The sequence below is a fragment of the Panthera tigris genome, chromosome B1 (genome assembly GCF_018350195.1).
Source record: "Panthera tigris isolate Pti1 chromosome B1, P.tigris_Pti1_mat1.1, whole genome shotgun sequence".
In the NCBI taxonomy this organism is placed as follows: Eukaryota; Metazoa; Chordata; class Mammalia; order Carnivora; family Felidae; genus Panthera; species Panthera tigris.
The window spans coordinates 54337340-54409428 of record NC_056663.1 but is presented as its reverse complement, the minus strand read 5'-3'; the positions used below and the strand labels follow the sequence as shown (position 1 = coordinate 54409428).

The 72089-nt window shown below is 37.6% G+C and overlaps 1 pseudogene; it reads left to right on the top strand.

Moving 5' to 3' along the window:
- Nucleotides 1-31878: 31878 nt before the first annotated feature.
- On the top strand, nt 31879-47286 carry LOC102970507 (annotated as a pseudogene).
- Nucleotides 47287-72089: the final 24803 nt, after the last annotated feature.

Genomic DNA, 72089 nt, shown 5'->3' with positions numbered 1-72089 from the left:
AAAATACAGTTCTGTATGACGTTAAGAATATGATGAGATTTCTGGCAAGTGGGACCTACAAAGATAGCATGGCCAAAAATGGGATTAAAAGATAATAATTAAAAAAGAAAATAAAAATAAATTACCCCTCCCCCCACCGTGTCAAGAATGTAGATGTTTGGGGGTGCCTGGGTGGCTCAGTCGGTTGAGCGTCCTACTTCAGCTCAGGTCATGATCTCACGCTCTGTGAGTTCAAGCCCCTCATCGGCCTCTGTGCTGACAGCTCAGAACCTGGAACCTGCTTCAGATTCTGTCTCCCCCTCTCTCTGCCCCTCACCTGCTCATGCTCTGTCTCTCTGTGTCTCAAAAGTAAATGAATAAAAATTTGAAAAAAAAAAAAAAAGAATGTAGATGTTTCAACAAGCCAACACACACACACAACTAAAGAAGGAGGGCATAGAGGTGGGAAAATGGATGAAGGAGAAGGAAAAGAAAGAGAAAAAGGTTGAGAAGGAGGAGGGAGGGAATTAGATCCCAAGAAGGGAGGAGGGAGAGGTGGAACCAGTAGCTATACATCAAAGAATTAGTTACCTGTGTCCCAAGGACTTGAGAGTTGACCTGCCATCAGTTATCAAGCAGTGAGGATCTGAAAATGAAGAGGAAGATGAGCATCGGCTGTATCAAAAATCAAAATGGAGACCGCCCGAAGGGAGTCAAACCACAGACACACGTATTCTCCGCAAAGAGTTCTTGGACCGAATCACTCAAAGGTAAACAGACCTCAAAAGCAGACGTTGCAAGGTACACATTAGCCTCCAACATTCCCTCAAAATAGCAGGATTATGATGGTTCCTAGAGTAAATAAATACATACAACAGGGATTGTAAAACAAATGGTCCAAGGGGAATAGCCCTATACATTGGAGCTTTGTAAAAGCGCACTGTGGTTGAACGTAGAGAGACTCATTTTATCAAGTAGAAAGGTGAATTAATTACCCCGAATGCAACGTTTAAACAGCTATGACACGAATAATATAGAAATATGTAAATCTTAATAAAACATGCCTTTAAAAATTCCCATGGTTTATTACTCGGTAGAAGAGCATAAAGAAACAGCCTTCACTATCCTTAGCTTACTCTTGTCTCATTACAAAAAAAAAAAAAAAAACCAAAAACAAACCTCTGGAAAAATAAGTATGAAAGTGTGATTTTAAATTAAAAACTTAAATAATGAAATGGGCCTTCACTTCCATTCCAAAAGTGAGAGTGTAAGACTTAGCAGACTAGTTGAACCAAAAAATGAAGGGGTATAAATATAAGTTGTTGTTTTTTGCTCGTTCCCTGTTGACTTCTTATGTGTGACCCCTGGATTCTTCTTGTTTGGCCCAGGAGGATGATTACAACAGTGCTAGATCTCAGTGAGATATCTTTGAACAGGTTAATCATTCTTAAGAATTGTCAACGCTACCTACCATATTTTCACTACTATAGATAATGCTTGATGATTATAAATAAGGTTGCAATAAACATAAGGTGCATATATCTCTTCAAATTGGTATTTTCATTTTCTTTGAGTAAATACTGAGCAGTGAAATACCTGGATCATATGGCAATTCTATTTTTAATGTTTTAAGCAACCTACATACTACGTCAATAGGAAAGTTTCTTGTTTTTAAACGCTAACAACGGGAGAAAAAAGAACTGCTAATGAAAAATAAACATTTACACACATTCAGCAGAATTCTAAGCATCTCACATGTATTAATGTATTTAATTCCCCAATGACTCTTAGGAGACTGATACTATTATTAGCCATATTTGACATATGAAACTGGAGAAAACTGAGCTACCAAGAGATGAAAATAACTTGTCCAACGATATGCAACTAGAGGTAGGAGGGAGAGCCAACTTTTAAGCCCATGAGACTCTAGATTCCCAAGGAAAACAACTAACTGGTGATGTGCTTGTGTGACTAGTCAAACGGACATACGTTTAGAAAATGTCTCTTTAATAAATAAGAATGAGCTTACAGGACTGTCTTGGGAAAATCATTAGGGAATGAAAACCCTCAGAGATGAAGAGCATTGGCTTGGAGAAGAAGATGCAATGTAAAGAATTCATGGAAGGCCCCACGTTGTGTGGGAGGTTGTGGTGACGTCACTCCTCGTCCCATATGTCAGGTCTGACACTCCCTTGCTTCTGGCCAGGAGGTACAACGGAGAGAGAAATAACATTGAAAATGGCAAGTACATTTTGGGAAGATAGATGGCCATTTGGGGGCGCAATATTATATAGATTCATTAAGACAAATAGATCTAGGTCTGCTAAAAAAAGTAAAAGTTACAAGATATCCTAACATGTATTTGAAATAAAATTTTTGAGAAGAAGCCCATCCTAAAACAACACCTCTGTGCTATGCTTTTATGCAGTTGTGGCACATGCAAGCCTTTTGATGGCCTTCAAGTTTCTTTTTTTTTAATTTCTGACAACTTTGGAAGTTACTAAAGAGTGTAGCAATCATTTCTTTTTCGTTTTGCAATTCTGTAAATTGTTCCTTAATTCATCTTTTGAAATAGCATTGATCTAAAACAAAACCGATTCTATCTGCAACCTTATTAAATGAAAACCTTTGAATTATTTTTCTGTTGACTCCTCGGTTTTCAAAGTTACCACAAATGTAGCATTTGTTCATACAATATGCCTTACATGTGGATATTGGTTTGCCTATTAATATTTTTATTTTTTTTTAATTTTTACATTTATTTATTTTTGAGAGACAGAGCACAAGAGACAGAGAGGGAGACACAGAATCAGAAGCAGGCTCCAGGCTCTGAGCTATCAGCACAGAGCCCGATACAGGGTTCGAACCCACGAGAACTGCAAGATCATGACCTGAGCCGAACTCAGACGCTTAACCGACTGAGCCACCCAGGCGTCCCGCCTATTAATATTTTAAAGATGAAATATTTTTAATAAGATGAAATATTTTAAATAAAGAGGAGATATTTGTAAGAAGAAATTATAAAACCCATAATTGTTCACCACCAGAAGAAAATAAATAGGGAAAACACCAGATTGATCAACCCATATTTTGTTGTCCGTCGGCTAAATGGACAATTTAATAAATTGTGATCAAACGTCTTATATAGGCTAGATATAGAGTGGAATACAAGATTATAGAAGGCATGGTGACCCATGCTCCCCAGGAAAGGTCCACAATAAGCACACAGTCATCATAGGAGGAGGTATATGATAACTACTGAAGAAATGCTATAAATCAAGTGAGAGAAGAACAAGGGAGAAAGTCATTTGTGCTGGTAGACAAAAATAAATGAAGACAATCTGAGGCAAATGAAATAAAACTAAGGAATGGATGAGGCAGAAGAGTAAATTTTCCAGTTTTACTGAACTACAGATTATTATTTGGAGAAAATGGAAGCATAAAGAAAAATGTAAGCTGGATTAAGGTGATGAAGGGCCTTGAAGGCCAGTCCAGAGCTATTTGTTATTACCTTAGATACAACATCTGTTTGACTGATCTTCCTATCCAGATACTTGGCATTATCCCAGCATTCGGCTGGAGTTTTAAGAAAAAAAAAAAAAAAAGAAGAAACATAACCCTTGGGCAAAGGTCAAGGAATATCTGAATTTGACGTTGGAATTTTTTTTTTCCCAAGGGGAGAAGTCTTACCACTATTCCTTGAGGCTTAAAAAAGGGCCACAGTTAAGAAAATAAATTATTAAACAATGTCACAAAATAGATGGCTTTTAATATAAAAGGAGTCCACTCCAATTCTGATTTGTATAATTTTATGAACATTAATATTTTAATGGCCTATAAAGTGCTATAGTACCCTCACCCACACCCAATGACAATGCATTGTCATTGCAGTGGCTGTTCCTAAGTCAGGATTTTAAGTGGTAACTGCACGTTGATGTCCACTGAACTTCCTTTGAGGTTCAAGAATCTTTATTTATTAGTGCATGCACTTAAGTCTGTAAGCTGGAAAGTTACATAAATTTGGGAGTCATGAATTTGCAGGCAGTCTAAGAGTTCAAGCATAAATTTGGGAGTCATGGATTTGGCATTGGTTTCAGTCTTGCCAAAATGTATCTTCCTAACTCTGATCCAGTGACATCACTATGGCCTTCAAACCTTAATCTCTAAGCAGGCGCTACTCCAACTATAAACACTGGGAGTTTTTCACATTTCAGACCGTAAACCCAGCATACCCAGGAGTTTGTTGTGACTCAAGTGTATATAAAACTCAGATTTTCATCCCTACAAAATAAAATAAAGATTCTTCAAGCCTATTTTAGTAAAAATGAAAAATTTTTAAGTTTTTTTCTCTTTCTTGAGTAGGTCATGAGTTAAGGATAATCTGTCACCATAACTTTGAACTACTTGATCTTGGTATGCTTTTTTGGTCTCGTTTTAATGTTTCTCCAACCCAATTTCTCTTGTCTTCTTTAAAATGGACTAATCTCCAATCATCATGGAAATAAGTCAAGTAAATGAAAAATCATAAATTACACGGGGACTCACTAATTCAGTCAGTTTATTTGAAAACAAATGCCCTGGGGCTTCAAAGAGAGGTAACTGCCTCAGCTCCAATTCATCGTATACATTGGCCAATTTAACTTGCCAAGGAAATGATAGATGATTTAACAAAGTGAGTGGCCAATGTGACATTCTGTTCCATCCACCGACGTGTTGGGGGTGGGAACAAGGTGGGGGTCAGGGGAGGATAGAAAAAGTCTGGAGCATTAATTCTAAATCATGGTTTTTATGAAACACTCAGGTTAGTTACATTTCACCCCCTAAGGAAGTATCATAAAACAACCCCAACATTTTCAAAGTTAAAAGCTTTCAATTCAATTCTCTTTTAATTATACATACTACAAAGCACTTTAAGGAAGTTACAAATCCCCAAGGGCTATGAAATATAAAATTAGATATGTGCCAATCAGAAAATACTCCCTTATAGTTTGTTGCATTACTGAAAACAAAACCCATCGGTTATCCACAAGATAACAAAAAATGAATTCAAGATGTAAGCGACATTATCTTATAGGCATATTGCGGTTCCAGGTATAAGTTACATTCATCATATCTGTATTATGATCTAGTCATGTGAGATATGAGAGGTAGATATTATTCCATTTATCACTAAAGGAAAATTGAAGAGTGGAAAGATGTCATGATATATTCAAGACCACACAGCTGGTAAATAGAAGAAAACAGATACCTGTAATTAATCCAACTTTCCACTATAATACACTAATCATTAAGATGGAAATGAGGAAAAGTATACATATAAAATACAACATAGATTTCAAGATAATATTCATTCATTTACTCATTTTAAAATAATTTTAGGGGCACCTGGGTGGCTCAGTCGGTTAAGCGTCCGACTTCAGCCCAGGTCACGATCTCACGGTCCGTGAGTTGGAGCCCCGCGTCGGGCTCTGTGCCGACGGCTCAGAGCCTGGAGCCTGCTTCCGATTCTGTGTCTCCCTCTCTCTTGCCCCTCCCCCGTTCATGCTCTGTCTCTCTCTGTCTCAAAAATAAATAAACGTTAAAACAAAAATTAAAAAAAAAATAAAATAAAATAGTTTTATATATTAATCTGCCCCACACTTTCTTATGAACTAGTGAATAAGATAAAAAATAAAATACAGTTTTGAAAGAATCAGGTTGTGAAATGTAAAATTTTTAGAGTGGCCACTAGTTAGATGAAAGTGACATTTTCTCATGACTGCCTCCATGTCCTTTATAGAGTTGCTGAGTTCTTCCTTGCTTATCACCTTTTAAAAGTGTTTCTGAAGATATCTGGAATGAGAACTCCAAAGCAAAATTCCATCTTGAATTTCAGAGCTTCATTTTGAGGGAATTTTCTAACAATTCTTAGCTCAACTCAAGTGGTTTATTAGAAATATGCTAATGCATTATTGGGCCAAATTCCTTTTTAAAAAATTAAGTGCATTAGGTGAAATGATAATAGTGGAATCAAGTTGAAATTTTAACTCTTGTTTTCTTTTTTAACTGTGAAATTTTGGGTGGATAGAGAGCGTATAGATTGGCAAATGTAGACTTAGCCTAAGAGGTAACTTGGAAAAAAAAGATTCCTAAATTCTTGTATGATGTACAGGAAGTAGAAAGCAAATGTCAAATATAAATGTAAAACAGGACAGAATAAACTATTACAGCAGATCACGAAAGTGGCTCGGTTCAAACGGGCTTGTCTGGGAATTTTGTGCTATCCAGATGGGTCAATTTGATACATGCACATATATACATCCTACAAGAGTCGACTAAAGTCTCTTATAACTGGAATGTCTCACAAGCTGACAGCTTATGAAATAGCAAAGTATTGAAATACAAGCACAGTGTGATGAAAATTAGAATAACATACAAAAATCAACTTTAATTAGTTGTGCATTAATGGGATCCAAATTAGTTGTATACTCACAAGTGGAAGCATTTGGATGGATGATGCAGACATCTGCTCGAGTGTGGGCAAAGGCAGAAAGATAATTTTATTTTCAGCTGCTTTAGGAAGGAAACAGAGAAACTATGGCAAATATGATCGGCTAGTTAAATAAATTAGATATTGGCAATTACTGTACAAAGAAATACCATGTTATTTTGGGCAAAGTCATTAGAAAACAAAACAAAAATTTAAATAAGTATGAAGACAATGTATTTTCTAAATGAGTATACAAATCACAGCTTTGGAAATTAAAATTTTAAAAAAAACATACAGTGGAACAAATATAAAATAATGGAGGATTCAGGTCTATAAAATTTTATGTTTAAATGGGGGTGGGGGGACCCTTCTATCTGCTGGTTAGCAGCAGTCATGTTAATTCACATAAAACCAGAAAGATTGCTGAAGGGGATGGCCCCCTTGAACTAAATTGTAAACAATCAGGTAAATTAGAAAAATCTACTGCGTCTTTGCCTCCTTGCTCCCTTGCCTCCTGCTATCTTCAGGGGGAAAAAAAAAAGTACCATTGTCACAGCATGTGGACCAGGACTTTGTTCTATTGGTACAACTTTTGTGTTCTTCTGTTTCTGGTCATTGTATGTTGAATTTACACCCTGACCCACAGAGCTGGATAAAATCCATTTTGTTAAGTCCCTTCATGTTTAGGGATCCTAAATAAACTACCTTCAACAGACTATTCCTGCGCCTGTGTCCAGATTTAAAGCCATGTAACACCTGGACTTTGTGAGCTTAACCTGCTGTGACAAATAAAAATAAATAAGAAAGTTTCCCGTAGTTGACAACCCAGGTGGAAGTTTTACTACAATTTCCATCAGTCATGGGGGAAGGCTTCAAGTGAAATAAACTGTATTTACACACAAGTTTGGTCAGAGAGGTGGCTGTATTATAGCTGTATTCAGCCTCTGAAAACTGCACAGAGATCTACAGATCTAAATAAACTGAAAACAAATCCCCTTGTCCACTTGAAGTTCTTCTTTATCCGTTTACATGCATCTTTGAAGTTCTTCTTTATCCGTTTACGTGCATCTTTTCTGTATCTAAATAATTTGGACCAAGTGAATTTTGCCCTAATTCAGGGGAAAGAAAAATCTGGGGGACTCTGGGCTGAATGACATAAACGCTCTGGGAGGGGCGGGGAGCCAAGTATTACACATACTCTCTCAGATCTGTATCTCACACTGATTCTGTGATTTAAGTTTTCCTTTTATTCTGATTTACTGAACTGATAGAGTAGGGGAAGTGTGACCAAATTTTTGAAAATACCATATAAAGACAAAAATAAACCCTCTTGCAACAACAATCTAAGATAGAAGAACACTGGTTAAAGAAGTCAAGTCCAGGATTTTAATCAACATCCCCGAAGTATTTTTTTTTAACAACATAAATTTTCCCTAAGTGGAGGCGTGAAAATCCAAGCTACATAGAAAACAAGACTAATGAGAGACAGACTTGCAGTAAGATACAAAAATGTGTTATAAAGCTACCATGCTTACTCAAGTGTGGTGATGTGGGCACAAAAATAAGACCGGATGAGAGTCCTGAGAAACAGAAAACACTGCGGAAAATAAAATCTTGTGCATAATGAAGACGGCACTTAAAAACAATTGGAAAAGAATGATTTAGCCATTAAAGTAACGAATGTAGGTTTTCGGGGTGGGGTGGGGGGAGCGGAAATGAAGTTATACCATTACTCCTACCAATCATCAATATGGTTTAACCGCCTAAACCATGTCAGCAGTTTAGCAATCTTAATATCTAAGATGGGGGAAAAAAAACATGTAAAAGATCAAGAAGAAAATATATGAGTATTTTTCTGATCTTGACGTGTAGAGGAGTTTAAGCCCTGAAGCTAAGAAAAATATCATAAAGGCAAAAGCAGAATGTTCTAACAACATTAAAAGTAGAAACATCTGAATCAGAAAAACACAAACAAAAAGAGTATTAAAAGAAAATGACAAATCGGAAAAGCATTACAACACACATGCTAGATTAGTGGACACAGTCCTAATAAAGAACTACAAATAAACACAAAGACAAACACCCTAATGATATTATACACAAAAGTCAGGAACGGACAACTTAAAAAAAAGAAACGTGAACAGTCATTTGACATACAAAACAAAGTTCAATTCTGCCTTTAATTGAAATATCAATTTCTCGTTTTCTCTTTGGAAAAATCAAAAAGTAAATGATACTACCTAGTGTTGTTTGGGTAGATCAGACACTCTCGTATACTGCAGGCAGGAGTATGAATTAAATTAAAGCATTTGGAAAAAAATAAGTTGCCAATATGATTTCAGACCCTGAAAAATGTCAATGCATCTTGGTTCAGCAATTCCGTATCTGGGGATTAATCATATGGAATTAATTTAGAGATGCACACTAAGATTTATGTATAAGGATAGTCATAACTGCTTTATTTATAGTAGGAAAGATAACTTTAAAACTCAATAAAAAAGATGAGCTGAATAAATTACAATACATGCATTAAATGCAATAGTCTACAACCATTATAAATCATATCTCTTCACAGAATATTTAGTGACATGCAAAATTCTCACAAGAAAATCAGGATACAAAATGTTATATGCACTTTGATTTGCATCATGTTGTACCCAGACTCAAGCAGCAACAAACACAGAAAAATACTACACTGAACTCTAAGAACATATTAACATGGGTGAAGTATCAACTTTGGATTTTGGTTGATTTAAATTTTCTTCTCCACACGTTTCTGCATTTTCCAAATATCCGCAAATAAATGCGAATTGCCTTTTAAAAAAAATTTTTTTAAGTTTATTTATTCTTGAGAGATAGAGACAGAGCGCAAGCACGGGAGGGGGAGAGAGAGGGGGAGACACAGAATCAGAAGCAGGCTCCAGGCTCTGAGCTGTCAGCACAGAGTCCAACATGGGGCTCGAACTCATGAACCGTGAGATCATGACCTGAGCTGATGTTGGACGTTTAACCAACTGAGCCACCCAGGCGCCCCATCTGACTGGCTTTCTAATTGAAAGACAAAAACAGGTTCAACCACAGCTTCATCTGCTATGTGGGCTCAGCCAGGTCGCTTTACCTTCTTGTTTGGTCTTCATTTGCAAGTGCCCACCATCCCAGCTATACTTCTCAGAGGTAGATAGGTGTTCAACAGTTTAAAAACAGTTTTTAAAAAATAATAAAAGGATTACGCATATTTCACGTAGTTTGTTGTTTTATAAAGTCAAAAGACATTTATGACTCATCTCTGACACCTTCCTGAAAATTAGGAACACAGGCTCACAAAATGGTTTGCATTTTATAGTCAATAGAATTATTCTGGAAGGTGTATCTAATTGTAGTTGCACGCTCTGGTTGCTGATGGCAAAATGCTTACATCGTCCATTTAGTTTGAATAAACTAAAACCAAGCTGAAAGACTATCACGGTGTTGACATGAAAAAGAAACCTTTCTACGGTGTTCTAGATATTTTTGTTAATGTGAAATCTGAGAACTTTAGTAAGGAAAAGTTCCAATCCATTTTTACATTACTTACATTGATACATTGTTTCTGAAATGTTGGATCACGATTGGTTGTGTTTTTCGGTCAGAAATCAGGGTATATTAATGTCTAGCAGAAGACGTTGAGGTGGGTTTTGATATGTGGTAGTCCCTCATTTCTCTTTGCCAATTTCTAGCCAACATGAAGGTTAAAATTATTATGTTAATGCTAAGGAAAGGGTAATGGAGGGGATGCATGAAATATATGAGGTATATGGAAATAGAAAGAGCAAGGTAGGACTTCCGTACTTCAGAAGATCCACACTTGCATTTAACTGGAAAAATAATAACATCGCCAGCAATAACAGCGTGTAACGTTATTTTACACTACTGAATTTCAGTCACCTTGACAAGGAGTCATACGCTGAAAATTATAAATGTACCCCTTCATTATGCTATTCCAATGTGGTTTCTTTTTTAACATTGAAAACATATTAATCTCAGTGGTGATGTTCTTAATCGACCGACAATCCTCTCTTATTTGAGATCAGAGGGTCTACTATTGGGTAGAAAAAAAATCAAAGGCATAGCAATATCTGATATTTACATTTTTTTTCAGTATTGAATTATAGAAATTAAGTGTTTGAGGTTTTGAAGATTCACCAAGCTTAGATTTCACAGGGGCTTTAGAAATGTTACACGTTCACTTTTGTTGAATATCTAGGCATATCCTATCTTTAATAAAAATCGGTGAGATGTTTTGCACGGTAGAGGAAAGAACAAGCATTTATTTCTTCATTAACCTTTGCAATAGCCTGTTATTCAGTCCCTAACTAACAATGGCAGGAATTTCTAATAGTAGTAACTTATGGTAGTAGTTACAACCTTAATCCTACTTTGGTGCTCTGGTCCAAGTGTTCATCTTTGTTTTTAGAAAGATTAAGCAAGCCATGCTTTATTATTATGACGTCAACCTCCAGACATATTCTTTAAAGAGAAATTGGAGATAGCAAAAATAAATGTCACATTCTATGGTTCCATATAATACCCTTCTCTCCTTTAAATCACCATATTTTGTCATGTTTCTTCTGGAAGATGAGGCAAATCTTCCCTAGGGAACAACCAGGGTGATGAGTACCAATATATTCAATAAAAGCAACAGAAAGTTCTTGAACTCCTTTTCAGAAGTTCTCTCCATAGCCTGCTTCCTCCATTTTAGTGAAGAAATACAAATTCTCCTCTGGGGGTTACTCAAAGCCTGCCTTCTCACACCCCCAGCTTGAAGACTTAAGAACGGTAGCTATTTGCACAGGATTACACACAATATGTATGAAATTTTATGTTACTATGTACTCGGCTGTAATCGTATTTATTTCGCAGACATCGGTGCCTTTTCTCACACGTAGGTAAAGGCGGCAGAAGCTTGTACGAGTGCCCACCATTTGTATTTGGACACACCTGAAGAGTCTTGGTATCATGTAGAGGCAAGTTCAGAGCTCATTTGCTAAGCAATTCAATCAGTACATTCAATTAATAGTAAAAAGATTTTTTACCATTGGCCATTATTGAGTTTGTTAGGAAATAATCAGTTACGTTAGAAAGAGCATAGACCTTAGAGCCAAGTAGTACCTTAATTTAATCTCAGCTGTAATTTATAGGCTCTAGGACAGGGTACATGTTACTTAACCATTCTGATCCTCAGGTGTCTTCGTCGGTAAATAGCTACAGTTTGGGGGCAGGGATTAAATGTGATAAAGTATGATAGAGTGATGCATGCACAATACACACTTAATAAGTGGGAGTGGGGTTTTAAATACTTGGTTAAAATACACCAGAAAATATATAATTGGCTATTCCTCCTATTCATTGAAAATCTGTACCTTTCTTATCCAAAACACTCGGAGTATGCAGTGGTTTTTAAGAAAAGTTGTTCAAATGTTCAAATTTTAAGTAATATAATAAGATATATAACTGGTACCTCTTTTCCTCATTATTCTTATTTGCAGGCTGACATTCAACTAGTTGGTTTTTATTCCTTGAACACGTCTCTTTGCCTCTAGACTGTAGGTTTGAGGAGGCTAGGGACCAGGTCTGTGTTTTCTTCATTGCTTTCCCTTTGCCCAACACACAGGAACAATTCAACAAGTGTGACACGATTGAATGAATGAAAACTAATGAACCTCCTTAAGAGAGTGAGGGTTGAATGTGACAAACATACAGCCAGCCTCACGGGTCTTCCTGAGTCACTAAGAGCTCAGTGGAAGGCAATGGAGCTGCAGACAGAAGACAGTCCTCTGTACCATTTGATCTCTGCTTACTCTACCACATCCTTATTACCACTGATACCGAATAATATATCAAATGAATTTTATTTTGCATTCATAGTGACCTTGTACTTTATTGCAGAGCTGGGAAATGAGTAAGAAAATGTTCTTGCCTATAGACGTCATGGGACATGCCCAGTATCTATCTACCCCATTATTGTCTGGCTGCACAGGAGACCTCTATAATGAGCCCACGCACAGTATCAGCGACATCTCGTGAACGAGCAGGTCAGATCTCCCTGCTCTATCGAAATGTGAGGGGGCCGGTGAATGGGAAACCGGGGCAGGGGTAGTTTAGCTTTATATTTTACTATCTGCCACTTCTTTTGAACAACATGGGTGGTGCTGGGGCCTCTGGCGGTGTTCCCAGAAGCACTGTCCCTGCCAAGCAGAATTTGCACCTTCACAAGTGCTGACTGACTGTGATAGAAAGGTATGGTCCTCTTTTGGAGGCAGCTTTCTGGGAAAGATATTATACTTTCAGTCCAGGGAGGACCCAAGGAAAGAGGAATATTTGTCTGGTACTGGTAGGCAGCAGATAATTTGATTCTTTTCTCATTACTTGTGTTCATTCTACCATGCATATTTTTGAAAACTTAAGTTCCCTAGACACAGATCATAGAACAAAATAATAAAATATGAAAGAAATAAGGTTTCTCCTTTTCTTTCTCTCTTTTCTTCCTTTTTTTTTTCTTTTTTTTTTTTTACAGAGTATTATAAAAAGTTTGTTTTCCTGGCTAACAGCAGCAAATGTACAAAGCTTTCTTCGTTAGGGTTTGCTATTTAAACCATCAGCTCATTCTGCAAGAACATCAAACATGTGTCTACCAGATGCTGGGGAACAGTGCAGTCCTAAGGATCTGACTCAAGTGAACAATAATCTGTGGACAGCGGGTGTGAACCTGAGCTGGGCCAACACCTCATCAGACCGAATGGCTAATTGATTTCAAAATTAGACTTGGTATTTCTGAACAATAATCTTAAAAGGCAGCAATAAAATACATCAGGATCCTTTGAGCTAGCCAAGCTTTCATCCAAATGGCTTATTACAAAGAGCTGGCACACCTGAACTTTGGCACAGTCAAATAAATCCAAAAACAGCAAATGGAAACCACATTTGGCACTGGAGGTTTGTCAGGAGAAGTTCGTATTCATGAGGAAACATGATTTTTTATTTTGAAAATAATTTTTGTGTTAGTGGCAGGAAGCAATTCATTGAATGTGTTTTACTTTGACACCTGTGATTTATGCAATAAAATATGCATAATATCTGAAGGCTTTGGGGTCTCACCTAATCTTTGGAACACCAGGAGCAGCCAGGGCACAGCAAGGGTTAGAGTAGTTCCATTAGTGATAACTTAATCGCATGTGTAGACCTACCCCTTTGAACTCTGAATAGCTGTTTTGTGGCATCGGGGTCCAAAAGGGTTTAAATCTGACTGCATTGCAGTGACAATAAATTATACCAACTATTTGAGAAATGCTTGGAATCTTATCTTGCCTTCAGAGTGAACAAACTAAGATTACAATCCCTGGATGAAAAGATGGCATAAATTCTGAGAACAAACACGTAAGATTTACACAATGGCAATGGTGTATTTCAGTACTCTTCTCTTGAAACATTTTATTACAAATCCTACGGATATGTATCAAAAGGCTCTGTTTAAAAAAAAATGAAAAGAAAAAGAGATAAACAATAGGGTGCATGCCAGGGGAAAATGAATTAAAGAATTGACTGATTACATAATCCATGTAAGAATGGAATTCTTATTTTAACTTCCTGGCTATTTTAGGAGAAAAACTTTTGGCATTCTCTTTACATGTATTAGCCAAATAATGGACTCAATTTTTAACATTAAATTTTATGTAAAATCTCTGCTTAACTGGATGTATTTGTTAAGTCTTTTCACTTCCTTGCTAGACTCTACCCAAAGATAACAAAATATTTCGTAGAAGGAGGAGGGAGAAGAAAAAAAATTAAGGAAAGGAAATGGACTCACCAGCATGGGTCTAACCCTGAACTCATGCAGCAAAGAATTTTCCAGAGAAAAAGGAGGGCAGAGAGTGAGCCTGGAGAACTTCTCTGCAACTGAAAGCATTTTTTTGTCTTGGGTTCTCCCTTTTTTAGGGCAATATCTCTCTGGTTGTTCAAAAAACTGACAACCTAAGAGCAACTGTGATGATGATTTTTTTTCACTAAGACGCTACTCCCAGCCTACAGCCTGTGCTGAGCTCATTAGGAGGTGACTGCCCCTTGGGAATTCATGGTTAGAGACCTGAAGAAAGTCAGGAGTCCTATCGTCTCCTCTTCCATTCATTCACTTAGTGAGCTTTGACATATCTTCCTTTCTGGACTTCCGCTCACTCAGTTTTAAATGATGAGAATTGAAATAGATGATGTTCTAAGGACTATTTCAGTTCTAAAATATTATAAAGCAGGGCGCCTGGGTGGCTCAGTCGGTTGAGCCTCCGACTTCGGCTCAGATGTGATCTCAAGGTCTGTGAGTTCGAGCCCCGCGTCAGGCTCTGTGCTGCCAGCTCAGAGCCTGGAGCCTGCTTCGGATTCTGGGTCTCCCTCTGTCTCTGCCCCTCCCCCGCTCATGCTCTGTCTCTCTCTCTGTCTCTCTCTCTCTCTCTCTGTGTCAAAAATAAATAAACATTTAAAAAGATATTTTTTTTGCAAAATAAGATATTATAAAGCTGTAAAACAGTTCCTTCAAAGCTGATATAAACAAACTTGGTGCCTGCACTGCTTGAATGAAAACATTAGAAAGAGATATTTAGGCTGTGATATTTAGTGAACTGGATTAGGACACACGCAGAGGTTTCAGAAATGTGGTTTGTAACCACATTTTCCAGCATAATGAGATAGAGAACTAATTGACAAAAACTTTAATGAGAAATGCTATTTGAAATGGAAATGATTTTTTAGCTAGTACTAAGTAGATGGAAAAATCACTCATTAACTCTGCTTGCACAGGGCAATAGTAAATTTTCCAAAATAAAATTAGTTCCTGAGAACACATCTCTCAAATCATATTCTTCATTTATCTCGTTAGCCAGTGTATTCTGAGTGTTTCTTTTATAAAGACAAATGAACACCCAAGATATACAAATACTCAAGAGAGTTGTTAAATGCAGAGTGTTGAATTCTGGAGAGTTTTAGGTATTATGAAAATCAACTCCTTGGTATTCTGTTCATGCATTTTGTCAGTATACATTAAAAGAGTAAAGCATATATTTCGTTTCAAATGTTATTGACTCGGAAGTTGGAATCCAAAGCAGTCTACATTCCAATCCAAAATTCTAAAGGTTTTCCATTTTAATACATAAGTAATTAAAATGTATATTAATATGACATTGTGTTATCTATACCTTTAGACAGTTTTATCTGGAATCTTAACTAATACATTTTAGAGGGCACCTGATCTTATTCTGCTGAATTCGCCTTCGGTCTCATTTAAGTAATTTTCTAATTTTTGTAAAATGACAATAATAATGACAATAATATTTAACAAATGTATTCCAGTCTGTCAAGTGTTTTTAATGCAGTGACTCATTCAACTTCACAATAAACTTGCAAGGTGGATACTATTATATCTATTTTACTTGTTAAAAAAACAATTTTTAAAAAGGTTAAGTAACTTGGTGACGCACCTGGGTGGCTCAGTCACTTGAGCCCCAGACTTCAGCTCAGGTCCTGGTCTTGCAGTTCATGAGTTGGAGCCCCGCGACGGGCTCTGTGCTGACAGCTCAGAGCCTGGAGCCTGCTCCCGATTCTGTGTCTCCCCCCGTCTCTCTCTGCCCCTCCCTCACTCACACTCTCTCTCCCTCTCTGTGTCTCTCAAAAATAAATAAAAAACATTAAAAAAATTTTTTAAATAAATTAAAAAATAAAAAGGTTAAGTAACTTGACCCGGTTAGCACAGTAACTTTTTTTTTAAGTTTATTTATTTATTTTGAGAGAGAACAAATGGAGGATGGACAGAGAGAGAGAGTGAGAGGATCCGAAGCGGGCTCCTCTGACGAGGGGCTCAAACTCACAAACGGTGAGATCATGACCTGAACCTAAGTCAGATGCCCAAATGACTGAGCCACCCAGGCGCCCCTAGCACAGTAACTTTTAACTGACTATTGCTTACCTGTTCTTATTTTCTACAATAAGCACCTTAATAAGTACATTATCACTACTGCAAGGAGTGTAATCATTCATTCATTCTACAAACACCCATCGGCGGCCTGTTAAATGACAACCACTATTCTAGGCATACAGGACAGCAGTAAATTTACATTGTAGGGTGGGGGCGTCGGAAAGTGAATAAGTAAATATATAAATAAAGATTATTTCGGATAGGGAATAAGCGCCGAGGGCCACTGTGTCTAGCCACGCAAGTTGTGACTCTAAGAATTGTGAAGAAAATTAAGCAGAATGGTGCATGGGGAATGACTGGGAGGGATTTTAAAGTAAGCAGTCAGAGAAGGCTTCTTGGAGGAGGCAGCATTTGAGCTGAGATTCAAAGGACAAAAAGCAACCAGCCTCGGGAAGATCTTGGGCGGGGCACCACACGGAACGACCGGAGCAAAAACTTTGAGGCAGGAACAGGTTTTCTGAGGACAAGAAACATAAAGAAAGCCACGAGGCCAGAGCACGCTCAGCAGGGGGAGGAGAGGGAAGATGAGTGAGACTGGAAGGGACTGGACCACATGTGGCCCTTCCTGGCCATCAGAAGGAGCATGAAAAGCATTACTAAAATACTAATGTAAACCCTGCCTTTATACTATTGTCATTAACATTCATAGAGGTAAAGCAGAGCTTGTGAATTTGTCTCACTCTCGGAATGCTTGCAGATTTTAGGGACCAAAAAAAAAAAAAGGAAGAAAAAGAAAAGCTATGGATTATGTCTCTGGAAAAACAGGCACATACACGGAAATGTGCACACTATTTCAGGAGGTATTCAGCTTTATGTTCACCCAGCAGCTTATACATGGGCCCATGGACTTCAGATTAAGAAAAATCACAAAAACTATGTAACGGTGAGCTAAATGAATTGTGGCCGCTAAGTAATAAGTATAATCCTCACTTAAGTAGTTTTCCTCCCAAAATTATATAATCCAGTGCAGACTATATAAGTCACACTACACTACACAAGGCTGAGTTTCCAGTTTCAGCCTCAGAGGTATGTATATTTCTTTAACAGATCCACAGTCTCCTTTCTGCAATTCTTACGTGCAAAAGCCAAATTCTAAAAGCTGAAAGCAATCATTTCATAAATCAGTTGCCAGAAAAATTTGACCTGAGTCAACCTGAGGTTGTTTTCGATTTGTCTTTATTTGTGCAACTTGTATGTCTTATCTATGGCAGAGATAATAATGTGTTGGATTATACACAATGATGCCTTAGTCCTCCCTGGTTGTGTTGATAGATGATACATAGGTGATATAGATAGGTAGGTAGGTAGGTAGGTAGATAGATACGTAGGTACATCCCCTCCAACCACCCCCCCCCCAAAAAAAATTATCAAAATTCTGAAACACATGAGGCCTGGAGATTTGGGGGTAAGGAAACATGGGCCTGCATAAGTCTTCTAAAATGTTTCTTGAATATTTTACACGCCTTTTCTATGTGTTTGAGATACCAAACATAAGTCAGCATGCAAGGCTCTAACCGCTTACGTCCAGCTGCTGTTCTGACGGGTTTTAGATGACAGCCTAGTATTTCCTCAGCTCAGACCACCTCGGGAGTAGGAAGGCTACAGGACCCTGTGAACATTCTCCCTCAGCGTATAAAAAACACCTGTACCAAATTAATTTGTGCTTCTCCAGTGTGAAGTTCACAGGGTCCCTCCGCCTTTCTTACCTATGAAGGGTGGTCTATTGACTTAGCTGCTGTGCCCAACAAGCCCATGCAGGGAGCCCTGGCCTCTTGAGGGGCTTTTCCAGGAATTATTCCTAACATATTCCCAAACTCATTTCTTCTTTTGTTTTCTCCATTCTCATTTAACATTTATTTATATAGTGTAGCTTTGTATTTTCAAGGGATTTTTACCACCATTTAATTGCTAATACATCCCACATTGTTGTAAAGTAGGCATTATTCTCCTTGTGCTGTGGAGAGACCCAGAGATGAGTTAAGTAATTTTCTCCAGGAATCTGAATGTGAGTCAGTGATTAGGCTTCAATTAGAGCTCAGAGTTTCATATGCGCAATGTTCTTTTCTCAGGTCTCTGGGGCACGATGTTATTATCTGGGAAATGTTCCCAAAGACCAAACTAATTATCCCTAGCCATGATGCTTCTGCCTAAGAAACAAACACTTCTGGGGGCAGGAGAAGAGGGAAGAACTGTAAAGAAATAAATTTCCCAATTTCCCATAATATATTAATGTATTGGATATAATGAATGTACTACCTCTTATTCGGTCTGTGTGAAATCATTCCATTGTTTTAACATATTTTAACGCGACGATTTAAAACCTAACACAATTATACTTTAAGAAAAAGAACATCAAAGTAAAACTATTAGAGTTGAACTTTTGTCGAGTGTGTTCATTTACTTTTTTTTACTTTATGCGCTCCCCTGAGAAGTTAAAGTTAATTTTTGCCGGTAGTGGACAACCAGAAGATAATGTATGTTTTATCCAAGTTTCTAGTGGAGATCTGTCAAAGTTAAAATATTTCTTTTAATCCAATCCATAGTTTTTTGAATATGAAAAATCTGACATATGACTCAATAAGGAAAGGAGGGCACTTTTGGAGGAATTATCCTTCTCCAGCTTTCTGCAATTCTTTCTCTCCCCTGCATCGTCTGGTGGACACCCCTTAAGTAGATCTTTTCTTCCTCTGCTCCTTTCTGGATCACTGTAACTGACCTTTTCCATTTACATGCAAGTTGTAGCCAGGTTTTCCTGAGCCTGTGCCTTAGCCCCTTAGGTTATTGTAGGATCTGCTATTGTAAATCTCAAATTCCATCTGTATGTATTTCAGGTCCAGAAGGCCAATTTGACAACTGCTTCCGTATCTTAATTTTACACTGCTTCACTTTCCATCAATGTCAGGGATAATTCCCTGGGGTCTTGGACCATCTCCTTTTGTGTATATGTTTTTTTTTTTTTTTAAAGTAACCCATTTCTGCCAATAAAATAGTACTTTGCTCACATTTCCTGCCCCCTTAGGAACCCAATGACTCCATCTCTTAGCGGGATTCCTCACAACTCCACAAACATAATTGCCCAGTGTTCGTCATTCGGATCACATCACAGCCATCCTGAAAAACCTTTCAGTGGTTCTCAGGATTATAGCTCTCAAAATGGGCTATATAAACCATTCTGTTTATTCTTCAAATACCACACTTCTATGTTCCCTGAAACAATTTAGGGTGTTCCTTTTTCTCCAATCATGGCCCAATTTGTTGGTCTCTAAGGGCTTGGCAGAATTCTTTCTGAACATTCCCTAGATTTCCACTTACACATGTAATAGCCTCTTTTGTTCCATTCCACACATTGTAATTTTCTTCCTTTAATCTTGAACGCTTCTCCTTTCACCAAGAAGTCTTTCCTTATTAATATTACATGACCCAAATCTCCCCATTTACCAATTGTTTATTACTTCTGTTTTCATATTTTGGTGTGTTTTTTTTTTTTTTTTCAATTCCTATTTGGTAAATTCTACTTGTTAGTCTTACATCTGTCCTGCCTTTGTCTCAGAGGACATAGTCTTTATAGCTAGTGAATCAAAAAAGCACCATGCCGATTCTATGCTGTGCCCTTAATTATCTGTTGTCTATTTACTAAAAAGAAAGAAAGAAAGAAAGAAAGAAAGAAAGAAAGAAAGAAAGAAAAGAAAAAAGAAAGGTGGAGTGCCTGGGTGGCTCAGTCCACTGAGCGTCCTACTTCGGCTCAGGTCATGATCTCACAGTTCATGGGTTTGAGCCCCACACTGGGTTCTGTGCTGACAATTCAGAGCCTGGAGCCTGCTTCCGATTCTGTGTCTCCCCCTCTCTCTGCCCTCCCCTGCTCGTGCTCTGTCTCTCTCTCATAAATAAACAAACATTAAAAACTAATGATAATTTTAAAGAGAGAGAGAGAGAAAGATTGAAAGATCAATGTATCAGGTGCCTGGGAGGCTCAGTTGGTTGAGCGTCCGACTTCGGCTCAAGTCATGATCTCATGGCTCGTGAGTTTGAGCCCCGCTTTGGGCTCTTTGCTGACAGTTCAGAGCCTGGAGCCTGCTTTGGATCCCATGCCTCCCTTGCTCGTGCTCTCTCTCTCTCTCAAAAATAAATAAACATTAAAAAAAATTTTTTTTAAAGAAAGATCAATGTATCTTTTCTACCAGACAAAAACTCTGAATTTTTTTTGATTTATATTTATTTGTGTCACTTGTGTTTTATAGTAGAGATGATGAGGTGTTGGATTATAAGGTGATGGCTCATTCTCCTCTGGTTATTATATTATACATAGTGTTACTATACATTGTATAGATAGATAGACAGACAGAGATAGGGATATATCTATCTGTCTATTGGAGGTGAGTAGAGTGTAATATTTCAAAAGGTAGATGCCACAGCCAGACTGTCTTGGATGATATTCTAGTTCAAAACTTAATTATTAACTCTGTGCTCCTTGCACCCAGTCAGGTTAACTTCTCTGTGCCTCAGTTCCCTCATTGATTACACAGAAATAATCATAGTACTTACCTCGTGAGATGGGTGTGAGGCTTTAACAAGAAACTGTACTTAAAAAACTTAATAGAGTGTGGCACAAAGTAAATGCTCAATAATACATAGCATCATCTTTAAAATTAGATTTAATTTACAATATGACTTTCGACATGCTGGCTTGGGGGAGGGAATGTAAAGTCAGGAAAGATTAACAGCCAAAATTGCAGAGTGAGTTGATGCTTTGAAGCATCCCCTGTCACTGGACACATAGCAACAATATGATTACAGAAACTAAAACTTAAAAGGATAAAATAGAGGGGCACCTGCATGGCTCGTTGGTTAAGCGTCCGACTTCGGCTCGGGTCATGATCTCACTGTTCGTGGTTTTGAGCCCTGCATCGGGCTCTGTGCTGACGGCTCAGAGCCTGGAGCCTGCTTCGGATTCTGTGTGTCTCTCTCTCTCCCCCTCCCCACTCCCACTGTCTCTCTCTCGCTCTCAAAAATAAATAAAACATTAAAAAAAATTTAAAAGGATAAAGTAGAACGCAAAAGCAAGATAATCATTTTAATGGATTAAAAACAGAGCCAAAGCACAAAACTATGAGTCATGCTAATGTCTGACCTAGCAGCAGGCAGTAAGTAGTTGTTGGGAGGGGGCAAGGCCTAAAATGTGCTTGAAAATTAGATTTTGGTGGAGTTTTCCTATTCCTGAGTAGAGGCCCAAATAAGCCACTTAGGGGCCGAGACCGGCTAGAAGACGTGAAACTAGGGATGCACGTTGTAGGCCCTGTCCGCAGCCCCCAGCACTATTCCAGGCAGACGTGGCCAAGGGAACCTGTCTTCTTTCCTGACACAACCCCAGTCATAGAAAAGCTCTACTCCAGGGACAGTAGGCTGAGAACACTGAGACTTTCCATGCTTCTGCCCAAGCTCACTTATAGGGCAAGTATTCTATGCCAGGCAGAGCTAAATGAGAAGACCAGGGTCGAGTGTCTCCACTCAGAGCTCTAATCACAGACCAGAGGTATCACCCTGGCAGAAGTGGGCTCCTGTCCGTGCTACAGCTGCAACGCAGTGGCACAGTAGTTTCATTTAGGGGGAGAGAGAGATTAAAAGAACAAAGGGCAGGGGTGCCTGGGTGACTAATCGGTTGAGCATCTGACTTCGGCTCAGGTCATAGTCTCGTGGGTCATGGGTTCGAACCCCGCATCAGGCTCTCTTCTGTCAGCACAGTTCCTGCCTCAGATCCTCTGTCCCCCTCTCTTTGCCCCTCTCCCATTCTCTTTCACTTTCTCTCTCAAAAATAAATAAACATTGAAAAAGAACAGAGAGCAGTACAGCTCAGCTTAAGGTGAATTGATTCTATTTGGAACAGAGTATGGGGGAAATTCATGATTGGGGGTGCTGTGGAAAACAGTTGAGATCTTGGTGGTGAGCACTTAAGAGGAGGCTAGCAACCCCATGAGGGAAATAAGCTAAACAGTAGATGAACAAGAAGTTTAAAAGGGAGAACCAGAGAGAAAGAGAGAGAGACAGATAAAAAGAGAACTCCTAGGGTTGAAACAAATCACAAAGATTCTCCTCAAAGATCACGCCTGCAAAGGGGATCAAATTTATTGGATCAGACTATGGAACAATTTATGCCCCAAGACCTAGTCAAAAACAATAGAGTAATCCACCATCAGTGACTGGAGGCCAGCAGCAATTTGTGATATCAGCAGAGGCAATCCCTAATAGAGAAATCAGGGACACACAGCACTGCAAAATCCATTCTCAACTAAGGGTGATTATATCCATGTCAAGGCTGTACCTACTGGGGAGTGACATCAGAGGTTTTTCTGGAGGGGAAATAAACTTCACTAAAATAGTTCACATCCAAGTCACAAAACAACCAACATAGAAACGATAAGCCTTTGGGTGGGAGAGGGGAATTGGTACCAATAGTTGCTTTACTATATCATCTAAAATGTCCAGATTTTAACCAAATATTATGAGACATGCAAAGAACTAGGTGTTTATCAACCGACAGGGGAAAAAAAACTGACAACAGAAACTGTCTTTGAGGGATCCCAGATATCAGAGAAGAATTCAAAGAAATGATTAGAAATATGTTAAAAATCTAAAGGAAAATATAAGTAAAATGTCAAAGGAGGCATTGTGAAAATATCTCATCACATAGAGGTATTATCAAAGAGATAGGCAAAATAAAAAAAAAAAATAATCAACTTCTGTCCTGGAAATTCTGGAGTGACAGGAAAAGTTCACTAGAGAGGCTCAACAGTAGATTTCAGTTCGCACAAGAAAAGAGCAGTGATGTTGAAGATAGATTAATAGAAATTATACAATCTAAAAAACAGAGAGAAAAAAAAATGAACAGAGACTTAAGAGAAACATGGGACACCATTAGGCATAGCAACATAAACGTAATGGGAGCACCAGGAGAAGAAGGAAGAGAAAAAGAAGCACAAAAAATACTCCAAGCCATCATGGCTGAAAACTACCCAAATCTGATCAAAAATATTGATCTGGAAATCCAAGAAGCTCAAAACCCCAAGCAGAAAAAACCCTAAGAGATCTATACTTGGAAACATCACAGTAAAAATATTGAAAGGTAAAGACAAATAGGAAAATAAGAATGCAGCAAGAGAAAAATTACTTATGTTCAAGGTACCCCGATAATAGTAATGGCTGGTGTCTTATTGGAAACGGTGCAGGCCAGAGGCTTTGCGATGGCATAATCAAAGTGCTGAAAGAAAAGAACTATCAAATAAGGATCTTGTAGCCAGCAAAAAATATCTCTCAAAAAATGAAGTAAAAAGTCCTAAGATAACAAACATTGAGTGAAATTGTTGCTATCAAACATGTTTTATAATAAACACTTAAAGGAAGTTCTTTTTTAAAACAAAAAATTTTTAAATGTTTTTATTTATTTTTGAGACAGAGAGACAGAGTGTGAGTGGAGGAGGGGCAGAGAGAGGGAGACAGAATATGAAGCTGAGCTGTCAGCCTGGAGCCCAATGCGGGGCTCGAACTCACAAACCGCGAGATCATGACCTGAGCTGAAGTCAGATGCTTAACAGACTGAGCCACCCAAGCACCCCAGGAAGTTCTTAAGATAAAAAGTAAGTGATACCAGACAGTAATTCAAATCAAATCTGCACACACACAAAAAGAGTGTCAGTAAAGGTAATATATTATATATATATAGAAATATAAATATATATAGTCATATATATATAGAGAGAGAGAGAGCAAGAGAGGCCTATAGTATATAGAAATATAATATATTTGGCAATTGGCAATGCCAGCAAAAAGAGATGGATGGGAACAAAGTTGATTCAGAGTAAGGAAATGACAACCCATGTTCCATTGAATCCACAGGTGGAAAAAAAAAACTAGAAATTGCAAATATGATAAATTTGATAAATAAATGTTCTCCTTTCTTCTTTCAAATGGCATGAGAAGATATAAAAAGATATTCTTTTCAAGAAACAGTACTACAACACTGAACATCTCTACATATGGAAAATGAATCCAGACACAGACTTTATTCAAAAATTAACATAAAATGATTCACAGACTTGGGGAGCCTGGGTGGCTCAGTAGGTTGTGTCCAACTTCAGCTCAGGTCATGATCTCACAGGTTCACGAGTTTAAGCCCCGTGTGGGGCTCTGTGCTGACAGTTCGGAGCCTGGAGCCTGCTTCGGATTCTGTGTCTCCCTTGCTCTCTGCCCCTCCCCTGCTCACATTCTGTTTCTGTCTCTCAAAAAATAAATAAACGTTAAAAAATTAAAAAAAAAAAGGATCACAGACTTAAACTTATAGAACTAGAAGATAACATAGGAGAAAATCTTGACAACCTTGGGCATGGTGCCGACTTTTTAAATACAATATCAGATACACGATCCATGGAAAATAATTGAGAAGCTGACTTCAATAAGATTAAAACAATTTCTTCTCCGTGAAAGACAATGTCAAGAGAATGAGAAGACAAGCCACACACTGAGAGAAAACATTTGGAAAGACACATCTAACTAAGCACTGCCATCCAAAATATACAAAGAACTCTTAAAACTCAACAATAAGAAAACAAACAACCCTTATCTCCTCCCCAAAGAAGACATACAGATATACAGATGGCAAATAATCATATGAAAAGATGCCCCACATCATATGTCATCAGGGAACTGTGAACTGAGACAACACTAAGATACCACTACACCTTTTAGAATGGCCAAAATCCAGAACACTGATAATACCTCGCACTGAAGAGGTTGTGGAAAAACAAAATCCTCATTCACTGCTGGTGGAAATACAAGCCATTTTGGAAGACCTTCGGCAGTTTCTTACATGACTAAACCTACTCTTATCATCTGATCCAGCAATCACACTCACTGATGTTTACCCAAAGGAGATGAAAACTTCAATGCACACAAACACCTGCACCGGGATATTTATGGCGGTTTTATTCATAATTAACAAAACTTGGAAGCAATCAAGGTGTCCTTCAGGAGATTTAGGACTAAAATAACTGGTACATCTAGACAGTGGAGTGTTATGCAATGCTAAAAGGAAACGAGCTATTAAGCCATGAAAAGACATGGAGGAACTTTAAATGCATCAGACTAAATAAAAGCCGATCTGAAAATGCTACATGCTATATAATTCCAACTCTACCACATTCTGGAGAAGTCAAAGCTATGGAGACAGTAAAAAGATCAATGGTTGCCAGGATCTGAGTTTGGGGGAATGAATGTGTGGAACGTGTAAGATTTTTAAGGCAGTGAAAATACTCTGCATGATACTCTGATGATAGCTACATATTATTAAACATTTTTCCAAACCCATACAATGTGCAACACTGAGTGAACCCTAAGGTAAACTGTGACCTTTAGACGATTCTGGTGTATCAATGTAAGTTCATCAGTTAGAACCAATGTACCACACCGGTGGGAGATGTTAGTAATGGGGGGAGGATATGCATATGGAGGGGCAAGGAATGTATGAGACTCTACTTTACTTTCAACTTTGCTGTGAACCCTAAAACCACTTTAAAAAATTAGTCTTTAAATATGAAAAAAAATAGAATACGTAAGATAATTTTGAAGGAATATAAAGATTGGCAGTATTGATCAACCGGATATCAAGCTTTATGATAAAGCTGTAATTAAGCATTATCTGTAATTAAGACAACATGGAAATCGTGCAAGAATGGATACATGTTGCAGAATAGAGAGCTCAGATACAGAAACGTGTTACAGAAAAATGGTAATAGTACAAAACAGTCTGGAAAATACTGAAAGGAAAAATGTTTGATAATTTCTTATCTGTATGGTAAAATGAAACAAAATTAGATCCTTACCTCATACTGTATATGAAAATGAGTTCCAGATGGACTAAAAGCCTAAATATAAAAAACAAAGCAATAATATCTTGAGAGGAAAAGTATTAGATAACATCTTCATGATGAGGTAGCAAAGAATTTCTTTAAAATATACAAAAAAAAAAATCATGAAGCAAAAGAGTGATAAATTTGACTCAATGAAACTATAAAATTCTTTTTATACACACACTAGAAATAAAACTATAGGATTCTATCTTTATGATTTTGAATTAGGAGTATGATATTGTGATATAAGAAATATATATTTTGGTCTTTGTTCCCAGTTCCAGGTCAGAGTTTCTAAAACCCTTGTAATTTCCTGAAAAGGACTAAAGGGGCATCCTTTGTAATAATATTTGTTTTTGTTGCCAGTTCTAGAAATAGCTCAAAGGTGACAAAGGTGAAGGAGTGTCTTCCGTTATCGTATCAAGTCTGGCCAACCATACCTAAGTGTATGTTAATGAGGTGACTTTTGAAAAGCATCTAATGATGGGGAGCAGGTTCCTAGGGGAACCAACCTTGTGATTAGCAGGTTAGAACTTTCAGCCCCACCCTTAGTCTCTGGGGAAGAGAGGCTGGAAATGGATTCCCAGACTTCATTACATAGATATGATGAATGATATCATTGGCCATTGGTAATTTCTGGAGTTAGCACAGACCCCACAGGTGTAGGGTTCTGTGTAATGAAGGCCAGGAATTACCAACGGCCAATGATATCATTCATCATATCTATGTAATGAAGTCTCCATCATCCTAACACGAGGAGCTCAGAGGGCTTCTGGGTCGGTGAACACATCAAGGTGCCTGGAGTCTGGTGAACGTGGAGAAGGCACAGAAGCTCCATGCCTCTTCCCACATACCTTGTCCAATGCATCTCTTCCATTGGACTGTTCTGAGTTGTATCCTTTGTAATAAATCAACGAGAGTAAATAAAATGCTTTCCTGAATTCTGTGAACCATTATAGCAAATTATCAAGCCCAAGGAAGGGGTCATGGGAACCCTTGATTTTGTAGCCTCTTGGTCAGCATTATGGGAGGCTGGGACTTGGTGACTGGCATCTACAGTGGGGAGCAGTGTTGTGGAAGTGAACCCTACACCTGTGGGGTCTGTGGTAACTCCAGGAAGCTGGTGTCAGAATTGACTTATAAGACACCAAGGTGGGTGTCGGGAGAGTTGGAAAATTGGTTGGGGTGGGAGTCCCTGCCACACAATTACATTGTGTGTCCGAAGTTGGTATGTGAGTCAGGAAAAAGTGTTTTCCTTTTAGGGAAAATTTTTAAACAAGGCAGACACCTTGCTAAACACACAAAAATGTGTAAAGATGGATATATCTGTCTCCATTGAAAGTGAAAACACTTTTAAACAAAAGATGCTATAAATAAAGCCAAAGGGTAGTGCCTAATGCAGAATAAAGAAAGAATTAGTATCTAAAACATTTGAAAAGTGTCCAGGATAAGGATGCCTGCGTGGTTCAGTCAGTCAAGCATCTGACTCTTGATTTCAGCTCAGGTCATGATATCACGGTCTTGAGATTGAACCCCGTGTCTGGCTCCACACTGAGTGTGGAGCCTGCTTGGGATTCTCTCTCTACTTCTCTCTCTGCCCCTCTCCCTCTAGCTCTCTCTCAAAATAAATAAACATTTTTTAAAAGTGCAATATTGTACAGTGGAAAGAGAATGTAATAAATCCAATGCACGACCTGTATGCCCTTTTTACCTCTCTGAACATTGCATTCTTCTTCTGTAAAAAGGGTGGATAGTAACATTCACCTACTGGTGTAGCTATGAAGGTTGGATGAATTGGCATAAGAACAGGTGCCGAATATCTAATCAGTGCACAATAAATATATTAATTATCTCAACCCAGGGACGGATCTATTACTTCAAGATAAATACATGCATAATTGTGTTTTTTTTATCATGTCTGGTAATATTACTGAAAAGTTCACTTCTGAGACGATACCATTTGGGAATCGGTATGGCTGCACAGTTTTATGTGTTTGTGGAATGGCGTGTTGACTCTGCAGTGCCTTCGGGAACCTGCATCTCTTCTTTCTATCCGGCTCTCCGTGGCATGTGGTTTTGTCTCCCATCCCCCTCATTTCCAGTCATAAGATGAGTACTCTACCTCTAGCATTATATTTTCTGCCCATAAATGAAGAAAAAAAAGAACAAAGTCAGTCGACTCTTTTGAAATGACTCTCCGAGAAGCTCTGCTCAAAGCTTCTATTTGGTTCTCATTGGCTAGAACTGTGTTAAATGGTGTCTGTAACAGCAAGAGAGACCTGGGAAGGTGATCTTGTAGTTGCATGCTCCCTTGAGCAAAAGCAGAGTTCTGTCGGTAAGAAGATGAGGACAATAAACAGAATCCATGTGAAAGCCAGCAGGACCGTGGCAGAGATCATTGTTTTCTGCATTCCAAGAGGACCTCCATGTTGAGTCCGGCTTCCCTGACTAGAGAAGATTTGGGGGTGACGATCTGATTGGAAAGTAACTGATTTAATTTTATTTAAGCCTCTCTGCATAGCAAGTGCTCTGCTCTTATTGAAATGACATGTATATTTGGGGTGTGGCTGCAGGAGTAGGGAGGTCGTTGATGGAGCTGGTAGGTGTGGAAATTCTGAAGTCTCCTGGAGTCTTCAGGTGAACCACGGCTTCTAATAATTTTGCTTTTAACATCCCCGGGCACACACACTTAAAATCGAGTTTTCTTTGCGTGTGGAGTAAATTAGCAAAGTACAAAGATCAAAACTCTTGTTAATAATGAGTTTTCATGAGGGGGGTTACGTGGATTTGGGCAGAGCTGTGCTTTTCTCCTTTTAGCTTCTTTCCTTCTCTTCACACGCGCTCGTGGGAAGAAACTAATAGAACTAATATTCTTTGAGAGAAAACAATATTCTTCCCAAGAGAGAGCTTGCCTGAAGCAACCTCTTTTCGGCAGTGCTTCCTAAGGCTGTTAGGCCAGCCTTTTATAGACAGTGTGTATATATATATATATATATATATATATATATATATATATATAACACAGGTGTGCTAGAGCTCCATTAATGAGCAGCATATACTTTTAGTTATATTCTCATTTGTGGTGTCATCAGGGTCCAAGAAAGCAGGAATATTACAAATTCAAGTTAAAAAACAAAAAAAGAAGGAAAGCTTTGAGGCTCTTTTAAGCCAGGTATTCTGGGAATCATAAATGAAATCAAAACTTTGAATTATTACAGTGCACCCCATTTACAGCAAACCATTCACCAGTGAAAATTACATGGAGAAAGAATGCTTTAAAGTCTATAAGAAAAGGGGAGAAATAAAACAGGTTTTCCTGTAATGTCAAGTTGGGCCAACCTTGACCAGCCTCCCTTCTAGAAGCACAGTTTGGCCCAATATCTTGATTTTTATATAAGTTCTGTTAACAATGGCTTTTGCATAAGGTAAAAACTGAAAACAACTTAATGACTTACCTCGAGTCTTAGCTTCCCTGGACACTGTAAACCAAGCCATGGACTCCTTAAAACTCTAACTGGCTTGTCTACAAAAGTCAACTTCAAATTTGATCTTGGATTCATTTAGAGGGATCGCTCCTATCACAATCAAAGGTGGTGGTGAATCTTCAGAAATCTCCCTGTAGCTACAAACAATGTCTGGATTAATAAGAACCATCTTGGATAAGGACATATGCTTGAGCTCCTTATTGTATTCACGCGAGATAATGAAGGCATGCCATTCACAATCGTACCCTTTTCTGTTGCACAACAGTTTAAAATGGTCCTAGATGCTAACATGTGCAAAAAGTTGAAGTGTGCTTCCACTTTGAGTTTTAGCCCAAGCCGTCAGGCAGTGAGGATGAAGACCGTGAAAACAGAGTGATAAGCAAAAGTATCAGCTTTTTATGGCTAATGTTATAGTGCATGGGTGTGAAAGAAGTGGGAGAGAATAGAAGATTATTTTTATACATTCTGGACTGTGTAGTCCCTTTCAGTGGAGACTGATGACTCAGGAGTTGTGAAGTCAATCACTAGAGGGTGGCATGAGGTCAGACACTGGTCCCCACCCAAAGCCTAGTACTTAGAGCAAAAGTTGAACAGGAGACAGGCCAGTCACATACCGATCAACTGGCATCTGACACCCGATCCAATCCGAGCAGGTGCAAGAACCAGGGTCCTGGAGCACAGTTAAGATTAGAGCTGACCAGAGTTGACGAGGACAAAAGGAAACTAAGAAACGCATCTCCTTTTGGGATGCACAGTTCTTTGTGGTGGCTTCTTGTAAAGGTATGTGCCCTTCCCTGCCCCCGAATACCATGCTACCTCTGGTATTTGAGGGGTAACGTTTGATAATATTTCATCAGGTTGTCATCTCCCCCGCACACACCTTTCTAGTTTTGACACATTTCACACAGATGTCGTACTTACTGTCTTGGGACAAGTCTGTGCACTTCACACAAACCAAGCTGTGCTAATACAAATGTCTGTAACTGATAAGGAATGAGGCATCTGGAAGATTTATTGCAGCTAAGACCAGAAAAGAGCTCTGTCCCTTCTCCTTCTCTCCCTGGAGACTGATGCCCTTTCATCTCTCCATCGAAACACTTGTTCTTCCAATTTTTCTATATTTGCCAAAGCAAAGATAATTCTCCCAGGTGCCAAATCTCTCTTTTTTGACTCAACCCTTCTATTCATCTACATGGAATGTCATCATGTCTGCCAATCTCTGCTTTTGAGTAGCTTTTGAATTTATATTTTCCTTTTCTCTCACTATCACCAGCTAGAGCAGACCTTGATCACATCAAACCTGGATTATTTTAATAATTTCTTCATTTGATGTGCTAGTTCCAGCCTTTTCTCTTCCCTATTTCCCACACCCCAAGCCCTCACTGTTGGATCCGTTGGTGCGATCTCTTTACCTGTAATAATAAATCTAACCCCTCCTGTAACACTTAGGATCTGTGCCACCTTCTCCATCCAACAACCTCCTACCCCTTTCTCACCACTCTTCTCCCTGTTTCCAATTTTGCAGTGTTTCCCCCACTTCTTCTAACCAATTTTCTCTGCTTAAAATGTCTCCTCCTTCTTCTCCAGCTATCCAAATGCTATTTATCCATCTAAGTCCATGTCAATTTGTCTCCATTCTCTGAAAAATTTGGTCTCTTTAAATTCCATAGCCTTGTCAATACCACACATTTAGGAATCTAGAAGATCATGTTCCGGTTTGTGTCATTTAATTCTTGTTTTATAAGTTTAAGTTTGCTTCCTTCAACTGCTCTTGAGGGCGATGACTTTGGGATGCTACATTAAGCGGTCTTCCCTATAGTGGAAAGACATCTTCCCCTGCAGTGGGAAGAATGCAATGGCACAATACGCACACGATGGTTATTTAATATATATCTATAAAATGTGTCTGAAAACATGAAAAAAAATGACATTAAGAAGGACTCTTGGAAGGTCAGCTTGGGATTTGGAGAGGTTTAAACATTTTATACACGGGAATTAATTTGAAGACACAAGGAATGAAGCATTCTGCACCCTCTGACCTTTGGACCGGCAGCAATGCTGGCACGTTATACTCCATTTTTTGGCCCTTCTACCACAGTTCCCGGGCTGCTTAATTGGCCTGCATTCCAAGTTCATCGCTGGAATGTAAGACATCACCTACACGTTTAAGTAAATAGTTAACTCTGACCTCTTGCTTTACCAAGTGGAACAGTGGTTTCAAACATGGAACCCTACATCTCTGCCGCATCCTTTGTCACTGTGTGATCCCCTCACATCTCAGTGTTAAATTCTCTTTCTCTTCCCCTGAAAATGATGCTAAAGCAAAACAGGGGTAAAGTCAGAGTCCAGGGGAAAAGAAGAATGAAGTAAATTTGATTTTAAACCGAGAAGCAGTTTTCATTTTAAATAACTTGCATACATGGAACCTTCAGTTAAAAAAAGTAATACGATTTTTGTTAAGCACCAAAGAAGCAGCGAGCCTGGGTGAAGTTGTATCTAGCTGGGGATTTGCTCAGCAGTTGGATAATCTGATTAGTAAATACTATAACAAGGTTAGAGAGTATACCCAGAATATGAAAATTTATTAAATAACCAAGAGTGAAAACTCTCTTCACTTAGATCTTCCATATTCCATCTTCAGGGTCTATAGCAGAACTTTTTAAGGATTTTTTATAAAATCAAAAAAAGGAAAGGAAAGTTGATTAATTTAGACTATTTAAATAACACCAGGACTGGGTTCAAGGAAAACTGAACTGACATGCATTATCTCCGTACAGAAGTAGCACCTGGGAGTAATCAATTAATTCAGAATAAGAGCATCTCATTTGTATTATTCTTTTTTTTTTTAACACATGTGGTTTAGAATTTCAATACTCAAACCATAACAGGCTGAAAATACCAAGTTGGCTCCCCAAATCTATGTTAGACAAGGTTAACCTTTAATAACATGCTGACTAATCTCACTCACCCTAAACATATTATTTTTGGATTTGACTTAAATAGCTAAGTTACCACTTTATCTCTCTCTTTGTCCAAGCCAATCTCTTCCCTCCCTCCGCTTTACAGTACCGTCTTTTCTTCTTGCTCAATATTATCAAACCAAACCACAAATCTAATTAAGCTGTCTTGATGGCCAAAATCTCTGCTCCTGGAGAAATGCATCATGCAGCACATGTAGGTAAGTGAATTAAAAAAGCATCCAGGCAGGTATCTGGTGAATGTCTCAGTTCATCCTTGCATAATAAACTATCTTCTCCTGCTCATTCATTTGTCAGTCACAGTAACTAAGGATTATTATTTGCTGAATGTACGTGACACCAGCAATTTGCAAAGTCTGTTGGCAAGAAAATCAGGTTAGAATGACAGAGTGAGAAATTAAGCAGAAGCCTGATGTAATTAGCTACAACAATCAGTGCTCTAATTTCTGATTTATTGTTTCCTGTTTTCCTGCTGCACTCCACTCTGTGTATACTGTATGCGCTTCATATAGGTCAAACAATTGCCTTATCAGTCCTGGCAAAGCGAGGGGTCAGAGTTAACAATATTTATTTAAACATGCAGGATGCTTCCCACTGCAATTAGGAAATAACTATTACTAATAGGTCCTTGGCACTACTTCCTCATTTATACAATTTTTTTGGGGAAAAAAAAGAAACAGAAACAAGAAAGAATTGGGATTTATTTCTTACATATGCACGAGAGTTGGCTTAGCTCTCCTTGTAAAAGAATTTTCCTTTCAAAAAAATCTATGCTTCTAAATGAGGCAAACAAATCATTATTGTTATAGCTGAATATTCTTTTAGGGGAAAAGTATCCTTCCTGATAATTAATACAGTTGTATTTTCAAATCTCTGTTAAAAGGTTTTTGTAGACCCCAGCCCCCTGGTAAACTCTCTGGAGGATGTCTTTGCTTTCCATCATTTGGCCACAAACTTAAAATGGAATTAGTCATCCTTTTCATAGTTTAAGAAAGCATTCTTTAAAACTGCATGTAAGATCTATTTCGAAGAGGAAAACCATGAGCATTTCTAAACTCCAAGAAGAATTTTTAAAAAGAAACCTCTGAAATAGAACAATGAACTCCTGTAAGTTAGAAATACCACTATGCTTAACTCAAAATAATGTTTACAACCTGAAAATATAAGTCAATGTAGTATAAATTCAAATGAAATTTTTATCACTAGCCGGTAAAGGACAATTTTCTAGGCCCTTCCTTTTGAAAAACAAAGGAACTGGATACGATGAGATAAATACTTTTGCTTTTATTCTTTTAAAAAAAAAATTTAAAAACTTTTTATTTTAATTTCAGTTCGTTAACATGGAGTGCTATCGTAGTTTCAGGGGTACTGTATGGTGATTCAACGATTCCGTATGTTTTTATTCTTTCGGTTTCAAAAATTTACATATCAAATGCTCTCAGAGCACTATATACCTACAATAAGAGGAAGCAGAACATCTTAAGAAGGCCTTCAGGGAGTCCTCCACAGCCTGCAAAGCAATATGGACGTTAAAAGACTACATTGAGTATCAGGAGACCTGGAATTTTATCCAGGCCATTTCTCTCATTAACTATTGGTCTTGAGCAAGTCATTTGCCCTCTCTAGATCTCATTTTCCTCATAGATTAAATTAGAAGTTTAGATTTGATCTTTAAATCTTCTTTATAACAAAAATTAGTGTATATCAAGCTTTTATGTTCCGTGTCAGGCACTATACTAAATATTTTAGAAGCTCTATGTCTTTTTTTTTGCTATTAATACAACTAAATTAGAAACATTTCAAATTCCAATTAAATTAAAATTTAAAACATTATAATGGACAAAAGAGGGGCATTATGTATTTGCAAAACACATGAGGAGAAAAATTGTCTATTATACTTGCCCTTTTTTCTGCTCTTTCCATTGTTCTGTCTTTCCTGATGCTCCCTGATTCCTTATTTGTCATTTCCTTTTCATGTAAAGAACTTCCTTTAGCCATTCTTGAAGGGTAGGTCTGCTTGTGACCATTTTTTTTTTAGTGTCCATTCATATGAGACTGTCTGGATTTCCTCTTCATTCCTAAAGGATAGTTTTCCTGGATATACATTTTACTGTTGACTGTTCTTTTCTTACAAGTTGAAAGACATTCCATGTCCTTTAATTCTCCCAGTAGTCTATGAACTAGGAGCTCATTATCTCTGCTTTACAGATGAGGAAACTGAGACTTTGAAATTCAGTGGCTTGTCTGAGGTTATTCAGCTGGAATGAGACCCAGGGATCATTTCAAACCTATAATTAATACAAGTTAATTTGTGCTCATAACCCACGTGCTTAACCTTTTTGTTCTACAGTCTTACATCTTAAGCTCTTAACATATTAATACTGTAATCAAACATACATACAGATCCATGGAAATCAACACTGTAGTATACCTTAAACAAAAATGCAAAAATCCACAAGGTTTTACTGAAATAAGATGGATTACCTTAACACATGACTATCCAATTGTACTTGTATCTAAGAATAGTTAAGTGAAAATGTCAATAAAGATTTTCAAAATTAGCATGGAATCAATCACTAAATCATTGCTGATTACATACTGTGTTCTTAATTCAGAATTTTATTCTATAGAATGCTATAGGCATCTAAAATGCATGCTTTTCTCCCAAGGGGTTAATAATTCAGTTGGGGTTATAATCCATGTTATATATCCATTTATGATAAAAATTGAGGTGTACATACAAGCTGAAGGAAGTCATCTGAAGAAAGGATTTCAAATCTCAGAGCAAGAACAGTCAGTGCATATTCATGGATGAGGTAGATGAATATAATCTACATTAATGCAAGTGGGGAGAAAGAGATTTACTGGAAAAAAAACTGGCAGAAAGATGTTAGTTAAGGGATTGAATAGAGACAAGAATCTTTAAGAAAGTCTAATGTAATAGTGCTCAGGATAGAAGAATAGGTGTGTGTGTGTGTGTGTGTGTGTGTGTGTGTGTGTGTGTCCCAGGACCCTGTGACACTGTGTGTATGTGTAGAGAGGAAAAGTAGGGAGAGAAGGGACCTCATATTGAAAGAAAGAAAGAAAAAATCCCTGAGCTTGAGGATATGTCCATAGGAACCTCCCAAACTGAAAAGCAATGAGACAGAGACTGAAGGAAAAGAACAGAATATCAAAGACCGAGGGACAACTACAAAAGGTGTGACATACTTAGGCATCATTACAATGTTCCACTTAAAATGGATAAAACCCGAAATGAAAAGTGCCAGTAGGAAAAGAGAGGGAAGACACATGTGAGAAATGTTTTTAAATTTGAAAAGATTTTTATTTGTTCACTCAGTTATTTATTCATGTGATTAACCTTTCTTAAAATGTTCTTTTTAATCTTTAAAAATATTTATTTATTTATTTTGGGACACAGAAAGTGAGCACAAGTGGTGAGGGAAGGTGAGGGAGAAAGAGGAAAGAAAATCCCAAGCAGGTTCCCCACTGTAAGTATGGAGCCAGAGGTGGGGCTCCATCTCATGAACCGTGAGATCATGACCAGAGCCCAAATCAAGAGTCAGGTGCTCAACTGACTGAGCCACCCAGGTGCCCTGTAGGCTAAGTTTTGAGGGATAAATAGGTAGTATCCAAATGAAATACCAAAGTAAGGGTATTCCAAGGCATAAGATAAGCATGCTCTAAAGTGAGATATACCATTGCATGTTTGGGATTCTGAAAGAAGTTTGGAAAGGTGAAGTATGAGGTGCTAGAATATAGAATGGGAGACATACCACTAGAAAAGAAAACTGGGACAAAATCTTAAAGAGTCTGTTATATCTTCATCTGAAGATAATAGGCAACAATGAATGGACAGTTGGGTTGCTTCCATATCTTGGCTATTGTAAATAATTCTGTAATAAACATAGGGGCACATATATCTTTTCAAATCAGTGTTTTTAATTTCTTTGGGTAAATGTCCAGTAGTGGAATTACTGGATCATATAGTAATTCTATTTTTAAGTTTTTGAGGAGCCTCCATATTGTTTTCCACAGTGGATGCACCAATTTACATTCCCACTAACAGTACTCAAGTGTTCCTTTTTCTCCACATCCTCACCAGAGAAACAAAAATACCATATCATTCCACTCATGTGGAATTTCAGATATAAAACAAATGAATAAAGAGAAGGAGAGACACACAAAAAAATACAATTGTTTTTGAATTTTATTTGAGAGAGAGAGAGAGAGAGAGAGTGCAAGCAGGGGAGGGGGAAGAGGGTCAGAGAGAGAGAGAGAGAGAATCCTAAGCAGACTCCACACTCAGCACGGATGCCAACTCGAGGCTTGATTCCAAGACACCATGATCATGACCTGAGCCAACATCAAGAGTTGGTTGCTCAATCAACTGATCCACCCAGGTGCCCCCCAAAACATACTCTTAAATACAGAAAACTAACTGGCAGTTGCCAAAGGGGAGATGGGTGGGAGGATGGGTGAAATAGATAAAGGAGATAGAGTACACTTATTTTGATGAGCACTGAGTAATGTATAGAATTGTTGAATCATCATATTGTACACCTGAAACTAAGATAACATTATATGTTAGTTATATTTCAATTGTTAAAAAGAAAGAGAAAGAAGAAAAAATAAAATGAACAATGAACGTGATTGGATTTGAATCTGGGAAACCCATATATTCAGTGTATACGATTATGTCAGCTGCAAGCAAAGGTAGTTTTATTTTTTACTTCCCAATCTGTGTACCTTTTATTTTCCTTTCTTGTCTTATTGCAATAGCTAGAACTTCCAATAGGATAGTTAAAAGGAAGTAATGAGAGGAGACCTCCTTGCCTTGTTCTTGATAACTAGTGGATATGCTTCAAGTTTCTCATCATTATGTTAGCTGTAAGGATTTTTTGTTGTTTGTTTGGGGCGGGGTGGGGGGGTTGTTTGTTTTTCATAGATATTTCTTATCAAGTTGAGGAAATTCTCATCTATTCCTAGCTTACTAAAATTATTTATCATGAATTGGTGTTGGATTTTGTCAAATGCTGTTTCTGCACCTACTAATATGATCTTGTGGGGTTTTTTTATAGAAAGTTGATGCAATGGATTACATAAACTGATTTTTTTTTAATTTTTTTAACGTTTATTTATTTTTGAGACAGAGAGAGACAGAGGATGAATGGGGGAGGGTCAGAGAGAGAGGGAGACACAGAATCTGAAACAGGCTCCAGGCTCTGAGCTGTCAGCACAGAGCCGACACGGGGTTCGAACTCACAGACCATGAGATCATGACCTCAGCTGAAGTTGGACGCTTCACCGACTGAGCCACCCAGGCACCCCTACATAAACTGATTTTTGAATGTTGAATCAGGTTTGTATACCTGGGATAAATGTCATTTGGTTATGGTGTATAATTCCTTTTATACATTGTTGAATTCTACTTACTATTATTTCGTTGAGAATTTTTACATCTATGCTCAAAAAGAAATTATTTCTCCTAATCCCTTTGTCTGATTTTGGTATTAGAGTAATGCTAGCATCATAGAATGAGTTAGAAAGTATTCTTTCTGCTTCTGTCCTCTGAAAGACATTGTCAACAACTGATATATTTTCTTCCTAAAATGTGAAGTGGAATTCGAAAGTGAATCTGTCTAGACCCCACCTTTCTATTTGAGGAGGTTAATTTTTGACTCAAATTATTTAATAAATATAGGCTTATTCAGTTTGTCTATTCTTTCTTGTGTGACTTTTGGTATTTTATGTTTTTCAAGGAATTTCATCTAGATTATCAGTTTATGGACATAGAGTTAATTCATAGCATTTCTTGATTAGCCATTTAATGTCCAAGGGATCTGTAGTGATATCCTTTCTTTTATTTCACATATTAGTAATTTATATTGTCTCCCTCTCTTTTTTTTTTTTCTTACTTAGCCTGGCTACAAGACTATTGATTTTATGTATTTTTCAAAGAACAAGTATACGATTTTGTTGATTGATTTCCTATATCCAATTTCATTGAGATCTGCTTATTGTTTCTTTTCTTATGCTTACTCTGAATTTACTTTGCTTTTATTTTTTTTAAGTTTCTAAGGAAGAGACTTAGTTTACCTATTTTAGATATTTCTTCTTTTCTAATTTATTCATTTAATGTTATAAATTTCTCTCTATGGACTGTTATTGCTACATCCTACAAACTTGGTTGTGTTTGCATTTTTATTTAGTTGAAAATATTTTTAAATTTCTCTTGGGATTTCTTTGATCCATGCTTTATTTAGAAGTGTGCTCTTTGAACTCATGTGTTTTGAGATTTCCTACTCATCTTTCTGTTATTGACCGCTAGTTTAATTCCATTGTGATCTGAGAGCAGACATTGTATGATTTCTATTTTTTCAAATCTGCTATGGTGTGTTTACGGCCCAGAATGTGGTTTGCCTTGGTTGCATGTTTCATGTGAGCTTAAGAAACATGTCTATTGTGTTTGATGAAGTAGTCTGTGGATGTCCATTATAGCCAGTTGAATAATGGTGTTGCTGAGTTCAGCTATATCCTTATAGATTTTCTGCCTCTTTTATCTGACCATTTCTGATAGAGGGATACTGAAGTCTCCAACTCTGATGTGGTCTCGTCTATTTCTCCTTGCACTTCTGCCTCATGTAATTTGTTGCTCCAACGTTAGGCACCTACATGTTAAAAATCATTATCTTCCTGGAGAATTGATCCCTTTATCATTCTTTAATGTCCTTTTTTATTGCTGATAATTTTCCCTGCTTTGAAATTTTCTCTGTGTGTAATTAATATAGCTACTTCTTTTTTTTTAGAGTTATCATGGTATATATTTCTTCATCCTTTATTTTTAGTCTATATGTGTCTTTATATATATATAGTGGGCTTCTTATACACAACACATATTTGAATCTTGTTTTTTGATATACTCTAACAATCTCCATCTTTTAATTGTCCAATTTAAACCCTTGGTGTTTGAGATGATTACTGACATAGTTGGATTAATATCTATCATATTTATTACTGTTTTCTATTTGTTGTCCCTGTTCTTTTTTGCTTTTCTGTCTTCTACTCTTTTTCTGCCTTTGAATTGAACATTTTATATAACTCCATTTTCTCTCCTTTGTTAATGTACAAATTATACTATTTTTAAAAACTTTTTGTAGTGGTTGTTCTGGAATTTATAATATATATTTATTATAAATCTAAGAACACTTTCTAATAACACTATACCACTTCATGGCAGTGTGAGTAACTTATAATAATAAAATAATCTTAATTCCTCTCTCCCATGCCTTGAATCATTGCTGTCATTCATTTAACTTATTATAGCATACATAAGCATATGTATAAATATATATACATATGTAAGATGCATACATTAGCACACATAATCAAATAGGTTGTTTCTGAAAGAAAAGAAACATAGGATCATCTCAATAGACACAAAAAAAGTATTTAACAAAATTCTACATCCATTTATGATAAAAACATTTAATAAGTTAGACACGGAAGGAGCATTGCAACATAATAAAGGCCATATATGACAAGCCTATAGTTAACATCATACTTAATGGTAAAAGGTTAAAGCTTTTCCTCTGATAGGGAACAAGAGAAGGATTCCCACTCTCACCACTTCTACTCAACATAGTGCTGGAGAGCCTTGCTAGAAAAATCACATAAAATAATAATAATAATAAATTTAAAATAATAATAATAATAGACATCAGAATTAGAAAGGAAGAAATGAAGCTGTTCTATTTGGAGATGACATAATTTTATGTATAAAAAATCCTAAAGACTCAACTAAAAAACTGTTGGAACTAATCAATGCATTCAGTGAAATTGCAAGATACAAAATTAGCACACAAAAATTAGTAGTGTTTCTACACACTAACAACTAATTTTCTGAAAAAGAAACAAAAACAATTGATTCCATCCAGAATAACATCAAAAACAATAAAATAATTAGGAATAAATTTAACTGAGAAGATGAAAGATCTCTACTCTGAAAACTACAAGCCACTGATGAAAGAAATTGAAAGAGACACAAATAAATGGAAAGGTATCCCATGCTCATGCATTGGAAGAAATAATACTGAATGTTGCTAAAATACCATCTATAGATTTAATGCAATCCTTATCAAGATTCCAGTGGCATTTCTTACAGAAATTAAAAAAAAATACTACTAAAATTTATATGGAACCACAGAAGACCCTGGATAGCAAAAGAAGTCCCGAGGAAGAACAATGCAGGAGGCATCACACTTCCTGATTTCAAGCTATATTATAAACCTATAGTAATTAAAACAGTACATTACTGGCACAAAAGCAGACAAATAGACCAATAGGACAGAATCAAATTCCCAGAAACAAATCCAAGCACATACAGTTAACCAATATTTAATAAGAGAGCCAAGAATACTCAATGGAGAAAAAAACAGTGTCTTTAATAAATGGTGTTGGGAGAATTGTATATTCACATGTAAAAGAATGAAAGTCAAAAATTAACTCAAAACTGATGATTAAAGGCTTAAATGTATACCTGAAACCATTAAACTCATAGAAGAAAACAAGAAAAAATCTCCTTGACATGGGTCTTGGTAATATTTTTTTTGGAAATCACACATAAAGCAAAGGCAACAAAATCAAAGTAAACAAGTGGGGTTATACCACACTAAAAATCTTCTGCACAGCAAAAGAAACCATCAACAGAGTAAGAAGACAACCTTTGGGAGTGCCTGGGTGGCTCAGTCAGTTAAGCGTCGGACTTCGGCTCAGGTCATGATCTCTCGGTCCGTGGGTTCAAGCCCCGCGTCGGGCTCTGTGCTGACAGCTCAGAGCCTGGTGCCTGTTTCAGATTCTGTGTCTCCCTCTCTCTCTGCCCCTCCCCTGCTCATGCTCTGTCTCTCTCTGCCTCAAAAATAAATAAATGTTTAAAAAAAAATTAAAAAAAAAGAAGACAACCCTTGGAATAAGAAAAATATATCTACAAATCATATATCTGATAAGGGGTTAATATCCAAAATATACAAAGAACTCCTACAACTCAATAGCAAAAATAATAACAATAACAATAATAATAATCCAATTCAAAAAGGACAAAGGACCTGAATGGATATTTTTCAAAGAAAATATATGAATGGCCAACAGGTACATGAAAAGATGTTCAACATCACTTGTCATTAAGAAAATGTAAATTAAAACCACAATGAGATATCACCACCTGCCCCTTAGAATGGTCATCATAAAAAAGACAAGAGAAAACAAATGCTGGTGTAATTGTGGAGAAAAAGAAACTCCTTTGCATTGTTGGTGGGATTGTAAATTGTCATGGCCATGATGGAAAAACCGTATGGGGATACTCAAAAAACTAAGAATAGAACTACCATATGATCCAGCAACTCCACTTCTGGGAATGTATCTAAAGGAAACTAAAACACTAACTTGAAAAGATACCTGCACCCCCCCCCCCCGCCACAATGTTCATAGCAGCATTGTTGACAATAGCCACGACATGGTAATAACCTAAGTGTCTATCAATAGATGAATGGATAAATGTGGCATATATATACAATGGCATAAAAAATGAGAAAAATCCAGCCATCTGCAACAACATGGATGGATCTTAAGGGCATTATAAAATAAGTCAGGAAAGACAACTACTATATGATCTCACTTATATGTGGAATCTAAACACAAATCAAAATAAAAGAGAACAAAGCAAAAAACACCAAACTCCTAGAAAAAGACATCATATTTGTGGTTACCAGAGGTAGAGGGTGGAGGGGGGTAAGTGGAGGAATGTAGTCAAAATATACAAACTTCCAGTGATAAGAGATAAGTTCTAGGGTTGTAATGTACAACATGATGACTAGAGTTAATATTGCTGTATGATATCTAGGAAAATTGTTAATGCAGTTGATCCTAAGGGTCCTCATCACAAGGAGGATTTATTTTCTTTTTATTGTATCTATATGAAATGATGGATGTTAACAAAACCAAATGTGTTAATCATTTCACAGCATGTGTAAATCAAATCATCATGCTACACACCTTAAACTTACACGGTGATGTTTATCAAATTGTTTCTCAATTAAATGCATTGTTACTAGTATTGTTTTGAACAAACTCTTATCTGTGATATCAATTAAGGATAAGAAAATTTTAAGTTTTGGGACACCTGGGTGGCTCAGTCAGTTAAGCGTCTGACTTCGGCTCAGGTCATGATCTTACATTTCGTGAGTTTGAGCCCTGCATCGGTCTCTGTGCTGACAGCTCAGAGCCTGAAGCCTGCTTCAGATTCTGTGTCTCCTTCTCTCTCTGCCCCTCTCCTGCTCATGCTTTGTCTCTCTCTGTCTCTCAAAAATGAATAAATGTTAAAAAAAAAAAGAAAATATAAAGTTTTTAACTTTATCTTTATTATTTCTTCTTCAGTGCTCTTCCCTTCTTTATGTAGATCTGAGTTTCTGATCTATATTGTTTCCCTCTTCTGTAAAGCACTTCTTTTACCATTTTTTGCAAGGCAATGCTACTGGCAACAAATTCTCTTAATTTTTGTTTATGTGAGAAAGGCTTTAGTTTGCCTTCCCTTTTGAAGAATAATTTTTCAGGGTACAAAAAACTAGTTGGTGTTTTTGTTTTGTTTTGTTTTGTTTTCTCTCAACAGTAAATATTTCACTCCACTCCCTTCTCACTTGGATGGTTTTTGAGCCGTCGGACGTAATTCACATCTTTGTTCCTCTTTAGTCAGGGTGTTTCTTCCCTTTACCTTCTTTCAGGATTTTATTTTTAGCTTTGATTTTCTGTAGTTTAAAAATATCTGCCTGGTATAGGTTTGTTTTTTTTGTTTTTTTGTTTTTTTGTTTTTTTTTTGATATTTATCCTGTTTGGTGTTCTCTGAACTTTCTGGATCTACGGCTTGGTGTCTGACATTAACTTAGGGAAATTCTCCATCATTATTGATTCAAATATTTATTTGTTCCTTTCTCGTTTTCTTCCCCTTGTGGAATTCCCATTACACGTATGTCACACCTTTTGTAGTTGTCCCTCGGTCTTTGATATTCTGTTCTTTTCCTTCAGTCTCTGTCTCATTGCTTTTCAGTTTGGGAGGTTCCTATGGACATATCCTCAAGCTCAGGGATTTTTTCTTCAGTCCTTTCCAGTCTACTAATTAGCCCGTTAAAGGCATTCTTCATTTCTGTTATAGTGTGTTTTTTGGTTGTTGTTGTCATTGTTGTTGTTATCTCTAGCATTTTTCTTTGGTTCTTTTTAGGATTTCCATCTCTCTGCTTACAATCGCTATTTGTTCTTGTATGCTGTCTACTCTATCCATTAGAGCTCTTAGCATATGAATCATAGTTTTTTAAATCCCTGGTATGATAAATTCAACAGTCCTGCCATGTCTGGTTCTGACACTCGTTCTATCTTTTCAAATTGTGGGGGGGTGGAGGGGCCTTTTGGTATACCGTGTAATTTTTTCTCAAGAGCCACATGTGAGGTACTTGGGTAAAAGGAGTTGCTGTAAGTAGGTCTTTAGTAATGTGGTGGTGAGATGTGGGGAAAGAGAAAGTGTTCTATAGTCATGAGATTAGGTCTCAGACTTTTAATAAGCCTATACCCCTGGACTATGAAGTTCAGAAGTATTTCTTAGTTTTTTTCCTCCATCCTTCAGTGGTAAAGGATGGCTAGAGTGGGTTGGAGTTGAATATTCCCTTCTTCCACATGGAAAGCTAGAGCGACTGGAATTTGGTTTTTCCCTCCCTCTAAGACAGTTAGGCTCCAATAATACCTGGTTCACGTGGCAATTTCCACACATGAGCCTCTGCTCCTGTGAGCTATGACTTTCTATATTCGCCTGTCTGTCTTTCCTATCTTGAGGGCCCTGTGTTCTCATTTCTCCTTTGAATCCTAGAAGAGTTGTTGATTTTTCTGTCTGTTCAGCATTTTACTTGTTATTAGGATAGAGTGGCAACTTCCAAGCTCTTTACATGTGGAACCAGAAACAGGAAGCCTTTAGTTGTTTTTTTTTTTTTTTATGTGAATGATAGGGTAAACATTGATGTCATTTATAGAAACAATATTTGTTATTACTGAGGTATTGTTGACGTATATATAGGCATAGCTGGGACATAAACCTATACACAATCCATATGAAGCTGTTCTATGAAAGGCCTACATTCCTTAATTCTTTCATTTACTCCAAAATATTTACTGAGTGCAAAATAGGCTCTGTACTGTTTTGAAAAAACAGTGGGGAACAAGTAAGACAAATCTTTATTCTCGTGGCAGAAAGTCAGGAGTTCAAGGTACCTATCAGAAGTGAAAGGCTCTATGAATGCTAATTGGCTAAAGTTGAGGCTCCTGGGTGTGATATTTAAGAATAGCAAGACAGGCAAAGTGGACACCATCCAGGCTGGAGCATTAATGGAAGGTCATCTAGTACAATGTAGTTCTGGATCATGGACTTAAATTACTCAAAAAGAACAGCCACGTCTACAAGTATGATGGCATATGAGAATCAGGATTTAGGGAACTCTGATTTCTTCGAAACTCACTGTTGCCTCGAACTAATGGAGAAGGTCCTATTTATGAAGGGCAGAAGCTGAGGGATGGTGAAGTTTGGTGGACTGCTGCCTTCCTTTGACATTGGTGGCCATCTGCTTTTTGAAATACTCCTCAGCAACATGTCTCAGTGCACCACAGGCAAGAATGAGGTGACACCAGAATTCCACCAGAATGTTGATGTCAAAATCTCTCTCACGGAGGTGCACTTCTGTGGGTCTCCCACCCTAGAGGATGACGTGGACCTGATTGAGGCCTTTGCCCAATACATGCTAAGATGTACATAATCCTGGAGGCATTGAAGATACATCTTCCAGAAGCTGCAATGTGTGACTTCTCTTGATCGTGAGAACATTTGGATCTACCCCAACCTTCTGCACTTGCACAGCAAGTTCTTTGACTATAAGATCCCCTACACCATGATACTTAATCTCTTTTCGCTACTCTACAACGACCAGCACCAGAGGCTTTTTGTGATTAGCCTGAATCTGCCCATCAGGCAGGATCAAACCTAATGCCACTTCCTGACCCTTCTTTTCCCCAAGAACAAGGACATTTTCTTGACTCCTATTACGAATAAGGAAGAGATGAAGAAGCCCTTTGACAGGCAGATCACCAAGAACATGTCAAGATGCCTCCAAGAGATGTTACTCGCGTCATGAAAACACTGGTCAACCACAAGTTTCCAGGCAACTTCCAAGGGCTCTCGGGGGCTCAGTGCATGTGCATCATCTGCTCCTGTAAGGCAGGCTCAAGACTATTGCATCTGCCGGAGCAAGGTTTATCTACGTTCATAAGCCACCCGTGTACATCTGCTTTGACAAGATCTCCTTCGTCAACTTTGCCTGTAGCTTCACCCCCAACTTGCTCCTTTGACTTTGATATTGAGACCAAGCAGGGCACCTTCAGAAGCATCAAGAGGCAGGTGCATGGGAACCTGATTTTGTTAATGCAAAAGGTTCAACATCAAAAATGAAATATTGGAAGAGAGGGTAAACCAAAACTACAGCGAATAGGGCTCTAACTGCGATGAAGAGGATCACCACGCCCACTTGGACTTGATAAAAGGATACCTACTTAGAGAATGCCATCAACAGTAGAGATGACTCAAGAGAAGGAACGAATAAGTCATTCAGCTCAGGAAAGGAAGAAGAAATGGCAGAGAGATTTGACAGCAAGACCTCTGCCAGTTCCTCCAATAATGAGGATGACTGTGCCTGGAGTGAGAAGAAGAGGAAACACCTCAAAAAGACCAAGAATCATAAAGGTTGCAAGAAGCCTTTGGAGAAGGGAAAAGACTTCAGTGCCCCCCAAAAGGCATATTTATGCATAGATGCTGTGGGTCGATCCTGAGTGAGAAAAGATCAAGTCAGACAGTCTTAACATTAGTATTATGAAACTTTCCAAGAAGGCAAACGAGACCTGGAGAGGAATGTCCAAAGAGAAGAAAGACAAGTGGGATTGCAAGGCTGAGGATACCAGAGGGAATATGACAAAACCATGAAAGAACATAAAGGGGTTCATGGTGAGTCTTCTAAGAGAGACAAGTCAAAGAAAAAGAAAAGAAAACTAAATGTGGGAAAGAAATCAATACCTTCTAGGAGCTCATTATCCAAGTTATTCTCAAGGCAGCTAAGTGAGGCCTTCAAGAAAATAGTCTGTGTCCTGTGAAGATAACTTTTTGGGAAAGAACAAAAGCAAAAAAAAGAAGACAAGCAGGAAAGGACTCTGAAGAAGAGGAACTAGCCAGTACTTCCCCAGCTCAGAGGATTGCATGACAGGATCTGATAAGCAGAGAGGAGGGAAATGTTCTTTCCTTGTACTTGTCCTGTCACACCTTAGTCTCTCCATCCATGTTTCAGTACCAGTTTCTCCTTGTGTGAAATGTCATCCTCAGGTTATGTGCCATCCAAACAAGTTCTCCTGATGATATACCCTTCCTTGGGGAAGCAGGAGAGGTGTCTTATCTGCTACTTCTCAGGGATGACTCTATAACTTGGGAGAGCTTGGGTCAGAGGCAGGGTAATGCAGGATCAAAATCCTCCTAATTTCCAACCTTTAGGATATATGCTTCTTGTTCAGGTCAAGTTGCTATAGCAGGGGTCATGTGAGGTCGGGCCTGTTGCTTCTAACTGGGGCCTATTTCTACTTTTATTTTGTATTTCTGGTCTGTGAAAATCAACATTCAATAGAGGGAACTGACTTCAGGGAAGAAAGAGAAGGAGAGGGTGATCAATTTTGCCAAATACTACTGATTGGTAGAGAAAGACAATGGCAAATGGAGGTTAATGATGACCTTGACAAAAGCAGATTCATGAGCTTTGAGGTAATACATCTAGGGATTTAAAATCAGGCTCCACAAGTTAATAGCTTATGACTATGGGCAAAAAACTTACATATTCTGGGCCTCAAAATTTTCATCTTGACAATCTAGTTATATAGTGCCTATATTCAAACTGGTCTGATGACTAACAAAATAACATATGGGAAATATCTCATGATTCAAAAAATAGTCTTTCTTTTTGTTCCGCTTTTCCAAGTCAAAAAAGTTGAAAATATTGTTAATTAACTGGTTTTGTCAAAGATCCATGGGTTGAAATTAAAAAAAAAAAAAATAGATGCCTACATTTCTGAAGTGACTCTTCCACTCACAAATTCAAGGCAACAAAGTTTAAACTTTGTAATGGGAATAGTCAGAAATTACCAAACAGTCACATAATAGCTAATAATTTTAAAAAATGCTTTAAATTTCAAATCACAAAGAAAATAACTAAAACATGTTTCTTACACAAAGAACTAACTTCTTCTGAAATAAAAACAATGAAAGAAGAGATTGCGAAAATCAGAGTATTAATAAAATTAAAGGCATATTAACTTAAAATGGTAATGATGTCCCATTAGGAATAAATTAATTCTTTTTAGACTGAGGAAACAATTTCATGCAGAATTTTCAGCAAAAGAAATGCTATCCTTGTAATGGAATCTATCATTTTGCAATTAATTTAACATTTTGTCTGGGTTAAGGCTTAATTACTGCACAAATATTCTTAAAGTAACATGAATTTCTGTTATGACAGTGAAACAGTTAAAACATTTTAGGGATGTTTGGAAAATACCTGGGAATTTTTGTAATACTTTCTTGTGTCTTCAGAGGAATGAAATTCCCTAATTTTAATGTAGTCTGACATGCTAATCTTTTTCTTTTTTTTTCCCCTTTTTTTCTTAAACAATTTTTATGTATTTATTTTGAGAGAGAGAGAGAGAGCATGAGTGGGGGTGGGTCAGAGAGAGAGAGAGAGGGAGAGAGAGAGAATCCCAAGCAGGCTCTAAGCCGTCAGCCCAGAGCCCAACATGAAGCTTATCTCTTGAAGCAGAAGATCATGTTCCAAGTCGAAATCAAGAGTCAGACACTTAACCGTCTAAGCCACCAGGTGCCCCATGATATGTCAATCTTTTTCTAAATGGGACACATTCTGTGTCCTATTAAAACTTTTAATGTGGTTTAAAGTATATCTACTTATTCACTCATTTATTCAACAACATTATTTCCGTGCCCCTCTGTATCAAAATTAGGATACAAAAATGAACAAGATGAATCTCAGTTCCTAAAGAATTCATCACACAATTATGGAAGGGTGAGAGGCGTGGAAAAGACAATTAGCACAGACAAATAAATATACATTAAAAAACTAATGAGGGGCGCCTGGGTGGCTCAGTCGGTTGAGCGGCCGACTTCGGCTCAGGTCATGATCTCGCGGTCCGTGAGTTCGAGCCCCGCGTCGGGCTCTGTGCTGACAGCTCAGAGCCTGGAGCCTGCTTCGGATTCTGTGTCTCCCTCTCTCTCTGACCCTCCCCCGTTCATGCTCTGTCTCTGTCTCAAAAATAAATAAACGTTAAAAAAAAAATTAAAAAAAAAAAACTAATGAGATAAATGTTATAGCATAGATATCTATGCAATGCCAGGAAAGCAAAAATGGGAGGTTAATTCACACTAGTGGAGGACAGGGTTTATTTCAGAATTAAAAGTATATATATTTCCAATACATCTAAAGGCTGTGGATATAATGTGTTTAGTCTTATTCCTGGATAGGCCTAAGGGTATATCTGACTTTATTAGCTGCATAATTTCAAGTAACTATTAACCAATCTGAGTTTCAGTTTATCCATCAATAAAATAAGCATGATGGGATAATTAAATGCCTGCCTGATGGGATAATTAAAGGTTTAATGAGACAATTTATCAAAGGATTGACATCTAAAAGTCACTCAATAAGTGCTAATTCCCTTCACCTCTATTTTATCTTAAGCTGTTAAAACCATCTCCGTGTAAATGAATTATCAATTGATATCAGAAATCTAAAAAATGCCCATAGTCCCTCCAATGCTTAAAACTGTAGTAGCTGAGAAAATGTTAGTATATCGGATGATTCTAGTGCTCCCCACTTAAATTTCCATCTGTTTCGTCCTCAGTAATTAAAAAATAATAATAATAGAGAGTTGGGCATATAGCCAGTGAGAATGAGGATTAAATCTCAATCTTCCTTACGGTACCTACATGTGGTCACATACTATAGTTCTGGTCAATGGTGTGTGAAGGGAATCTGTAGGCATCTCTCAGACCCCCCCTCACTATCTCTTGCTCTTGCCAATTGCCCCTCATATGCACTGGATCCCATTCCTCTTGCCTTCTGCAGGGTTTCATTCCAGTAATTCTCCCCATCTCTCCTAGATCACTAATACTTTTCCTTTCTCCTAGACCATTTTGTGTCAGCACAAAAACATGATGGCATTTCATCCATCTTTTAAAAGAATCTTCTCTTACCTCACTTACCTTGCCAGCTACCATTTCATTTCTTTTCTCCCCTTGGCTGAAAATTTTTCAGAAGACATGTCAAAACTCACTGTTTCCAATACTTTTCTACTTTACCAAAACAACTACTCTCAACCATCCTTCTGATTTCCAGGTCGCTCTCAAGTTGTCATTTCTCTGTCCTTATCTAGACTGGACAGTAGTATTTGACTCAATTCATGCCTCCCTCTTCTTTAATGTTTTTCCCTTACTTGTTCTCTTGTTTTCTTTCTTCCTCATATAGAATTCCTTCTCAATCTCCTTTGTACTTTTCTCTTTTCTACGATGTCTTAATGTTGGAGTTCTCTAGGACTCATACCTTAGTCCCCTTCTCCTCCATGTACATTCTCTGGCTGGTATCATCAAGCACCATGCCTTTGAATACCATTTGTATGTCACAAACCTTTTGTTTCTGATTTCAGAAAGTATTCACTGTTTCACCATTTAGTATAATACTTACTGTATATTCTTTTGTAACTGCCCTTTATTCGATTAATGAAGTTTCCATCTCATTTCTAATTTTCTAATATCTCTTTTTTATAAACGGACGTTGAATTGTGTCAAACGTTTTTCTGCATCTGCCATTATAAGGATATCATTTTTTCTTTATTCTGTCAATGTGCTAATTAATACTGGTTTATTTTTAGAATGTTAAGACAAACTTACATTCCTAGAATAAACCTAATTGCATTGTGATATATTATCGCTTTTATATGTTGTTGGATATAAAGTGTTAATATTTTGTTAAGAAAATGTCGCACCTATGTTCATAAGAGATTGGCTTGAAATTTTCTAGTTTTTGTGAGGCCTCGTAATTCTGGTGTCAGAATTAAGCTGGCTTTATGAAGCAAATTGGAAAATATTCCCTCTCTTTTTATTTTTAGAAGAATATGCTAATAATGGTGTTATGTCTTTCTTAAATGTGTTGTAGAACTCACTTTAGTAAAGACAACTAGTCCTGGAAACTTTATTGCAAAGAATCTTTTAATTACGGATTCAATTACCATAACTGATATAAGACTCTTCACATTAAAAAAGAAATTTTTTTTAACGTTTATTTATTTTTGAGAGAAAGAGAGATGGAGTGTGAGCAGGAGTGTGGAAGGGGCAGGGAGAGAGGGAGACACAGAATCTGAAGCAGGCTCCAGGCTCCGAGCTGTCAGCACAGAGCCCGACACGGGGCTTGAACTCACAAACTGCGAGATCATGACCTGAGCTGAAGTCGGATGCCCAACCGACTGAGCTACCCAGGTGCCCCAAGACTCTTCACATTTGTTAAATTTTTTGTTTTAGTTTTTGATCGGTTACGTTCTTCTAGGAAGTAGCTCATTTCATCCAAATTTTAGAATTTTTGCCATTTACAGAATATGTGGTGATCATTCTGGTTTCAAGCCAACATTAGTAACTTTTGTTTTTCCTCTACCAATCTTTCCAGATGTTTATCAGTTTTATTTTATTTTCAAAAAGAAATTATTTCAGTGATGGCTGCTATTTTTATTTTCTATCTTCAGCTTTCTTTATGTTTAATGTGTTACTCTTTCCACAACCTCTTGAGATGGATACTTGAAATAATTTATTATTCATCTTTTTCTCTAATATATAAATTAAGAGCTATAAATTTCTGTCTAATTTCCCCATAAAGTATCTGTATATCATATCTTCATTACTATTCAGTTTGAAGTATTTTCCAATTTCCATCCGTTTTTTTTTAACTCGTGTACTTTTAAGAATTATATTGGTGATTATGTTAGAAATTTCCTACTTAATCTGTATTTATTTATTTTTATGGCCAATTTTGATAAATGTGACAGCTACATTTGAAAATATATATTCTGCAGTTCTTGTGTGCAGTGCTCTATATATTTAATTCCATCCAATAAATGAACTGTATTTATATTCTTACTGATTTTTTTTCTGCCTATCTTACCAGTTGCTGAGAGATGTACGTTAAAATGTCCTCAAATGACGGTGGGTATTCTGTTTGTCCTTTTAGTTATGTCATCTTTTGCTGTGTGTATTTTCAAGCTGTGTATGAAGTGCATGCAAATTTTAAATTCTTAAATCATCTTGTTGGATTGAACTGTTATCATTACACAACATCTAACATCAAGGTTGGTATTCGTTAGTTTGCTTTGTGGATGATTCTTTATCCTTTTTGCATTCAATTCTTTATTGTTTTTATATTTGAGGAATATCTCTTATCAGTAGCACAAAGTTGGCTTTTTTTAAGGAATTTGATATATTTTAAATGAGAGTCTTTGGGGTCTCCTGGGTGGCTCAGTGGGTTAAGCATCCGACTTCAGCTCAGGTCACGATCTCGCGGTCCGTGAGTTCGAGCCCTGCGTGGGGCTCTGGGCTGATGGCTCAGAGCCTGGAGCCTGCTTCCAGTTCTGTGTCTCCCTCTCTCTCTGCCCCTCCCCCGTTCATGCTCTGTCTCTCTCTGTCTCAAAAATAAATAAACGTTAAAAAAAATTAAAAAAAATTAAAAAAAATAAATGAGAGTCTTTGTTATGTAATATTTAATATAAGACCCGATATCTTGAGATTTAAATCAGCTATCTTACCATTTGCTTTTTTTTCTCCCCCTACCTGTCTTACATTCCATTTTCCTCTTCTCTTTCTTTCTATACGATTAATCAAATATTTTATCTTATTTTGTTTGCTCTCAATGATAGATTACTCCTTTTAGTGATGAGTTTGGAGATTATAGCATGATTTTCTCACTTACTAAAATCTGATATAAATTTGTAACTTCACCTCCTTCCAGAAATTGCAAAGACTCAAGAATAGTAGAACTCCAATTACCCATCTTTCTTATGTAATTATTAAGATATATTTTAATGTTATGAATACCTCAAATCTAAAGGAAAAGTCATGCAATCTTCATTTAGAGATATTAACATACTCACCTTTTATTGTGTTTTGTTCCCTTAATGTGTCTCCATGCCTCCATCCGTATCATTTCACTTCTGTCTGAAGATATCCTCTCAGATCTTTGCTGCTTTACTAGCTTACCAATAACCTACAAACAATTATTTTTAAATTTTGCCCAGATTTTCTAATTATTCTTGGTAAGTGCCTTGGTCTGAAAAAAGATAGTCTGTTTTTGCTGGAAGCAAAAAGTCTTACTGGATATTTCCATCTCAGACCTCTCTCCCAGATTCCCTCCCGGATGCATATAGTCAAACGCCCACTTGACATCTCTATGTAGCTATCTAACAGCTCAAACCTTGGGCTTCCCCTGACACTCCTCCCCACATCCCAACAAACCCTCACTTCATGTACGGCATCCTTTTAGTTGGCCAACTTCAAGCCTTTGAAATCGCTTTTCATTCCTCTTTTTTCCCTCAGAACTCCTAGTCAATCTTTCAGAAATTATGTTGGCTCTGTCTTCGAGACTTACCCAGAAATCAACTACATATTTCCATCTGTACTGTTACAACTCTGATGTGAACTACTATTATATCTCACCTGGATTATTACAAAAATCACCTACTAGGTCGCTGAGTCTACTCCTTCCCCCCACCAATCTGTTCTTAACAGTGCAGCTATAATGATCCTTCTTATACTTAGATCATGTCACTTCTCAGCTCATACCTTCCATTTAAATAATCAAAGACCTTACAATACTTTGCAAGGTCCCACCTGATTGTCCTTTCCTTGCCTATCTGACATCGTCTACTATTTTCACTCTACTCCATCACACTAGCCTCTTTACTGTTTCCAAAACACAGAAGGCATTCTCATATCTCAACATTCCCACTCTAGCTGTCTCTTCTTCCTGTAGAGCTCTTATCTTATATATTGTATTGGTTAACTTTCACTTTTCCAGGTCATTTCTCAAATCTCACCTATTCAATGAAACAAAGCCTACCATGATGAATGTATTAAAATTGCAACTTGCCTTACTTCTGAATGACCATCTTAATCCCCCTTCCTCTGCTATAGTTTTTCTTTCTTTGTATTGAATTTTTTTTATCTTTAGCATAATATATGATTTGCTTATCTTATGGTTTATCTATATTTGTCTTCAACTGCTAGCATATACGTCCAAAAAGAAAGAGGAGTCTTTGTGTTTTTCGTTGGTGCATTCCAAACATTTAGAACAATGCCTGGCATCTAACAGGCTTGCTATATGTATCTGTTGAAGTGGGTAAGTGAATGAACGGATGTATACCTTCCTTTGTCTACACATTCTCTTTCAGAAAATAGGTGAGATATTTGTCCATTTTGAACCACGAGACTATGTACCATCTCTTAGTGTATTAGTGCCCTGTGTCAGCTGTAACAAATTACCACAAACTTGGTAACTAAAACAAGAGAAATTTATTCTTTCACAGTTCTGGATGCCAGAAGTCCAAACTCAGTATCCCTGGGCCCCAGTCAGAGTGCCTGAAGCCATGCATCTTCCAGAGTCTCGAGGGGAGAATCTTCTGTTCCTTGAATTCAAATTTGAGAATGAAATTCCTGGGTTTATGGCCACATTATTCCAATCTCTAAGACCAAAATTTTCAAATTTCTCTCTGCTCTGTTTTTGCATCACCTTCCCCTCTGTATATGTCTCAAATCTCCCTCTCCCTCCATTTATAAGATACATTTAGGATCCACATGAATCCTCCAAGATAGTCTCTCCATCTCAAAATTCTTAACTTATTCACATTTGCAAAGACTTTTTTCCCAAATAAGGAAAGATTTAAGGGTTTTGGGATTGGGATGTGATATCTTTGGGGGCCATTACTGGCCTACTACACCTAGGGATGCTGGTGTAGTGAGTATATTTTCCTTAAAACTCCACGGAGCAGAGCTGTCATATTATCCCCAGGATCCTTACTTTGGGATATTAGGTTAAAGAGAAATAAACCTATTTGAAGCCGCTGCTATTTTGGGCCTTGTTAAGTTCAACCAAATCAAATCCTAACTGATAAAAGTTGGTGAATCATTGTTAATGTTGTTTAATTGAAATATTGCATTTACCTAAGATGAAATTACACAGACTAATCCTAAGGTCATGTTTTTTTAAATTTAGACTGGAACTTTATTGGTTCATTGGGCAACATTGGTTATTTCATGTTGATCAGAAACTCTGATATGAAATGGGAAAAAAGTTACAACTTGATAATGAAGTACAGTATAATTAAAAAAAAAAAAAAAACTTGAAATGACAAGGGGCCTGGGTGGCTCAGTCGGTTGAGCAACCCACTCCTGACTTTGGCTCAGATCATGTTCCCAGGGTCCTCTCTAGCTACAAGTTGGGCTCTGCACTGCTCTCTCTCTCTCCCTTTGCCCCTCTCCCCCACTCTCGTGCACTCTTTCTATCTAAACAATAGCAACAACAACAACAAAAAACCTTGAAATGTCTAGAGTATACAAAAAGTAATATAAAGAAATCTTATTATAGAACTGTTTAGAACCACCACTCTATATGAAAGCACATTAAATAGCTGAACAGTTATCTTCTTTACCCACTACATTTTCTCAAAAGCCCTAATAAGGAGCAAATGGCAAGAGTCTAGACTGAGTCACAAAGACGTGAATATTCAAAGAAAGTATGTTCTAAACAAATACCGTATTTGGTAAGCACCACTAAATGCTGACCAAAAAGCCTAGTTTTTTAACTACAAAACTGCCTCTTTAGCCTAATTGTAAAACCTGATTTTTATTTTGACATGTTCGTCAAACACTACATTGAGAAAATATTGGGCAATCCCAATTCTGCAAAAATAATCCCCAACAATCTTACAGATATCCTCAAGGGAAAGGTATTATGGAGGATTATAAACCAAAAAATGTTTTGAGAGATTGGGACTCTGAAAGACGGTTCAGCATATTGTGGAATTCTAGAGAACATCTGTGTTTGGTCATGTTTGGTCATTGCCCACATGTCCTATTAGTAAGTAACCCTGTTGGGTAAAACATGTCAGGCCAACATAAACTTAATCATCTGACACATTATATACTAAATGTTATCATCTTACAATTAAACTTCATTGGTTGCCAACTGCTGCCCCAATGATCATATAGACCGTACATTCCATCGAGATAACCCCAAATTTTATGTTGTAGCTCTTTCTAGAAATTATCATCAGTTGGCTTATTCAGTAACTAATGTGCCACCATTTACTCAGCTGCCAAAACCCAAATCCATTTTTCCAGTCTTCCTTTACCCATCCAATAGGCTCACCTATTAAATATCTTCATCCCTGTATCTCCCCATTATAACCATTCAGGTCAACTCTAGAACTAGCATTTCCCATCCAGCTTGCATTCAGGTCCTAAATAATCTCCACACACTTATCAATGCGTTTCTAATACATTCTCCTCCAGATGGATCTTCTAAAATTTAAACACATTCTTCTTCTGCTGAAAACCATTTGGTGACCCACCAGATTCCCTAAGGCATTACAGTGGAGCCATGAAGAATGTGGGCCCTGGATCTAGACAATGTGGATTCCAATCTTATCTCTACCACTACCTAACTGTGTGATTCTAGGAAGTTGCTTCATGTCTCTGGTTCTCAGTTTCCCATCCTGCAAAATAAGGAATATAATAGTACTATTGCATTTGCATGGTTGTAGGGATTAAAAGAAATGATGCATGTAAAATTCTTAGTCCAGTGGCTGGTACACAGTAAACACTCCATAAAAACAAGCTGCTATGTCTCTAGTCTTGTGTTCTCTGCAGTTATAGGAGACTGCTGGCAATTCTCTGAAGGTATCATTCTGTCTCTGATTTCTGTCTTTACACATGCCACTTCCTTTTACTGGCATCCAGAGCCCTTTTCCTGCAATTTTAATACCACTTTCCTTGATTGATTCCTACTTTATCCTTAAAAATTAGTGAGATTGAATGTCCTCCTGGATGTTTTTCCTCATTATTCTGGTCTAGGTTCAGTCTGTCTATGGTACTCACAGAGTAGTTCATACTGAGGGACCTGATGTGCTATATCACAATTCTTGTCTAGTTGTCTATATATCCATATGGATTATAACAACTACAACTATTCCTCTCTGTACCCCAGTTGCTTAATATGGGACATTTACTGTAATGAAATCTAATGGCATACCGAGTGACCAAAGATTGTAAGTGAAGCAAAAATGGCAGAAATAAGGGTTATGTAAAGTTGGATGAATCTCAGGATACAGGAGTCAACAAAAAGATCCCAGTTGTCAAGAGAATAATCATATGCAAATACTTAAGACTGGATCTTTTTTACACATAATAAATTCCAAACTAATCAGATCCAAATGTAGGATTTGAAACCATATATGCAATAGAAAATGACACGGGTGAACTTTAGAGCCTAAGAGGCAAAAAAAAAAAAAAAAAAAAAAAGAAGGAAAGAATGATAATTTTGAACACACATACACACATTCACAGGTTTTTCATGACAAAAATAAAAAAAAAATAAGCAAATTAAAAAACATAATGTTTTCTAAAATCCTACTTATAGGCAAAGATTTATTATTCCTAACATAAGTTTTTAAAGTTGATAAATAAAATGAAAGAATAGAGCATTTTTCTTGTCTGGAGGATTTTCAGATGAAAGGATATGATATTTAAAGCTTAACTTTTAACAATTTAAAAACTTTTTCCAATAAAAGTTGGGGGATAAATGAAAGATTGATTTCATTAAGGTTGACAAAATGAGGGGCGCCTGGGTGGCTCAGTCGGTTAAGCGTCCGACTTAGGCTCAGGTCACGATCTCGCGGTATGTGGGTTCGAGCCCCGCGTCGGGCTCTGTGCTGACTGCTCGGAGCCTGGAGCCTGTTTCGGATTCTGTGTGTCTCCCTCTCTCTCTGCCCCTCCCCCGTTCATGCTCTGTCACTCTCTGTCTCAAAAATAAATAAACGTTAAAAAAAAATTAAAAAAAAAAAAAGATTGACAAAATGATAGCTATTGAACTATCTAATGGGTACATGGAAATTCATTCTACTCTTCTCCTTATTTTTATGTATAAAAATGTCCATAATAAAAAACCTTTTTGAAGTTGATTGGAAAGAAAGAAAATTCAATCATTTGAAGATTTAGGCTAATTGAACTCCAGTGTTTGTTTATCAGTATTATAATTTCTAAGAGTCTTTACCAATGTTCTAATATTCACTTTGGATTGAAATTACTATATTCCAGGCTCTATAAAAGGCTAAGGAATTTTATCTAGTAAGTTTTGTTCATGAAGGGTCAGCTATGTCTGGGAGGATGTCTTCTGAATTAGAGACTGAGCTTCCTAAATATCAGGCTGTATCAGATGTATCAGAATGGTTCTTAATCATTTCGCACATACCAGGCAGGACTTCCGGCAATCATCTAAACCAGGACCTTAGTAGACCCCCGCCTTTGAGCCTCCTTTGAGCCGCTGCTGTTTCCTGGATGGGGACTCAGTGGCGGGTGTCAAATCCTTTGTGCTGACATTCAAATGGTTGTCTTACCTTTTTCTGGAATGGCAATAAAGTGTCTTCAAAGGCTTAGAGGTTTATTTAAAGCCTCTAGTACAAGAAAAGTGACTTGCCAAAGAGGGATATAAACCAACTAACAAATGATCCTACATTTTGCGTAGATATACATATATATCTTTTTTAAGTGTATTTATTTATTTATTTATTTATTTAGAGCAAGAGCAGGGTAGGGGCAGAGAGAGGGAGAGAAAGAATCCTAAGCAGGCTCCCTGCTGTTAGTGCAGAGCCCAATGGGGGGGGCTTGATCTCAGGAACCATGAGACCATGAGCTGTGCCAAGATCAAGAATCCTATGCTTCACCCTCTGAGCCAACCAGGCTCTCCTATATCTTTATCTTTTCATCTGTTTTCTCCACAATGGTCACTGAAACTTTCTAATCATTTCTCTACCTGCTACTGTTGCTCAACAAATTCTGTTCTGCACTTGACTGCAAAACTAATTTCTAAAAACTTCATCATTGTGCTCTCTTTTTGAAAAACTTTTGATAGCTTATCAATATCTGTAGATAAATCCACCCTCAGAAATTCAGCGCCTTCCACTCCAGGCAAACTTACCTTATCAACTTCTGGGCCTTTTCTCACCTGCCTTTCTATCCAATGAGCCTCACTGTACAACTTAAATTATTACATACTGGTTTATTTTTATAATTTTATTCTTTCTATTCCCATCTGAACACTAAACTTCTCAAACAGTAGAAACTACATCTTAAAGTTATTTTTCTTCCTAGAGTTCTTAGCGTAGTGTTATAATATGTAGTAAACAATTAGATTTAGAAAAGGGCTAACTTGTTTGATTCAGCCTAGCATTTTACTTTATTCAGGTTCCAAAGATAAGGAGACTAAAGATAACCTGTTAGGTTTCTTCTTCCGGATTTCTACCCTCAGTCCCCCACATGTCTAAGACTAGAGATGGAACCATAATTCAAAGGACTCGATGTGTTTGTAAGTGCATTTTATTTTATTTTATTTTTTTTTTAACGTTTTATTTATTTTTGAGACAGAGAGAGACAGAACATGAACGGGGGGGGGGGGCGGTGAGAGAGAGAGAGGGAGACACAGAATCTGAAACAGGCTCCAGGCTCTGAGCTGTCAGCACAGAGCCCGATGCAGGGCTCTAATTCACGGACTGCGAGATCATGACATGAGCCGAAGTCGGACGCTTAACTGGCTGAGCCACCCAGGCGCCTCTGTAAGTGCATTTTAAAATCTCTGTGCGGGGGCGCCTGGGTGGCGCAGTCGGTTAAGCGTCCGACTTCAGCCAGGTCACGATCTCACGGTTCGTGAGTTCGAGCCCCGCGTCGGGCTCTGGGCTGATGGCTCGGAGCCTGGAGCCTGTTTCCGATTCTGTGTCTCCCTCTCTCTCTGTCCCTCCCCCGTTCATGCTCTGTCTCTCTCTGTCCCAAAAATAAAAAAAATAAACGTTGAAAAAAAAAATTTTTTAAAATCTCTGTGCGGACACTGAGCATATTGCATGACTCGTTTTCAGAAAAGTTAAATTTCCATATATTTGTAATTTCTTTTTTGAAAACTTTTTTTAATGTTTATTTATTCTTGAGAGAGAGGAAGAGAGAGAGTGAGCAAGTGCAGGGGAGGTGCAGAGAGAGAGGGAGACAGAGACTCTGAATCGGGCTCTGTGCTGACAGCAGAGCCTGATGCTGGGCTGGAGTTCACGAATTGTGAGATCATGACCTGAGCTGAAGTTGGAGGCTTAACCGACCGAGCCACCCAGGGGTCCCTATGAAATTTCTTTGATAAGTCTAAAAAGTAATTTTTATTGATTTTATAAATAAACAAACCTAACAATTGTTTTTTAGATGACCATAAGTTTATGATGCTACACGATGTCTAGGAATTTATGGATATGTGAAAGAAAATGTTTACATGGAGTTGTAATTGCTTATGTCTCTTGTAACATCAAATGTGACTTTTGCTAGAAAGGTATAACAAAATTTGGGAAGTTAAGATTTCATTCAAATTAACCAGGCCCTGAATTTTTCTCTTAAAATTTTGAAAAGTTTCTGATAATAATGATTATACCTTAAAAATGGAAACCACTTTAAAAGATATGCTTAGGATATGTATCTGAATCTATCAATCTATCTGTGTGTCTATCCATCCATCTACTCTCTACCTTCTCCTACCTCTCACCCAAGCTCACTGTAGGAAAATATAACACTGTGAATTAAAGGGCCCGATGTGAGCTGCAAAGCAAAATTAAGTGAGTATAACTCTGATGATAAGCATCATCTACTATCTGCGCTCAGCCAAACACACAACACTGAAAACTAAATTCAATATCACAAACATATAAGCAAACCTGCTCTAAGCATGATCTGTTAATGCCTGGGGGGAGGGGGGAGTATTTTCTTAAACATTAAACAATATCCTATTAACAGCTACATTTATGGAAAGAAATCCAAGTGAAAGACACCACTTTGCTTCTTTAAGTGTATCAAATCCACAGATTGTTGCCAAAATGGGTACTTGCTGATTTTTCCCTGCGGTCGTTTAAGAGGGCAGAGTAACTGTAAGACATTATCGCTAATTTGCTGCTAGTGAATTTGTGGTACAAACCAGAATTTTAGTTTGACCCTTGATTTTATAATTTAATACGAATATTACTTACATTATTAGTTTTACTGGTAAATCAGGAGCAAGTTGTTGGAGTCCAGCTGTGACCCCGGGGGCAAGAACTTTTTGCCTGCTGTCACCTTCTGACAGTTTGGGCTGTTAATTACCTCAATCAACTAGCACACAAGCACCTCTCTGTCTGCCAGCTGGCAGACTCAGCTTCAGAAACTGGCAGCTTGGGAAGATTTAAAACCTGTAAAAAGGACTGCTATGTAAACAGTTTATTGTATAATATTTGATGACCACAGTAGACCCGCATCAGTAATCAAAGGTAGGGTCTGCTATTGTGCCTTAAGAGGTTAGCAAAGAAGAAAGTTTAAAAATGGCTTTTGTTTTTTTATCTTTTTTTTTTTTTTAGCCAGAAGAGTGAAACTAGGGATTTCAGTTCTGGAGGCGTTATGTTGGTGCCGTGGAGGAAAGCCAGTCATTTCGCTCTACTGAAATAAATGTGGAACCAAACAGAAAGAAAGGTGAGTAAGCAGTTGTGTTTCCTTTGCCAAAATCACAAAATAGGTGGGAAAGCTTAAAACTCTCTACTAGGTAGGCATGTTTCTTGGGCATTCACCCTGAAAAGGAATCAGTACCCACGATGCATGTGTGTAAATTATGTATGTGCTGTATGATGTAGCTGAGTACGCCTGCTATTCTTTTCTGACTGAAATGACTTTCCATACATTCAATGACATTTAAACTACATTTTTCAGAAAGATGCTCCAACTTTTGAGATTCTATCTCATATTTCACAATTTGCTTTCCAAACTCCACAGAAAAAAATGTTTAAATATTAATTTGATTAGACTATCAAATGATAAATCAAAATGCTAAATGATTTTTAACTTTATAGATTCTATTTGAACATGAAAATTCAGAGGCTTCTGGCTTTTGTTGATTTCCTGGCTGGTTTCATAAGCAAACTGGCCGAAGTTCAAATCATGATCAAAACCTAAATTATTTATTTGCTTTAAAGCAATAAATGTAGAAGAAATGTAAGATGCCATAGTAGGGGCGCCTGGGTGGCTCAGTTGGTTAAGCGTCTGACTTCAGCTCAAGTCATGATCTTGTGATGCCTGAGCTCGAGGCCCGCGTCAGGCTCTCTGCTGTGAGCACAGAGCCTGCTTCGGATCCTCTGTCCCTCTCCCTCTTTGCCCCTCCCCTACTCGCACTCTCTCTTCCTCTCTCTCTCAAAAATAAATACACATTTTTAAAAGTAATACGCTGTGATGAAAGAAGTTAATTTTTGGAAAAGAAATAAAGCTAAATTAGAATCTATCTGCCTTTGATTCAGTTCTTTAAGGCATTTATTCATATATCTTTCCAGAAGAAATAGAGAAACAGTAACCTTCTTGATATCTTCCTTGGAACCTCTTTTCATATAAATTATCAGACCTATTTAGAAGTAACTATTTTTATTCAGGTACACACACACACACACACACCATCCAGACATCCTGCAGGTGAGCGTTTTAAGTTATCTGTATTCCAGAAAGACATGAAAACCCCATGTCTGAGTAAGAGTAGTCCCAACAGGTTTGTAACCAGCCTTGCCTTCCAGAGAAGCAAAACTTACCTCTGCTTCTCTACCTTCATTTTTCTCAACCTCTCTGCAGCATCTTTTACTATTGTTGATAATAGTAGATACTACTGCTGACTGACTATATGCCGCACAATGTAAGAAGCGCTTTAACGGTATTATTTCTTATTTATTCTTTGCAACAGCCTTATGAGATACGTCGTAAGATCGCCTTCATACTGTACAGACGTTAAAGCAGAGATTCCATAGGAAATCTGCCCGACTCATGGCTCTCGCCTCTTAATGGCTCTACTACTCCCAGTCCGCAGCATTACCTTGAAAGGCATTCTTGAAAAGCAATCACATCTCTGTGCTTTCTCGTCTCTTCTCCTTCTGCCTGAACATCACCGGCTTTCTTCCTTTTTTTTTTTTTTTTTTTTCCTCTACGCATATGGAGTGTTTCGTCCATTCCTAGGGCTTCTTCCCATCCACTGTTCTTATTCATCTCAGTGGCTTTGGCTTTTACTACTACACATGTGGCTTCACATTCTTCAAATTTCTTGAGTCCCCAAACCTGCTATTTGGCTGTGGTTATGGCTCCTCTTTGCAGCAAAACCGCCCTTTCACTGCAAGTTGTGTCTTAGTCAATGGCATCACTGTCCACCCAAACTCAGGATTACCCGTCATCTCTTCATTGACCCCCGCTGCAAGTGAAAAGATCTTAAGAATCTTACTTTTGAAAAAAAAGAGCTTACTTTTGAAAAAAAAAATCTCTTTTCTTTTCCTTGCACCTCCAGCATGGCCAAGTTGGAGTCCCCATATTTAGTCAATAAACTAGTATTTCAGCAGCGTCCTAACTGCTTTCATTGCCTCGTGTCTCTATGTTCTCTAATCAGTCCCACATTGTGCCACCAGAAACATCTTTTTAAACACAGAAGAGTTCTTAGAACTCCCCTTTTCAAAAACCTTCAATGGCTTCCCAGAGTACACAGACTAATATCCAAGCTCCTCTGTTCAGTAAACCCCTTGGCTTAGTTCTGGCTTATCTTAATCCAGCTTAAGTTCTACCTCAATATCCCAAGATATACACTGCGCCGTTCCCTCACCATGCCCTGCCCTCGTCTCCTCTTGATTATGTTTTTGCTGTCTTTCTTTGTGGGCTTCTGCTTCTTTTTTTATCTTAATCCCTCTTGATCCATCTCTGGATTTCCCCTATGAAATTCCTCACAGGCCCACTAAAAATTCATCCGCCTCTTCATTTGTTTAAGAAATATTTATTGAATGTTTACCGTGTAGGCACACTATACTCAGATCTGGAATCTTAAAAATAAAGTACAGTTGCCTTTCTCTTAAGGGAGTCTATAATGATCTAATGGGGAAGACAAACAAGTAAATAGGCAAGGAAAACGATGCATGGTTTTCATGAAAGACATAAACCACCAAATCTCACTCAATTAAAAAGTAACCTTAAAAGTGCCATGAATATTTAAAGAAGAAGGAGGAGGGGGAGAAGGACGAAGTAAGGGGAGGTAGGGGAGGAGGAGAAGGAGAAAGAGAAGAAGAAAGATTCACTAATGAATTCTACTAAACCTTTATGCAAGAAAGGATACTAATTATACACAAACTTTTCCAGGAAATAAAGATTCCACCATTACATTACAGTTATGCCAACTAACAACCTAATCTCTTAATACAACAGAAGTTTTGTGTTTTTTTTTAAAGTTTACTTAGTAATTTTGAGAGAGAGAGCGAGCAGGGGAGGGGCAGAGAGAGTGGGAGAGAGAGAGTCCCAAGCAGGCTCCGCTGTCATCACAGAGCCCCACTCAGGAACCCTAAGATCATGACCTGGGCCAAAACCAAGAGTCGGGCATTTAATCAGTTGAGCCATCCAGGGACCCCACAGGGGTTTGTTTCTTACACTTACCATAATCATTTGCAGTTTAAGGGAGACATCACCTAACATTAAAACCAGACAAACACCCTACAGAAGAGAAAACTGGAGACCAATGTCTTTTATTAACATAAACAAACATTTTACCACCTTAATGAGAACTCATGTTACTCTACTATATCCTCTGCGTCCAGCTGAAGACAAGGAGAAATAGTGTGGGGATCATAAGACGGGTTACCAGGTACCAGGTCTTAAGGTATATGTTGCTTCTGTTTTTCATTGGCCAAAACTCAGTATCCTGAACCCATCTAAAGGTACGGTAAGCTGGGAAATATACTTACGCTGTATACTCAGGAAGAAAAGGAAATAAAGGAGCACTTACAATTGCCCCTGACACAGTGGCCATGAAAACAACATACACCTAATCATTTTCCTTTGGTATTTACATATATTTTAGCTGCCTCGAAGTTTTTGGAGCAAAGTGAAACAAATTAATAGATTGTACTTTTCTTCTCATTGAATAATCACTGATTTAATGTAACAGAGATGTTTTCTCTGCCGAAAACTTTCCACCGTACCTATTATAATTATAGAAGCAGCACCTTCAACTTCTACTGTGATAATTGAAAAATGCTGAAGAATTGATTCGCTGAATGTAATGAAACTGAAAATCTTTCCATATTTGTATCCATGTGGATAAATGAGATTATAGATATCTGCATCCATGTTTCATAATAAATTCAAACAAAAATGCCTGCAGTATGTACAGACTATCACTTTTTTTTTTTAATTTCTACTTCTTACCTAGGACAAAAAAAGTACAGATATTCTTTGCCTTAAAATGGGATTATGTCCTGGCAATCCCATCATAAATTAAAAATAATCATAAGTCCAAAAAAACATTTTTTAAGTTTGTTTATTTATTTTTAATTTTTTTTAATGTTTTTTATTTATTTTTGAGACAGAGAGAGACAGAGCATGAACGGGGGAGGATCAGAGAGAGAGGGAGACACAGAATCCGAAGCAGGCTCCAGGCTCTGAGCTGTCAGCACAGAGCCGGACGCGGGGCTCGAACTCACGGACCATGAGATCATGACCTGAGCCGAAGTCGGATGCTTAACCGATTGAGCCACCCAGGCGCCCCTATTTATTTATTTTTGAGAGATACAGAGACAGCATAAGTGGGGGAGGGGTAGAGAAAGAGGAAGAGAGAGAATCCCAAGCAGGCTCCACGCTGTCAGCAGAGAGCCTGATGTGGGGCTCGAACTCACGAAACCGTGAGATTGTGACCTGAACCTGAATCAAGAGTGGGACATTTAAGCGACTGAACCACCCAGGAGCCCCCCCCTCCAAAAAAAAAAAAAAAAACATTGTTAATATATCTAACCTATCGAACATCATGGCTTGGCTTAGCCTACTTTAGATGTGCCCAGAACCCTGACATTAGTCTACAGTTGGGCAAAATCATCTAACGAAGTCACTTAATATTAAAATGCTGAGTATATTATGTCATTTATTGAATACGGCACTGAAAGTGAAAAACGGAATGGTAGTATGGGTTCAGAATGGCTGTGAGTGTATATCGGTCATTTACCCTAGTATGGCTGACAGGGAGCTGCAACGTGTTGCCACTGAACCGCAGCATGAGAGTGAATTGCACGGCATACCCCTAACCCAGGAAAAGATCAAAATTCAAAGTTCAAAGTATGTTTTTTTACTAAATGCTATCGTTTTCTCACCATCGTAAAGTTGAAAAATTGTAAGTCAGGGACCATCTGTGGGTATTAAACTATCTCATTATATCATGGAGTAGTGGAAAGAGAAGTGGATTATGAAGTAGGAATCCCAGGTTGTAGCTGTGGCACCATCAATATCTGTGGTCTTAACAAGCCAGCTCAACTCTCTGGATCTTGTCAGCGAAATGAAAGATGTGGATGAGATTATCTCCAAAGTACTTTCCATTTCTAGTGTTGTGAGAGTCTTTACAAAGCCATAAACTCAAGCTGGCTGGCTCCCTTTGGAGTCAAAGGGGTTTATCATTCAAGGACTGAATGTTTTGGTGGCAGAACCTCAACTGGTATGAAAAGAGAGACGGGAAGGGAGATAGAGAGAAACCCAATTGAATCAAAATGCCTCTGTATCTTAGGAACTTGTAATGTACAATTAATTCTATCCAGGGAAACCTAGAATTATTTTTATTCTTCCCATAAGAGGCTATTTGGGGCTCAGAAAGTCAGTAATCATTGCCACAGATCATAACTTTATCCACCCTGCACTTATGACTTGTGGAACATGTTCTAACAATCCAATAGCTAAGACTCTCAAATGAATATTAAAAATACTGAAATTCTCTGATTTGCATTTAGTTAATTTCTAAGGAGTAACCACACAGAAGATGATTTAGGCCTCAGAAAAGGCCACATGAAGTAGTAGAAATAACAGAAATAGAAGCTTGAAAATCTGTATTCTATTCTCTGCTCTGCTCCAAATTATTTTCATGAGGTTGGCAAATCACTTAAGATCTTTAGATCTCAGTTTCTTTATTAAAGAAAGAAGTGTTTGGGTTTGTGGGATGTTAGGATGCCTGACAATCATGGGATTCCTTGAACATATGAAAAATAAGACCCGAATTGAGAGATGCAAATTATCATATAATACTGAAAGCCTACCTCAGATAAATCCAGTAGGAAGACTCATAAGCAACACTTCCCCCAAGAACTGGCATTCTGGCTTACCTTGGACCTACCCCCACTGTTAAGAGAGAAAGTGAAAGGACAAGTTTCATACTGTTTAGACGATAAAACAATGAGTTAAGTTCATGTGTCAAGGGTCTCAAAACCAGAGAAGTCTAAAAGTAGAATAAGTGAAAGATAAGCAAAGATGTCACTTGGATCAATGGAAAGGTGACCAATTTTGCATATTTTTCTTGTCATTAGGTCCGTGAAATGAGAGAGGCAAATGTTTCTGGGGAAACTAATTCAGTGTCAAGCCTCAACTTAAATCTTGCCAAGCTTCGTGTAACAGGTGTCATCTAAAGAAAGTAGGGAGAGAATATATACTGAAGAAGCATTCAAAATAAAGTGAAATATATTTTCTAGCAAATATTAATATGCTTTTAGGACTTACGATGCAAGAAAATTTTTAAAAAGAGCGATTTCATTCTCAGAAATATTCTTACAGCAGGAAATTTTTCTAGAACCACATTAGAATATCTTCTGAATGTTAGAGTAGGAAATTAATTTCTCTTTACCTTTATTTTGCTGTTAGATCTCACACACCAAACTTAGCTTACTAATCAAGGTGGTTCAACTGTTTAATCACGGTACTTTTCATTCTTTTGATTATTACTTTACTTTTCTCTTTAGGACTGTTGGATAACTTCGATTTTATCCTTGAGAGAACAATTCTGCTGTTAGGAAAACAGAAACTGTTGTTTAACTACGCAGATCTTAGGACAATCATAAGAATTTAGATTCATACAAACAAATAAGCAAAAGTGGTTTTTGCCTTACTGACCACATGATGAGCACCAAGCTGCTTTTGCTTTAAATAAATAGGGACTGTTATTTTAAATTTCTTCCCATTGTATAATGTCACAAAACATTTCACAAATTATAGCCAGAAAGGAAATTAGACTCACGAGGATTCTCAAGATAGTTATTGTAAGTACTTGTGCACATTCATTCATATACACCAACAGGCGCGTGTGCGCACACACACACACACACACGCGCGCACACATACAGACTGTCTTGGAAATGATAAGCATGGTCTAACAGTGTCTGCAAAACGTACCTTATTAACCCTTCGGCAAATCGTCCCAGGGGCATGTAGGAGATAAAATTTTGAATAGAATGGCCCTTTAAACCATTCATCATTCTTATATTAGAAACCACTACTTCTTCATAGGTTACCTACAGTGTTTAAAGTGCTAGAGGTTCTGAGTACATAAACAAGTTAGAAATTTCTAAAATAATTACTCAAATATCATTTTCCATTTCCCTTTCACAGTAAGTATCTAAAATAATAATTTTTAAAGTTATGCCTTGCTTTCTTGCTCTTTTTTGGTAACTTTCTATGAATTCTTATGTTTCTCTGAATCATCAATGCCTCTATTCTCAGTTAAAGTCTTCAATGAATGAACATTTTCAATACAAGAAAAAAGAGAGACACCAAAAAAGTAGAGAGAAAAAATGAAAGAAAAAAGGTAGAAATTTAACATTTTGAAAATAAAGAAAACATCTCTTCAAGATTCTACCACTCAAGACTTTCAACGTTGACAGCTGGTAACTAAAGCTTCTAAGGATTAAGGAAGTATTTTGAAAAATTTCACATGCTCTTCAATTCACTAATTATACCCAGAAGAAAACAAAATTCAACAGGCTTTTTAAAGCTCTCCTGCACTCTATGTGTGTTCCAGGAGGAAGGAAGTTTGCCAGAGATTTGCAGGATGAGGTGTTTGTCCATTCTGGGGAAATCATCCATTGACATTTAGAAGACTTTTAATATTCCACGATAGATTTCACCAGCAGCCTTTGTAAGACATGCTTTTCTTAAACTACCTATACTAATACTCTAACTGATAGTGGCGAAGGACAATCCTCAGCCCCGTAGAGGCAGACAGTAAACTTACAACTGAGAGAGAATAAACTGGAATCTGGATAAGGCTTGCATGTGCCTCTTGTCAGTAGTATACTGGTACGTTTGACAACAGACTCTCTAGAAGAAAATAAAATGTGTGTGTGCATGTTTATTGCTTATGATAAATTCTATTGATATAAAGAATGTGTAGCATACAAATTACAAATAGTAATGAAGTTTCTAAAACCCTTTCTTCTTCAAATTTCATATAGCCAATTTATGTTCACAGGAAGCTTTTTGTCGATTTTTGCCAAAATCTTAAGTCCACAATTGTTCTCTGGTTACGACCCATGAATGAATATATTTCCAACGTGAACATTGGTTAGAATTTTTCTTTACCTTAACAAACAATATGAAAGTAAAAACCCTGAAGAAATACTTTGGAACCTCACTCATTATCAATGACATGAACATTTCCTCTGCTGAATCTCCTACCAGTTTGCAAATACTAGAAGAAGTTGTCACCAAAGTTTGCGCTATTCACAATAGAACAGCCACAGATCTAATACACTTTTCAATATGATCTGCATTATTAACATTTCCTCCATCATTGCCTGAAGTCTGGGCCATCGGAAAAAAAAAATACCCCAATACATAAAACCATGATACGTAGCGTTTGCCAGTTTCTGTGGCTTCAGCACTTCCACAATGATGGAATTCAAGCTACTAACATGCCTCCCTGAGGCAGAGTGGAGAAGAAATATACAGTAGCACAACTTTATATAGCGTTTCTACCATACAGAGACAGTAGACATATGTTATGTCAAGAGCATAGATAATAGTACAATATAGTAAGTTAATTAGGAAGTAATACATTTTGAGTATTTACTGCCTTTGTTTGTAACATAATTGGTTTAGTTGTAAGTTTCTATCATCCGATTTTTAATAATGGCTATGTTTAACAACCGGCTCACAAAATTCTTCAGTACTTAACCATCAGCTCCTGTGAGCCAGTATGAGCAGGCTCTGGCACACCACTACCTCCTGTTCAAAATGACCAGGGGGTTTCATATTTAGCATTTTGTCATAGGTTCATGAATCTCCATTCTTGCCTAGGTAAAAGATTACTGGAAGAATCAGAAGAGAATTTCTTTTAACTTCATCTAGGAATATACCACTTCATAGAGAAGTCCCAAATTTGGCAAATGCTTTGAAAGCTAATGTGTTAACATTATAAACATCTTACACCTATGTGTATTTACACACCATAGAAGAAACAATAGAGGGTTTACATGGGTTTACACCTTATATAGGTTTAAAGGCTTTCTGTTTCTTTGTTTCCATAACAATTACGGTGATCAGAATAGAAGTGGCAGGCAAATAGTCTGCTTAGTCTCATTGAAAACATTCAGAACAAAATTTATTTATAGTGTAAAACACAAGAGCCTATAAAATTACCGAAGCCCAATCTTCAAGAATGTAAGCAAGACACTGGATTTGTAGGTCAGGGTCTGGCCAAAATTCCATTAAGTGACCTTGAAAACCCTGTCAGAAAGCTAAGTTAAAGATACCTAGGGGCACCTGGGTGTTCCGTTGGCTGAGCATTCGACTTCGGCTCAGGTCACGATCTCGGGGTTCGTGAGATCGAGCCCCACATGGAGCTGGCTGCTGTCAGTGCAGAACCTACTTTGGATCCTCTGTCTCCCTCTCTCTCTCTGCCTCGCCCCCGCTCACACTCTCTCTCTCTCTCAAAAATAAATAAAAACACTTAAAAAAAAGATACTTACAAATAAGTCATAAAATTAGTTGTCAATCAAGCTCCACACTGGAAAAACAATGAGACAGTGCAACCTAGTAGAGAAGGAGCCAGAGGGTCAAGAGTTGGAGTCCAAGTGTGGGTCTAAATTCCAGTCAAGCCACTTAACTAACCATGTAGCTTTAGAAAACTACTTACCCAGGCTAAGCTTCTGTTTCCTCAAAAACAAACTGGAGATTACAATAGTTAGTTTACAATGCTGTCAGGATCGTGTGAGAGAGGATATATACATTACCTGGCACGTAATAACAGATCCGTAAGTGATCATATTACGAAGACATACTCTTTCCTGTCTGACCAAATGAGTGGAGAAAACGATAGGAACCCATTAGAAGGTAAATGTTTGTAATGCACTCAAGATTCTTTTTCTGGAAGACTTCATTCAAGACAAAGTAAGCAGTGATTTGTATCAGCCCCAGAGGCTACCTCGGGCCCCAAATATCTAAAAAACATCATTGGATTTCCCCTTAGGGTTCAGGCCCCACAAATTAAATCTGAAGCTATATTTGATCACCATCAAGTACAGGACCTTCAGAAGTAGTGCAAATTCCTAGCAGCCCAGTGAAAAAAAAAAAAGGTATCAAATATCTGTTATTTTGCTACGGAGTCATATCCAAAGGGCACAATTTAGGAATAGCAACACTGGAAAACACTAGTTCAAAGGGCGCTTGGGTGGCTCAGGCGGTTAAGCATCTGACTCCAACGCAGATCATGATCTCACAGTTCATGAGTTCGAGGCCCACATCGGGCTCCGTGCTGAACGAGCCTGAAGCCTGCTTCGGGTTCTCTCTCTCCCTCTCTCTCTGTCCCTCCCCCACTCACACTCTGTCTCTCTCTCAAAAATAGACGGTAAAAAAGAAAGAAAGAAAGAAAGAAAATTCTAGTTCAAAGGCGCCGTTTGCTTAAAATTGATTTCCTTAGCCCTGTAGTACCTACTAATGAATTGGCTTTTCATTTCGTTTTCCCAAGAGAAGATGGGGCAAAGAGAGGAAACTTACTG